Source organism: Larus michahellis, chromosome 14 (genome assembly GCF_964199755.1).
Source record: "Larus michahellis chromosome 14, bLarMic1.1, whole genome shotgun sequence".
Classification (NCBI taxonomy): domain Eukaryota; kingdom Metazoa; phylum Chordata; class Aves; order Charadriiformes; family Laridae; genus Larus; species Larus michahellis.
In genome coordinates this window covers 13,003,282-13,064,229 of record NC_133909.1, presented here as the reverse complement: position 1 = coordinate 13,064,229, position 60,948 = coordinate 13,003,282, and the positions used below count along the sequence as shown (strand labels likewise).

General features: G+C 49.8%; 1 protein-coding gene across 1 annotated transcript; it reads left to right on the top strand.

Moving 5' to 3' along the window:
• Positions 1 to 372: 372 nt before the first annotated feature.
• MAP2K6 (mitogen-activated protein kinase kinase 6) lies at positions 373 to 44,115 on the top strand. Its single transcript, XM_074607881.1, has 12 exons — positions 373 to 707; positions 26,585 to 26,651; positions 27,594 to 27,642; positions 30,142 to 30,255; positions 31,832 to 31,951; positions 32,680 to 32,796; positions 33,270 to 33,321; positions 35,408 to 35,535; positions 36,252 to 36,329; positions 37,107 to 37,246; positions 40,103 to 40,148; positions 43,590 to 44,115. The coding sequence occupies exons 1-12, from the start codon at positions 692 to 694 to the stop codon at positions 43,665 to 43,667; spliced, it is 1,005 nt and encodes a 334-aa protein (XP_074463982.1). The 5' UTR covers positions 373 to 691; the 3' UTR covers positions 43,668 to 44,115.
• Positions 44,116 to 60,948: the final 16,833 nt, after the last annotated feature.

Genomic DNA, 60,948 nt, shown 5'->3' with positions numbered 1-60,948 from the left:
CCCCCGCCCCCAATCCCGCGCAGCCTCCGCGGGCGCTGCCTCCCCACACCCCCCCCGCCTCTTTCCGCGCATCCTCCGCAGGCGCTCCTTCCCTCCGCGCATCCTCCGCAGCCGTTTCACTCCCCCACCCTCCCGCATCCTCCGCGGGCGCTGCCCCCCCCACACCTTTTCCCGCGCAGCCTTCCCCCCGCCTCCGCGGGCGCGCAGCCCCGCGGCCCCCCCCTGCAGGAAGGGGCCGGCGGGCGGGACTACAGCCCCCAAGCGGCTGCGCGGCGGCCGTCGGCACCGCGCCTGCGCACTGCGCGTCCGTTCCCCCCCCTCCGCGTCCCGTCCCCCGTTCCCCCCCCCTCCCCCCCCCCCAGCTCCAAGTTTGGGGAGGTTTTCTCGCTGCCAGCCCCGGCCCATCATGTAGGTGCAGCGCAGCCCTGCCCGAGCGCGGCGAGCGGGGGGGGGGGGGCAGGACACCCCCCGGCCCCGCACCCTGCCCTGCAGAGCCTGCAATTGCACCAACACCCCCCCCCTTCCCCTCCAACCTCCCCCCCCCCCCCCCCCAGCGCTGCAGCCGCTCAGGACAACTCCCGTTTTGCAGGAAGATTGAGCAGTTTTGCATCTTTGTTGCTAAACTCGCTCCCGAGGAGAGAAAAAGGCAAAGTCTTTTGTGCTCCCTTCCCCCACCAAAGCACGGGGGAAAATGTCTCAGGCCAGAGGTAAGGCTCCCGCGGCTCTTCCTTGCAGCTCTGCAACCAGCCCTGCATGCATATTTGGGGGTATTTTTAATTTTTTTGCACACCCTCCCTCCCCCCCGGTGCACGCGTGCATGCATGCATGCATGCATTTTTCGGGATGCAATCGCATTTTGAAGTTTGAGGCTGCTCCGGCGCATTTCCTGCTCGCCCTGCGCCTCCGCGCAAACACCCGCGGATCGGCTGCGCCCTGGGGTTGGCGGTGGGGGGGGGGGGGGCGGAAAGGGGAAGGCGGGGGGGGGGGGTTGGAGGGGGTGTTATGTGCTCCTCCGCGGGGGGGTGCGGAGCCTCCCGCAGGGTGAGGGCCAGATTACAAAAAAAAAAAAAAAAAAAAAAAGGGGGGGGTGGCGGAGATGCGGCGGGTGGCGTGCATGTGCAATGCAAAGCGGGCGCGATGCAGGCGGATTGCAGCTAATTGCAAGCGCAAAAAATTAAAAGGAAACTTTTCCTAAAGAAAGTCCGCGGAGGGGGCCGAAAGGTGAAACTCGAGTGGAGTTAGCAGGAATTAAATATATACCTATGTTTCCATGGGAAAGTATTGTTCTTGTGCCAGCACTGAGATCATTTTCCACTGATTTCTCCCCCACCCCCCCTTTAATATTTGGTAACTTTTGGTCAGAGGCAGCAGTGTGGTTTGTAACACCAGCTCGCCGAGAGCATGCAGAAGGGCTGCTTTATTTAGCATTTAGAGGAGGGCTCGGCCCCCGGGATGGAGCGGGAGGGGCGTGTTTGGGTAGGGGACAACACTGATTTATTTTTTATTTTTTTTGCCAGTGCGGTGGGCAAGGTTTAATCTTGCTTTTTTTAACTTGATTATTCCGGAGTGGCTCTGCCTTGTGTCCTGCAAGGGAGGGGGGGGGGGGAGTGAGAGGGTGGGAGGAGGCGGAGAATTTAATATTGCAAAAATGCTGTGGGAATGCAATAGTCCCTGCAAGAGCAGGCTGGGATGTTTCAGGAGGAGTTGTTGCTCTGGCCATTCATTGTGAAAATAGATGCACATATGTCAGCGAGCGGCCACGCAGATGCAGCGTTTGGAGCTTCTTTGCAATGTTTGGGGCTGATATTGCAGCTGGCTCTTCTTGCATTCTGCAGCCCTCGCACGTTTTGGGGAGTCGGGGGCGAGGGATGATGCACGGCCCAGTAGCAGAGCAGCTCCCGAACTGGGACTGGGGCATTTTGTTGTGTTGGTTTGGGTTTGTTTTTTTTTTTTTTTTTTTAAAGACATCTGTGAAGTCAGTGGCCTTCCACTCTAAGCCTTGCTGGGAGGACATAGGAAGGAGGTGCTTTCACAGCTCTTGCCACACAGTTTTCCTTTGTAAGAAAAATGTAAAGTTGTTGTATAATTTATTCCTAATTTGGGTTTGCTGCAGTCATCTTTTCCAGCCAAGCAGAGAATTGTAAAAGTTTCCAATAGAAAGAGCCAAGGAAGTTTGATAATGCAAAATTGAACTGAATGATACCCACAGCACGCCGCTGCTCGCCGGAGGGTCCCTGAGAGACCTGCGGGGGGGCAGGGTCTGGGTGGGGGGCAGCCCCTTCCCGGAGGTCCCCAGAAGGTCCCGGGGTGGGAAAGCCTGATGGCACGGAGCCGGTGATGGGCAGGGAGCCATGGTGGTGGCCCTGCAGCCCGCTCTCCCTGGGTGCCACTTAGCCCCCACGCCTGCCAGCACTGGCCTTCTCCGTCCTTCCCGGTACCAGGAAAATGGGAAAATACAAGTAGCCAACCCACAAAACACGATCTCAATGAATGGCATCATTCTTGAATCCGTTTTCCATCCCTCTCATGCTCTGCAATACCAGTGTCTAAGTTTGAATTCCTTACACAGATAAGTTTTCCAAGTTCAGCTGTTCAGGCTGAGGTTTTGCTTTGGGAAGGGGTTTCAGCTCCAGGGTTTGCACCAGAGGTATCGTTCTTCAGGATGAATTAAGGGAGACATAATCTGCATTTCAGGATCAGTTTTCATGCGTTGCACAGGAGGTTCCTCGTCAGCTTTCTAAAATACTGCACAGAGCTTCAGCCAGCTGCTGAGCTGCAGAGCCCTCTCCCTGCTTTGAATCATTTCCAAAGTTGTTCTGAGAATTTGCCAGAGATTAATTTTCTTTCAATGCCGCTTGTCAGGGGGACAGTAATCGGGAGGGTTATTCTCTGATAAGACTTACTCCCTGCAAGGAATCTCACCTAGTTAAGAGGGCGGAACCGCTCAGAGCCCTACCTGTGCCGTGCAAAGCAGCAGAGGGGGTCTGCTTTCTGCACAGCCATAGCACGGGTTGTGGAAGGTAAAACTCTCCCTGGAGTTGGGAAGCAACAGTTTCGTTCCAGCCCCTTCCATAGCAGAAACCAGCAGATGCCGTCAGCATCCCACCTGCAGTACTGGGCCACCTCACCTGTGCCCTGGTGGACTCCCTAAGACTTCGCGGTCAAGTCAAAACACAGATCAAGTCAGAAAGACGCCACCGGGTCCATGCTCATTTCTACCTTCATTCCTTCTCTTTAAGTTGCCGAATGGTATTTTTAGTTTTAGTTCCTAGAAAAGAAGATTTCCCCAAGCACAGAGGGGTCCCTACGGTCCATTTCTCACCTTCAGAGAAGAGCCCACTCCGGAGAAGTGGGACTTGGTGGTGGTGGTAGCTCAGAAGGAGTTGAATCGTTGCCCAAATGTGGCACATTGGCTGTCATGACTAATAGGATATTATTCTGGAAGAGGAAAAAAAAAATGCGGAAGTCCATATTAATTACAAGCTAAACACAGTTTGAGGCTATAAATCTGAACTCTCGTGACAGCAGATACATTCAAGAGTCTTCAAAATTCATTGTAATGGGGGAATTACTCACTCACGAAGCCCACATCAGAGAAGCGAGCTGCAAATATGCAAATTTCTCCCTTGAAATAAGAAAAGGGAAGGGGGAGCAGTTCCCGTTAGAGCACTAATTCATAAATAGTACATTGAAATGAGGTACATTTAACTACTAAATATTGCTATCCATTGATCTCATGCCTAATTCTTAGACTTTGTTTCTTCAAATACATTTTTTTTTCCCTGCTCCAGCTGAAGAGGGATCCCGAGATTATGAGAACCACGTCCCACGTGATGCTGGCTGAGCGTGTACCCTATGGACTTTGACCAAAGGCCCTGCACCTATTCAAAATACTACATTTTATGTAAAATGCTCCCTTCCCCCCCCCCCGCCCCCAGCTAGTAGTGGGGCAGATGTAAAGCCTAAATGGAAGCTTTTTTTTTTTTTTTCTTTTTTAATAGAACCCCCCCCCCCCCATCCTAGGTAGGTGGCAGTTTTTTGCTGGTGTAAGATTAACTGGTGAGCAGTGTGAGGCTGCCGGGGGTTGTGCAATGAGCAGTTTTGCCTCCCTGGCTCCACCTCAGCCTCTCGCCACCAGCACCCTCCCATGGCACCCGCGCCGGGCAAGGGCAGGGCGAGCGGAGCTGTGGCACAGCCAGCGAGGTGCGAGCCCGGCAAGGCCTCGTCTGGCAGCAAACGCAGCCGGTTCCAGGTCAAGCTCTTGATTTTTTTTTTAATTTTTTTTTCTGGGGGGGAGGACGGGGAGCATGCAGAATTATTCTTTCGCCTGGTTGCGTGTGCTGCCTGCTCTGCTGTACCGCTTTTGTGCTGGAGATGGGTCAGACATTTAGAAAGAGGTTTAAAAGTCTCATGCAACAGAGGAATTAACCAGTATGGGAAAAGAAAAAAAAAAAACCAGCTAGTTGGGGTAGAAGGGATTAAGCTAGAAATGGTGCCAAATCAGTGCTGTGCACAGCTGGGCGAGCAGGGACAGGGACAGCCAGCCCCTCCAGCTGATGGGCTGTGCAGGGATGGAGCCCTCATCCTTCACCCCAAAAAATGGGAGTGCAAAAGCCAAATTACATTTTCAGGGTGCCCTGTCCCCACGTCCCAACAGCCAGCGACATGCTGGAGTGGGCAGCAGCTCCCCGGTGCTGGGCAGGGCCAGGAAGACACAAGCATTTAAAAAGCTCAAACCATAGAAGTAATTACAGCAATGAAAGTGATAAGTTGCAGGGAAGAAGGAGCAAAGATCTGCTGTCTCCTCCCAGCTGAAGAAAGTTTAGGTTTGTCACTGCCACAGTAAGGCTTGCTCGTTTGTTACTTTAGTCACCAAAAAAAAAAAATAATGGAGCTTCCTTTGGGGTGAATTCCCTCCCATGACACACACACAAGCTGCTAAGGTGCAGCAAATGATACTCAATTAAAACCACAGGAGTAATTTAGAGAGATGAGACACTTCATTCCTGCAAGAGTATTGGCATTAGTGGAACACAATTACCTTCAAAGGCACATGGCAGATTTGCAAATTCTGTGTACTGTGGTTGCAAATAGACAAGATGACTAAAAAGTTGCCTTTTTTTTCCCCAAACAATACATACATTTGATGTCACCTGTCTGTTTCCTCTTGCTGAAAAGAGCCCTAACACCACCTATAGAAGCTTCTCAGAAATGGATTTAAAACCACCACCTCTGGAACAAGCTCGACTCCCTTTTTTAAGTTGGAAAAAGAAGGAAAAAGAAAAATAGCACGGGAGCTCAGGTAGTGCAGGAGTGGGAACACGCGTGCAGCCCTCCTCTGCGAACACAGTGCCTGTCACCCCCGTCACGGGGCACGGCCGTGATTCCCAGCCCTTTGCCGTGGGGTTCCCTGCCTTCACCCCATGAACTCGCAGTTCTGCAGCTCTCCTCCCGTGCCCAAGGCAAAGCTCCGCATCTCAGCTCCCAGGGAGCCAAAGCACCCGCGGGGCTGCCCCGCGCTCGGCCCGGGCAGGTCACAGTCATCCCGACTGAGGGAAAGGGGTAAAAACCAGAGCACACGGGTGTCCCTTACTGCCGTCACTCACGTTTTGGGGGACAATCGGTGCATTGTATGAGTTGGCAGCGTGGCCACCAGCAGCATCATTATAGAAAGCGTTGAGTCAGTCTCCGGTGGCCGGATAAGTTGCAGGACTGTTCTTTTAATTTTAGATGTGGCCAGAGCTATAATTAAAAAAAAAAAAAGTTTCATTACCTGTAGAGTTACTTAGCTGCCTTCCTTAGGGCCTGTCTGGGACCAGTTGAAGGGATGAGCATTATCAGCTAGAGTGGTGTTAGCAGGGACGCAGATCCAGGGCCCTGGAGCGGTGCCACGCTGGATATTATGCTCTGTGGCGGCAGAGTGGTGAAGGCCACGCAGTGCAGTTTCCATATCTACTCATTGTGCAAAAAGATTTTTTTTTTTAATTGCTTTTGTCTTCCAAATCCACAATATTCTGCATGTTGACAAGTGCAAATGGAAAAACGCCTTCTGCTCAGTAATGCTGGCTCGGTAAAAAGCAATTTGGAGAGGAGAAGCCCGAGACTCTCGCTTGTAGGGCTTTCATTTGCCTCAGAGCCAAAGTTAAAGCTGTCCTTTCTTTTAAGCTAGAAATTCCAAATGCCCAGTTGGTGTTTCAGAGGGTTCGTCCCACCGTGACAGTCTCTGGGGTGCTAAAGCACTTTTGAGTCATCTTTGCTTTGGAGACGTCGCAAGCAGATGCTGACCGTCCTTTAGGGAAGCTCCAAGGAGCCACTTGTGCATCTTGGTCTACTGGTGCCAGCAAAGCTGTGGCTGAGCATTGCTCTGGATTTGCATCCCGTAGCCAAGTAAGGGCCTGAGTTTGTATAAACACGGGAAGAGCAGTGTCAGGAGAGCAGTTTTGGGGTGGGAGCTGCTCAGTTTCCCCTGCGCCCAGTTGCTGTAGGAGCGATGGCCACAGCTCCCGAGGATGCTGTGGGCAGCCGAGCGCAGTGAAGCCCACGGAGCGTTGTGCAAACAGCTGGAGGGAGCAGCCTCTGCAGCAGAGGTAGAGTTTCATATTTGTAAGAAAGATTCCACAGACAGAAAGCTTTTTTTCCCCCACTCTTTGAGCAGAAAGACTTCACTGAGCAGAGCGGATCCAGTTTCTTGCCGTTGCTGTTTGGTTAGCCTACTTAGCCTGCAATTTGGTAATGGAGGCTAGGTTTTCCTAGCCTGCACCCCAGCAGATCAGAAGTCATGAGAAGAGCCAAAGCCCAAGCAGCATCCACTTCTACTGCACTCAGATGAAACCAGTGGAAAGAAAAAAAAAACCAACAAAAACCAACACAAACCAGCAGAAGTTGCAGATGAGATGCCAAAGATAAGGCAGCAATAGAAAATAGTACAGGAGTCAACGCTTCACTGTGGCTGCAGCAAGAGGCCTTTAATGAAGGCTGAGTCAGCAGAGACTTGGGAGCTGCTCTTGAAGGAGAATCTTTTTTCTAAACAAAAATATGTAATTGCACTCAATGAAACAATGCTTATCAGGGCCAAGCGGCCTCAGAGCATCATCTGGCTGTTCTTCTGTGGAAGTCCCAGGCAACGTGTTTTTTTGCGCTTATTTTCATCCTGCAGAGGGGTCTGATCCCAAAGTTCCTCGTTTGTGTGTTTTCAGCAGGGTTTGACACTCAAGCAACAAGTTATATTTTAAAGTTACAGCTCTGCTCCATGTTATCATTCTTCTTAAGAATGTTTATGGCTTCTCCAGTAGTTCAAGGTCAGATAGAGAAAATGACTCAAAAGTCTTTTGTTGTTCTGACAGCTCTAAAAGTAATGGAAGTCCCCATCTGGCAAAGACAAACTTCCCAGAGTACCAGCACCATAAAGAAAGAGAGAGGGGGAATTTTAAAGGCAAACGCCACACTGATGACTGGGTTTCTTCCCCTGGACGTGCTCCACGGTATCTGCTCTCATCAGCATCTCCCGTCTCTCATACGCAGGAGCCCCGCTGGGAGCCCGCTAGACTTGCCTGCTCGCACAAGTGCTTGCATGTAGGAGGTGAAGCGTTCGCTGGAAACCCAGGGCGCAGGAGATGAGAAGGTCCTTTTGGCACTGGCCCCGCCGAGGGCTTGTGCAGCGCCTGGCGCTGCTCTTGGCACCGGCTCCTTCTTCCCGGGGCTCTTCTCCAGCGCTGGCAGCGGGCAGCCCCGCAGAGGCACGCTTTCCAGCTTTGATTTCAACACAGCCCTTTCTTCCTAGGGCTGCTTTAATTGCCTGCAATTAGGGTCTCCAACGCTGCAGAAGTACGAAGAAATAAAACCAAGTTGGACTTTGTAAGGGCTGGAACGGATTTCGTCTTTCAGACAGCTGATGCTGTGGCCTTTTCAAAAGGCAGTGTCAGCCTGTGAGCGCGGCATTCCTGCGTGCTGCTGCCCAGGGATTAAAGCACGGATACGTGACATTTATTGTCATTTTACGCAAGGAGTGAAACACCTGTAGGAGCCGAGAACAGCCGTCCCCCTTCTTCCAGTTAGGCGGAAAAGACAGGGACTTTACACGCTGGCATCAAAACGCCAGGACCCCTGTGGGCAAAGCTACATCTTAAGTAGATTTATTTAAGCCCTGAGCCTCAGGACTTTGCCAAAAATGCCTCAGCAGAAGCCCAAGCCGCAGCACAGGGCTTTTGGTAGCCCTGAAGGTGCAATGGGCAACCCCAGACCCTGCACAAGGCGGCCTGGACGTGGCCAGCCGGGGCTCTGTGCCGTCAGCGATGTGCAGGGATCTCAGCTTGATTTCCAAACCCCACGCGGGTTTTGGAGCTAGCAACAGGACAAGGAAGAGTTTTCATCCTAAGCTTGGCCACCACTGAAGTTTTGGACGTGGAGACTCAACCTGCCGTCCCCTCTCGCCGCTTTGCTGCTCCGCATCGCGAGATGCTGATGGTTAATGCAGAAGCTCGCTCCCAAGCAGACCTCAGTACTTAACCGTACTAATTAAATGTTTTCAAAAACCACAAGATTGACCTTCACTGCATGCCCACAGATTTTTCTCTCATTTAACAAGCAGAGGGCTGACAGAGTAGCCTGTTAAAGAAGAAAGCCAATGCTCTAGAGACTGTTTTTTTTCAACCTGTTCCAAAGTGTTTTCTGCTTTTTAACTATAAGAGATGGAAACCATATTCTCCTAATAACCTACCAGGAGAAACCAGGCTGGAGACAGAGAGCGCTTGGCTCAAATAAAGCCCAAAGTCTGATAAAACAGTGAACATACTTAAAACTGAAGTTTGCCCAGAGATGTTTGCAATAAGCCCTGACAGCCATTATATCTACAGGTCCTTATGTAAGCAGAGAACCATTCTGTGTGGCACAGAGCTGTCCTTTGGGAGATACCCTCCAGAAGAAAAAAAAAAAATAAAGGCAATTAACACAGACTCTGACTTCCTTACCTTTCCCAAGGACACCAGTCATTTGCTCATCGCTAATAAAACTTGGACCATCTCTAGGGAGAACGTGAACGCCTGCCAAGGGATCAGTTTTACGCATGGGGTGGGCGAGCGGCCCGGTGCGGTGCCACTGCGGGAGAGGACATGGCAGACCCGCGTCCGAGCGGGAGGGAGAGCCCAAAATAGCCCCTGGCAGCTGGGGAGGGTGACACAGACGCCACGCTCAGAGATGATTAGTAGTAAGTCGCTCTCTGGAGACAAGAAAGACTGAATTCACAGCAGGCACCTTTTTGTCAAGGAGAGGGACCTCTGGGCTCGCGCCTCCCCAGGGTGACAGTGCGGGGACATGCCCTTGCTAGAAGCCACCTGAGCTCGGCAGCACAGCAACTTGCTTCCACGTAGCATGACTCCAGTTTCATTCATGTCATTAGGCAGCTTCCTTTATAGCTAAGCATGTGATGATTTTTTTTTATTTTTTCTTCCCCTCAAAAACATTTGGTACTTCCCCCGCAAGAAATCAGAAGCTTTCTGTCTGATAAGAGGCTGGAACAGCTTCCTGCAATAGGAGAGCATTCCACCTCTCGCTCTTCCTGCCCCGACTCCAGAACAATGCCAGCGCTTCCAGCAGCAAATAGCATTTACTTTACCTTGTCACACGCTCATTTAGGGCCCATCCTGTGCAAGCATCTACCCCCCTGGCCAGCACCTCCTGCAACAGAGTGTTGGGGGGGTTCAGTTTTCCAGGAGCTGGCTTTAAAAAGGCATTGCCGCAGCTGAAGCGCAGGGAGCAATCTGGGAGATTGAATCAGAGCCGATGCAGAGCAGCTGGAGCCAAGCAGGGCCCTCATTTGGATGAGTGGGGTCTGAGGAATTTTTTTCTTTCCCCTTAAAAGAGACGCTGAACAGGATTTTTATTTATTTGTGGGTTTTGGTTTTTTTTCGTGCCCTGATCTTGAAACTACTTGCTCACGTGCTGGACTTGGAGCATTCGGGTCCTTTTGCAGGAGTCAGTGGGACTGAATGTGCCGGGGACTGAGCACACACATAACAATTTACAAGGCTGGGGATGTATTTTGTCCTGGTTGCTAAGTAGGATGGACTTTATGGATCTGCGTCGATGATTTATGCTACCCGGCTTTCTCTTGCTTTCTTTTTTTCCCATTTCTGCTTATCTGCTCCTGCGACGTAGAAAGCAGTATTGTGTTTGCGAGCGTGTGTGCACATAACTGAGACGACAGTCTGGAACCTCGCACAGGGAGTTGTGTGGAGGCTTTGAGGGAAAGGCTTATAAAGGGGGTTTTGTATTTACAGCTCCTGATTTAGAAGGCTGGGTGGAGAGATGTAACCTGGTGGGGTTTGATCCACATGGACATATGTGGATAGAAAAAAATCTGCCTGCTTGTGTCAGAGACGCTTTATTGGGAAAAGGACAAGACTTGCTGCCTTCTGCCACAGTACCGTGCAGTAATGCCTTTCTTCAGCATGTTTTCCAAACTGAAATAAAATTGCATGATAAAAACTGGGGAAAGGCTTTTATTCTTTACATACTACTTGCTTTACTTTATTATATGGCATGGAAGCAAGTGTCTGCTGTTAGCAGGTGTCTGGAGGCAGGGCTGGAAGTCCGTTGCTCTCTGACCTCCGGCAGAAATCTGTTTGAACTTGGAAGAGGTTCCCTGGGAGCCCCGAGAGCTGCGTCCTGCAGCCCTTGGCATGCTGGGCTGTGAGCTCCCTGCGCCGCCTCCTCTGCGCAGGGACGTTGCTGGAGTGACTGCAGGACCGAGACATTGCCGCAGCAGTTGCAGGACCGAGACGCTTACGGTGGTGGTTGGACAGACTTGCTGGTGCCGCAGTGGTGGTGGAGCAGCTCCGGCACTTGCCCGTCGCTGCCATCGGCGGGTTCTTGGGGTGGCTGCTGTCGTTGTAGTTCTTCTGCTGGTGCCTCCTGTCCTGCTCCGGTGTTGGGATAGTGCCCCAAGTTGCGGTGCTGGAGACCTGGGTGGGTGCCGGAGCGCTGAGGGGACGTGGGTTTGGCTTTCCTGCAGCTGGCCTTGGCTTCTCACTCCAAATAGGGTAGGGTTCCTCTGTGTTTTTAAAGTAGGACCTACACGTTTGCTGGGAGGCATTGCCAGCAGAGGGAGCATGAGTTAGTTCCTCCCATCTCCGCTGTCCAGAACCGTCAAATACCATCTTTAATAATTTAGGTACAAAAATAAGCAAATAAGCTCTTAAGTAAAAAACGGAATAGCAAGAGAGAGCTGTCTGACAGGGTGGCACAAAGGCACATTGGTCAAAGTCTTGACCATGTTGAAAACTTCTTCACTATATTTGGCTGAACCTTTACAGAAGTTCCCCATGAGAAGGTGTTAAGCAAGGAAGCGGGTCCTCTCCTGCCGTGCCAGCGCTGCGGCTGCCGCGGCGTTCTTCTAGTGCAGGACAACCTCCGGGCGAGATTGCCACCAGAGTCCTGATCAACTCATCTGCTTGGCCTGAGCCACGAGTGAAGGACGGAGCGTGAGCAGCATTTCACTGGGAAGAAAATTAGGTGTTGATTGGAAATGCTTCTGAGTGTTATTTGCACCGCAGTAAAGGAAAGTGGTCCTAAAATTGTCTTCTGTTCAGCACTTTTAATTGAAACAAACAGTTGCCAGCTGCCAAACAGAACAGCACAACTTGGGGACTGAAGAGCAGTAATTCAGTCTAGAGGCGTCTTGTACAACTTTGGCACTATTTATTAAACCTTTTCAACCCAGAGGTGCTATTTTCCCCTGAGGAGCACAGTGGATGCTAGACCACGAGGATTAACGTAGCCCTCCTGTTCATCAGGGACCTTCTGCAGAGGGTGAAGATAATCATTAAAGAAATGTCTTGTGGCACATTCCTCTATTTCCATGGCTATTCCCATTTGGCTGTAAAAGATATCAATACTCTATAACTTGCAAAATGACCAAATCAATGGGCAGTTTTCTCTCTTTGGAACATAAATTGCCCTTTTTGCCCTAAGGTGGCTTTACTCGTGGGCAGGACATGATAAACCCAAGTTTTATATGCAGCATCAGCAGTAGAAGATGGCTGATAGCGGTGTGGTTTAAGCGTCCAACGTGTACAATATGCTGAGCAAATTAAATCTGTGCTTGGTAAAATGAGACTCCTGTGGCTGCCTGGAGCACCCGGTAACAGAAATAAAACCATAGCTCAGATCGCCCCGTGCTATTGATTGGATTTTATTCTGTCCTGTTGTGAGGGTGATGACACCAAGACGAGCATCCCGCAGGCACGGTGGGATCCTGCATCCTGGAGACATGGTGTGATCCTGCATCCTGCAGACGCGGTGTGGTCCTGCATCCCGCAGACATGGTGCGATCCTTCATCCCGCAGTATGGTGCGATCCTGCATCCTGCAGTATGGTGCGATCCTGCATCCCGCAGTATTGTGCGATCCTGCATCCCGCAGACGCGGTGCGATCCTGCATCCCGCAGTGTGGTGCGATCCTGTATCCTGCAGACATGGTGCATTCCTGCACCCCGCAGTATGGTGCGATCCTGCATCCTGCAGACGCGGTGCGATCCTGCATCCCGCAGTATGGTGCAATCCTGCATCCCGCAGACATGGTGTGATCCTGCATCCCGCAGACATGGTGTGATCCTGCATCCTGGAGACATGGTGTGATCCTGCATCCCGCAGTATGGTGTGATCCTGCATCCTGGAGACATGGTGTGATCCTTCATCCCACAGTATGGTGCGATCCTGCATCCTGCAGACGCGGTGCGATCCTGCATCCCGCAGTATGGTGCGATCCTGCATCCTGGAGTATGGTGCGATCCTGCATCCCGCAGACGCGGTGCGATCCTGCATCCCGCAGACGCGGTGTGATCCTGCTTAGGAAGCAAAAGCATCTCTGCAGAGAAATGGAGCTGCATTAACACATGGGGAGCAGCAGCGGTTCAGAGCTGAAGGACGAGTAACCGCGCATGCTTTCCTGGGGACAGTGACACCCCAAAGGGCCAGTTTGCTGGGGTCCCCAGGGGAGACCTTCCTGCCCATCACACCCTCCTGATTTAGCCAAGTCCTGCTTTTCCCATGTTTAAACCTCCTGCCTCATTTTTGGCTGAACAAGCCTCAGCGCCTGCCCACATCGCTTTGCCAGGGGACGCTGCGGGGCAGCATCTCGGGTACCTCCCGGGTGAGGAGACACCACCGCTTGCAGAGGGACGTCCCCCAGTGCCTGTGTGTGGGATGTCCATTTTGGCAGATGTGTCTGGGAAATGGGATGAACCCTGCAGCCGGGTGCCCAGGGGACAGACACTTGCTGCAGCTCTTGCAAAGGCACAGCCTTTACGTACGTGTTCCTGCTCAGCCTGGCACTTAATACAGCCTTCATAGGAACGTGTGCTCCCGGTAAGCACGTGCTTAAATGTAAGCACCATCCAGACATAAGAACCTCCACAGCAGGAGCCGCAAGCCTGAATCGAGCTTTTGAGTCTGCAGCACAGCAGAAATCAGCGAGCGGGTGGAAATGTCACCTTCGTTTTCCAAAGGCGTTTGCATTTTGCCGGGCTGGCAGCGCTTCTGGGGGCTCCAAGAGGCCCTGGCTCGGGAAGGGGGGTGCCGGCGCTGCTGGGGCGGTTGCCCCTCGCCCGCTTTGCCGGGCACACGGACCCGTCACCCCTCGGCGTCTGTGCAGCCGGGGCAGATGCAGAAGCCGATCTGGTTTTTCAGGGGAAATGAAGCTCTGCGGCAGGGTCCTCGCTCCGCCAGCGACGCTTCTTTAAAAAATCACTGTGCAGGACCCATTGGGAGAAAATCCCAGCTGCACCGAGCACATTTAAAAACCCTGGAAAGCAAAATTGAAACTGGAGGGAGAGCTCGAGCAAAAAGCCTGTCTGATGGGGAGGGCATCCATCTCGCCCCCCGGCAGCCGGGCCTGAGAAAGTCGGGGACTGAGCCCTGGGGAAAGGAGGCGGATGCTCCTTTAGTCTGTTGAATTTTCCAGGGAGCGGTGGGTTTGGGAAACATGAAAGTGTTTGCAGGTGGTGGATTTAAGGCAAATCCTGCTCCTGCCGTGGCTGAGGCAGACGGGGCACCTGCTTTCATGCTGACTGTAGGAGAGTCGCTGGGGCCTGCTGGGTGTTCCTGGGGGGCGTTGCTCAGAGCCCTGTTGCTGCGTGTGGTCGCTCACTGTGGCGTTTTGCGGTGAAATCTTGGTGGATAAGGGGAAGTAAAGAAAAGCAAGTGGAGTACTTTGAGCAGCCTGGTCCGGTGGGAGGTGTCACTGCCCGTGGCAGGGGGGTTGGAACGAGACGGGCTTTAAGGTCCCTTCCAACTCTTAACCATTCTAAGATCCCACCCCGAGCGATGCCCAGCTTGCGGGTGAGCCCGCAGCATCCCCGCTCACACGTTGGCCGTGGGAGCTTCAGCCCCTCGTCCGTGGGTCTGCGTCGCGTGGCAGCACCCCCCGGCGTGCCCGTCCCTTGGGAGGCATCTCGGGGTGCCGCCGCTACCCCGAGAGCAGAGCCCACCCTCCAGGAGCACCAAGCTTGGCCGAAAGGCTGGGGAAAGCCTTGCGTGCCACCGTGCATGAACGTTTGGAAAACACTTCGTGCTCCTGCCTGCAGCGCTCAGTTTCTGCTGCCTGCGGGCGCGGGAGGCGTCCGTCCTCTTGCCTGTGCGTCCCCCACCCCGGACACAGATGGCAGCCCACCTCCTCCGGCCCCGCCGGCAGGTGCTCTTTGGCAGAGAGAAAACAGAAATGAAGGTAGCGGCAATGAAAGCAGCCGCGTCCTCCAAATCCTCCTGCACAAAAGCCCTTTTGTTCTCCGGGTGAATTCCAAGAGCTTTTCTCCAGTTTTGATTCCAGCAAACTCCCACTGCAAGCAGACAGCCGAGGGTTTGAAAACAAAGCAGCAACTAAACCAAAAGTCCCTCATAAAAAAAAAAAAAAAATCCCCACGAGGGCTGGAGGCTCTTGACAAACAGCTTCCCCAGCCTGCAATTCCCGTGGATTTCCTAATTTGAGATAAGCAGCAGAGAAAACAGGCGCTGGGATGGGGAGGCAGCGAAGCCAGCGGACCTTGGCAGGGGGAGAATATGGGCATGATTTATGGTGTCCTGGTGCCTGGAGGGAGTGACTGCCCCTGCCGCTCGCCTCCCCGGAGCTCCGCTGCTGTGATTTCTCATGATAATGGGGACAAGGGGAGAGGCCACGAGGCTCCCGACGGCCTCTGTTGCTCTGTGGAGTCTCCGCCACCATCGCGTTTTTTCCAGAGCAACGGGAGGATGCAGCTGCCTGAATGCCGGAGATGCAGGAGCCCTGCGAGGGATGTGACCCACCCCAGCGACCGCGAGGAGCAGAAAACAAAGTCCTTTTTGGCATCGCTTTGACCTCAATAAGATCTCCCTGACCTTTTGGCTCTCGCAGCCTCTCGTCAGGCAGCCGTGAGTGATTTGCAGGATTTGAGGGCGTTTGAGATGGCGTGATGGGAGAAGAGGAGTGGAAGTGGTTTTTCTCCATGCGTGACGAGGAAGGCTTGGGCGCGCCCGTGAAATTAAGTAGATGGGTGGAAAAACAGTTAGGCAAAGCAAGGTGAGAAGAAGGAAGAGGCTTTGGTCCCTACAGGATTTCCACCAGACTATTGGAGATGGGGCGTGCGCAGGCAAACAGTCGAATTTTGCATTTTGTGTTTTTATGCGTGTGCCTCCACGACCATCTCTGGAGGATCCAGCACGTCCAGAGCAGCACAGACAGCTCCAGCCTTGGCATGGACAGGCATCTCCTTGCAGCCAAAGGGTGTCACAGAAGTCTCTCAAGCCTGGTGGGGGTGGGTGCTGCTCTCCCATCCTTGGCTTGAATCACCTCAATGGGTTTGGGCTAATCCTCTCAGGTGCCATGGGGAACGGGACAGTGGTGGAGCCTGAGCTGCCTCATCCCGCCCCGTGCAATGCGGGCAGCATCCTTTGGCAGCTGCCAACGTCCTCATCCATGGAAGTCCTTTGCTTTGGTGGGTGTGAGTCAGAGCCCAAAGCAACAGAGGTGTTTTTGTCTTAATTCATTATTGCAGCACACCTGCGCCAGGCAGAGAGGGGACACACACACAAACAAGGCTTGTGCAACTTTGGGAGTTGGACTCGAAGATCCTTATGGGTCCCTTCCAACATGAGATACTCTGTGATTCTATGATTAACTTGCCTACGGCCGTGGACAGGGTTAGAGCTGAAACTGGAGCGTGCACATCGCGGTGCCTGGTCCCTTCCACCCACCGCCTCCTCCCCCCTTCATCTGATGGGTGACGAGGCAGCGCCTGTCCCTGACAGAGCATCTCGCAGCTGGGGTGAATGGGCAGAGAACCCCACGTTTCCACTTCACACCCGCCTGGGCGATCCCAGCACCGAGAGGGAAGGTGCTGGTCGCTGGAGAGCTGCGCAGGAGCAGGGCTGGGGCTGGGGATCAGCTCGGGGCGGCCCAGCCCCAGCCTGGGTGGAATTTCCTGACAGCAGATGCTCCCGGCTCTGCTGCATCCAGTGCTTTTCCTGCTCCGTGATGTTGCCACCGTTTGCACCGAGGTGCTGCTGGTTGGGAGGAGCCGTGCCCTTTCCCCCAGGCCATCGAAGTTCGAGCAGCTGGATGCATACGCCAGAGGAGTTCAGCCAAAGTGTTGTAACAGGGTTTTTAATATTGAAGTCTCTTGTGCCCTGTGCTGAAAGCCGTAGGCAGGCAAAGCTCTCCTATCTACCATCTCCCACTTACATTAGCACCTGAAGTATGATGGATTTAGGGCTGTTTTGCATCTGCTTTCTGAAGAAAAGTTGGCTAATGCAAAGGCTGCCTTGGCAGGGCAGGATGTCAGTGGAGGACTCCGTCTTGCCTTGTCACGTCTACAGATACCAACATGGTCCTGGCACCAGCTCAACAGGAACGTGATGGGTGGCCCCATGCTTTGCCTTGCCGTTCCCTCGCTGGGACTGGGAGTGGTGCTGCATCTGGGCTGGGAAGGGACATTATCTGGAAAAGCTGTTTGTTGTCACCTTCCCGTTTTCTCTGAACTGTTAGCGTGAGAAGGGAGCTGGTTTTTGTTGGTCTGTGGGCATGACAATGGTTGTGGAAGGCCCCGTTTCCTCATGTTGGTATTCCTGCAAGCAAACACGGGAGCCGGCTGCAGGGAACACATTGGGGCAGAGCAGTTGGAAGGTGAAGTCCACAGTTGGAAGGTGAAGTCCAAGGTCTTGGCAATGGAAGGTGCAAGCCAGTGTTGGAGCCCATGAAACAGCTCAGTGAGGTGGCAGCAACTTCTGTGGGATCATCCTGAACTTTCATACCCTCTCCCCTGCAGCCGTGTTGTATTAAACCCTCCATCAGATGGCAAGTCTTCATCTCAAAGCTAGTGTTGGGTGTTGGTGTCCCACAAAAGAAGGTTGCTGCAGCAGGTGATTACCCCAGTGCTCCCTGTGGGCTCCTATGGACGAGAGCTGCCGGGGGGTCAGTTTTCTTCAGCAGGGGATTACAGGAGGGTACAGAATTGGCCAAAAGCTGTGTCACCTCCCTGCCACCTTCCCAGAGCCCCTGCATTGGGTGCACGTCTTAGCACAGCATCTCATGTCTAATCTCTATCAAAGTGTCTCTTCCGCTTCACACTCAGAAGGTCTTAACTCTCCTAAAATGTAGAGATGCACTCTTATCAGAGTGACAAACAGACTCTCATAACCAAAATGTGCAGATAGATAAGAAGAAATGGCATCCCTCTGGTTTCTATATTGACACAAATAAACACAGCAGCCTGCAGCCCTTCTGCAGGATGTGTTAAGAGGAAAATGGACAGAGTAAGGGAGATTAGCCTGAATCAGGAAATTACCTTCAAAATTGAATTACTGAAATACAGAGCTTATTGAAAGGCAAGCAAATGGGTTCTGATATTTGCACAGTTTGGTGACATTTCTGTATGTTTCTGCACTGCGGGATCCAGGGATTAGTCTGCTGGAGTCCTTGTTGCAAAGCTTTCTTCTTTGCCTTCTTCCAGCGTTTTGTTGTTGTGCTGCTCAGAGCTTCACCACCAAACCTGTCTCCTGCTGGAGGTCATTCTAGAGGCAGGTGCAAAGGACTGACCTCGTGGTTCTACCTTGCAGTAGAGCTGAAGATCTTTGTCTCCCTTGTGTTTGTGCCTCGGCAGAGCTGCCCTGTGTCCGCCGCCAGCAGTGGGACACAACGGAGACAGGCCCGGGGACACAGGTCACCCTGGTGTGGTCTGAGCAGATGTTGCTCAACCTCTGCCCCGCCGTCCATTGGGTTCACCTCGGTCACTCCTGGCAGAAGCCCTGCTGGTTTGGTTCGGGGCTTCTCCTGTGCTGGGTTTATTACAGGCTGCAGGGTTGAGTCAGAGGAGCGCGCTGAGCCCTGCGACAGAGACCCTGGGGCAGGGCAGCAGATGACAGTTCCAGCGTTGCAATGTGCGTGCTGCCGGGATTGGCAAATTGGGATCGGCCGGTACATGGTCACTGGGTGAACTGTGCCCAGGCCATGGTGTGCCATGCTCTTCTCATCTCCAGGAGCCTTGGGAACTGAAATGGAAGGTGGATGCAGCATCATCTGCTCCCGTGTTGTGCCAGCAGTTTGAGGTTTCCCACTGTACAGGTTTCCAGGTGTTGGTTTTCCAGCTGGAGATGCAGGGGTTTTCTGTCTCTGTATTTTCATTGCTTAGACTGACTTTGAGAAAAGAAAGTGTCCACCTCTGGGCTGTGGCTCTGAGGTCGTCTCCTCTTTGCCAAAGCAAATTTGGTGGCACCCGGGGCAATGTGTTGGCTGCGTTTGAGTCTCTGGGAGGCGTCTTTGGGAGCAGGTTCCCCCTGCTCGTGCCGTGTCTCAGCCATCGGTCGGAGCCAGCAAGGAGAGATGGAGGGAAGGAGCAAGGAGAAGTGACTCAAGCAACTCCATTTAGCCCCCTGGCATTTCCAGGTTTGAGACGAAATGAGATTTACTTATTTATTTATTCTTGGAGAAAAGCACCAAGAGAAGGAGTGGAGGACGAGGAGTTCAGAGGAAATTTGGTCTGTCCCATGGTATCTCTGTGCCTGGCGCAGTGTTTCAGGCGTATCCTGAACCAAGGCTAGTTTGGATGGGCCTTTGAGCAACCTGGTCTAGTGGGAGGTGTCCCTGCCCATGGCAGGGGGTTGGAACTAGATGCTCTTTAAGGTCGCTTCCGGCCCAAACCATTCCATGATTCTATGATTCCAGTACGTGTTGGCAAAATCCATCACAGTCATAAAAATGCTCTTGCCTTTCCTGCTTCCTGTCCCGAAATGCGGTTCCTGGAGCAGTGACAGGAGGGAACTTCAATTCTTGAGACATAAAGGTGTGAGTTGCAGCGTGGACACGGGGTGCAGTGATGGGGCTGGCAGCTGTGATGATGTGCTCAGACCTGGATGTGCCAATGGCCACCAAATGCGCTGACGGCTCCATGGCACCGGAACGAGAGGAAGAAAGCCCGGAGCTGGGAGACGTCTCAGCCCCATGACCGTGGCAGGCTCAGCTCCCTTCTCCTGAGCTGCTCTGAAATGAGTTGTTAAGGAAACAGATTTCAAGATTGCCATTTTCAAGGAGTTATTGCAAACAACCGTGAGGGAAGACATGGATAAAAGACGTGCAGGAGCCATCCCTTTCCTGTGCAGGGGACATACCATGTTTTTTATTGGAGCATCTCCATTTGTCTTCAACCAATCCATTTCTCATGGCAGTGATGCAGGAGCAGCCACTGGCACTTGGCCACTCTCATTTATCGACTGGGCTAAGGAGAGAGCTGCTGAACTATATTTCAGGGAGGCAAATAAAGCACAATATCCACTTCATCTCTTCTCTTGGCCTTTGGTTGAAACTTCAAGAGGTTTTAAGAATCTCTTGCACATCAAATTCCTTTTCCATGGCTTAATGAGGGGTTGGAAAACAGATTTTCAGGCCCCCTTCCACATCATTGGTGCTTACATGAAGCTTTTGCTTTTCCCCAGAGACTAGGGCTTGGCTACAGCTCTGCATTTACAAACTGGATGGTGGACACTGCTTGGGCGCTCGCTTGCCCTGTCCCTGCTTCGAGCACTGCACAGCGGGGTTTTGTGCGGCTTTACCAAAGGGTGACCAAGACACGCGACCCAACTGTGAAGGCAGAAGTGGTGAGAAAACTTCCCTCACACCCCATCCACCAAACCACTGTCACCAACACCAGCCTCCCTATCACCTGCAGATCTGTCCCAAAGACACTTAAATCAAAAGGGCATGGTCTGATCCTGTGCTTTGTCTGTCTTTGTGGTAAAATTCAAAGGCTTTCATGCAGCCAAAGCCCATGGAGGAAGGCAGAGGTGATGCAGGAGGCACTGTGGTCACGGCTGTGGAGATGCCACAACAACCCTTGGGAAGGCAGGTGGGGCTGCCTCTGGGAAGTGGCCTCCCAAGGAGATATATTTGTACTACTAAAACCACGAGAAGTGGCTAGTTCATGAATTTACGCCCATTTGTGTTTGTTCTTTTCGACTGAGGACTTGATTTCCGTTTCAGCTGGAATGGAGCCAGCTTGTAAAAACGAGTCCAGGTACAGCCCTGGCAGCATGGCTTCTCCCTCGGACCTGCTCACTTAAAATATCCTGTGTTATCTAAGTGTATTTTAATTTTTAAGGGCAGTGATTTGGCAGGGAATCTCAGGCGTCTTTGCTCGGTGACTGTTGTTTAGTCTAGAGGTGGTGAGTGTTTGATTGCCGGGACGCCAGGAATGTGCCCGTCCTTCCCGCTCCTCTTACGCTTGGCTGGGACGTCCCCACTTGTGGGATTCCTTGGTGGAGAGACCTGGGCAGAATTAAAGGCTTTTCACCTTGAGAACTGATGAGCAGTGATGAGCTCTTGCAGGGGCAGATGATGAGGACCAAAGGAGATGGGCAAGTCCATCACCACCCCTTGAGCTCTCATGTGTGCTCCGATGGGTTTGTATCAACTCTAACCATTGCACGTGCCTTAACCTTTAATAATCTGCGAGCATAAAGAAGAAACCTGTGGGATGGTCTTTAATACTGGTTAAAAAAATATTTTTCCCCCTTTTTCTTCATCCTGTGTGAAACTGATACTAAACATGAGGTTGCTGCATCATCTGCAGCACAGTTAGTTGCTCCACGTGACCCTGTTCTGCCCTGAGTGTCACGAGCAGCTTTACGATATCTTAGTGTTCGTGTGCCTGGGTCCAGGCATGTTACTGGGCAGAGTTCTCAGAGGTTTGGGTATTTCCATCTGGCCTGCAAGGCTTAAACTTTTCTTTGACAGCATCAAATCTACCATTGCTTGCTGAAATCCGAGCTGGAACTGGGCTATGGATAAGAGATGCCCGTTGACGTTGAAGACCAAGTCATTGCATGAAGAGCTGTCTCCTGCTGGGCATTTCCAGGGCCTCCGGGACAAAACATAGTTAATTTCTTGGTTTTGCAAGGCCACGTGTCCTTTCCCGCTGCAAAGTGGGCGCAGTGGCACTTGGGTGTGGTGCAGGGCTCAGTCCTGCAGAGCCCAGGAGATGCCGGGTCCCTCTGGTTCCGTGGAAGCACACCAAGTATTTCCAGTTTGCCCTCACTTTAGGGTTTTCGCTTACGCGGTCGGGTGCAGCTGATGGGACAAAAGCAGATCATGTAGCTTTAGGAAAGGCAAGAATATTAAACGAGCCAATTTTATCTCTTAAAAAAAGTGGGAGAAAGAGGCATTTCCCGCCTGTGAAATTTTACCGGCAAATTATATGCTAAAGAGTGTTATTTGAAAGAAAGTGTTGCTACACGACTATTGAACACAGCTTTAATAATAAATTGTGGCGAAGACAGAACTAGTTAATATCCTTTGAAGGAAATAGGAGCTTTTTGTGGCAAGTAACCAGTTACTTTGGATTATATCATAAAAAAGTTTTTGACTGCAATGAAAAGTCTGGAGACTGGGGAATGGGATTTTCCTTCAGAAGTCGAAGTTTATTTGCTGTTACAGCATATGTGGGTAGTGAATTCCTGTCTTCCCTTTCTTTATTATTCTCTGTTATGCTTCCTACCCTTTTGCTGCGAAGCTTTGAAGTTTCCTTTTTCAATATTGATATTTAACGCTGCCCTAATTGCAAGGGGCTAGCGACATTAATCTCTCTGTACGCTCTGTCAGTGCTGGTGGGAAGAGGTTAACAAGCCCTTTGGAAGTTGTATTTTTTCTCCCCTCCCTCAGGAATTGGGTTTAAGACCTTCACAGGGAAGTATTTAATGTGTTTTCATTAAGTTGGGTTTTCTTTTTCCTATTAAGAATTTTGCTTGCAGACCTCACTTCGTGCTCAGCGTTGACTTCCTTGGGCTGGCGGAGGCAGTGCCGCGCAGAAGGCACCCAGGGCGGGTGGCTGGGCACAGAACCTGGCAGTGATGTTGCAGCTACAGCTGGCATTACTGCAGCCCTGAGCCACGGGCTTGCCACGAACTCAAAGGCTTTTTTAACGGTGGGAACTTCTCTAGCACCAGTCAGTTCAATATTTACTGTGGGCTAATTGCTTTGCTAAAAGAAAGTCGATTTAAGGTTGTGTTATAGATGCCCTGGGTGTTTTGCTGAATCGGAACTCGGTTCTGGAGCTGGCCCTCAGCATCGCTCCAAACCAGGCTGTTTTTTCCCCTGCGTTATTCTTAAAACCTGGCTTTGGAGTCAAGTGCTTGTGGAAGTCTCCGTGTGGAAAATTGCAGGGAGAGCTCTCAAATGAGCTTTACCTTGAAGGCTCAGAGACCAGAAAGCCACCAGTGGTTGTTTACACAGAAAACTCATGACTTTTTGGATGCTGGGGAGCAGATGTACAATCCCATCTGTTGATCCACCAGGGCTGTGAACCTTTTGCAGGAGACACATTTACACTTCATGCTTCGTATGATGGCTCGCTGGGGCTTTCCTTATCGCAAATCCCAAGGGATTGCAGTGAATCCCCGGCACGGATGCTCAGGCTCAGGCTGGCTTCTGCCTCGGGATTGAACCTCGTGCTGTTATTTTGGTGTCTGAGACACCCAGGGCTTCTGCACAGCTTGAACAGGGATGCCTGGTGTCTGCCATGGATTATTTTTGTGCTTCAGCCTGCATCCGAGTTGGGGACTTCTTTATTTAGTCACCTGTTTTTATCAAATTTGCAGTCTCCAAAAGCTCAGTTTCTCGGGCAGATAGGGCTGGAATTGGCCGGTGGATTTAAACTTGCCACAAGGGACACAGACCGTCAAATACACCCATGCGGTGATTTTCTTCAGGAAACAAAGCTAAAAATAATAACGATTCATAAAAACACTACGGAAAATACTGGTTTTCTGGTGGATGGAACAGGTAACGTCCAATTTTGTGTGTTATTAAGCTGCCCCCACATTTCGAGCTCCTGGACGGATGACTTTCTCTGCAAACTGTAATTTCATGCAGCGTCGTCTTTCAAAGCCGATGTCTGCTATGGTAAACTGAGGGATTTTGTTCTGACAGCGAGATACTTGCTTGGCAGTTATTATTGAAGAGAACTGATCTTGGGACTTCTAGTTATTTTTTTTTCCTTTAAAAAAGCCCTCTAAGCGTCAGCGTTTGCCTTTGGGGAGAAACTCTTTCAAGCGCGTGTGACCTGGACCCGTGTTTTTCGGAGCAGCTGCAGAGTCTCAGCTGAGCCCCCCCGATGCGGCTGGGAGCCGGGAAGCTGGGATGCGGGACAAAGTGGGGGACCCCGGTTCCTGCACCCCACTGCAGCCTGCTGGGGTGGCAGCCCCGGCTCTGTGGAGCGGTGCTGACCCCTGCTCTGTGCCCTTGGTTTTAAGGCAGCGTCACGTTCGGGATTGCGAATGCCTCCTGCGAGACGCTGGCCGCAGAAGGCTTGGAGAGACAAGCGTTTTGCATGTTGTAACAAAAGGAGCTCCGAAACTTCGCCCAATGCAATCGAGAGGCATGAAATTGCCCGATGGCAGCCCAAGACTTTCATGAAATAACCCCGCGGTGCAGAGGTAACGCTTTCTGCCTCCGCACCGGGACCTGATCGCGCCGGAGCTGTGCGTGCCAGTCCCGGCCGTGGCAATTCCCGTCCGCGATCCCTTCTCCTGCTGCCCTCGTGAAATCCATGTTTTCTTCTTGCTACTGTCATCGCTTTCTTCTTTCTTGAAAAGAAAACCCCAAAGAACGTTAAACTGTGTCTGTGTCTTGGCAACTCGAATGCGCAAACAGATTGTGCTTCAAAAAAATGGCAAAGTTTCAAAATATTGTATTCTGTGAAGAAGAGACAAGGAAAATAAACTCCCCAAAGTGCAGATTTTATTTCGCCAGAAGGCGGAAGGCATTTAATATTTATTTGGGTTTGGCATTTTGCTACCTAGTTCTTCTGCTGACACCACTTGTGAACCATGATACGATTAAATGCTGTACAACCTGTTCTGGTCCACGTTCAAATTAAGTTAATTTCCAGTAGGTTCGTTTTTGCCCTCCCAGAGCTGCTTGAGAGCAGGGTCCTGAGGTTCGGGTGCAGCCCACGGGATTGTGCAAGCAAATCCACAAAGGAAAAAAAAAGAAAAAAGGAAAGAACTGAGCAAATTCGTGCTTGTTTCTCTTTTGGTTGTGGTGTGCGCGAGTGTGGATGCATAGTTGGTGTGTAGAAGCGTGCCAAGGGGCGGCTGGGGAGTGCTAATGGGAAGAGTTCAGCTCTAGAGCTGAAGAGGCAAGTCCTGCCTCCGTGGGCAATTTGAAGAATTTCTGTGTCTTGATTCCCACGTGGAAAATACAGGTGAAGACACTACTTTTCCCGTGCCCATGGTTGCCGTGTTTGCTTGAACTGCGAGAGGCTGCAGGCAGATTTTTGGAGGCAGAGAGGTCGCTGGCATGGCAGACTTACAAGTTGCCAGAGAAACAGGGTGGGTTTTTTGCCTGCGCTGCAAGACCTGTATTTTTGAGATTCCTTTTTTGTCTAAAACATGACAACATCAAGAATACTATTACCCATTTAGCATCTTCTTGGATCCGATGTGCACTTGGCACAGCTTGGGCAAAAAATGGTATCTAGAGCATCTTGCACAGCAGGGCTTGCTTCTTAGTTGTGCCTTCTAGAGACTTTCGTAGTACAACCAAGAAAACTAGAAGGAAAAGGGTCAAAGAACAGCTCTGCTAACTGTAGAAATTCCTCCACTTGTTTTTACAGTGATTTTTCCTTCCTTACAGACTAGCTTTTACCTCTTGGGACAACTGGGAGCTTTTCTTCATGGTTCTGAGTGACCTTGCTTCTTTTATTTTGCCATTTCTGTGGTAGACTGGAAGCTCCTTGGAGCAGAGAATTGGCTTTTTTTTTTTTTCCTTTTTCCCTTTTGTGAATTTGCAGCTCTGTAGATTTCTAATAACAATAGCCAGTGTGCACAGTGGTTTCCAATAAACGCTTTTCCCACGAGGTGTCAGCTGGGTTGTCACAGCCTGTCCCATCCTGGAATGACTCTTTGCCAAAAGGAGCGAGCGTGATCCTGTCTTTTGGAGGAGGCAAGGGGAAAAAAAAAAAAAAAGATTGAAAACAAAAAAAATATGTTGGCAATCTGAATTGACTAATTGCTTCAAAAAGGTCATTTTCAGTTCTGGGTGCCTGCACTTTGATCTCGCAGCCCTCCGGCACGGGGACGCACAGACGTCTATTGGCATGAGTGTGTGTCAGAAGGAAAAACAAACTCAAACATGTAGAGGTAAAGTTTGAGAGTTGGGAATAGAGAGTAATAGTCATGCTTAAAAGAAAGACAGTAATTGATATAAATTGTTAGGTTAAAAATGTTTAACGCCTAAATTAGATGCTTGTGTCGTTTTGGGGGACCAGGGATTTTATTACCCAGCCAAACAGCCAGATGTTTACCTTGGGGTTTTGGTGACATGACTTATGTTTTCAGGTTATTTTATCCATGAATTCGAAACCCCGTGCTGAAATGTGGCTGTGTATGTTTAGTCATAAAAAAGTTCTTGTATTTCTCTGGTCTGCCTGGCTCTTGTGTCTGCCGGCTTGGACCCCCTTTACAGGAGAGCCTGCATTTGAACTCCTTCAGAGCTTGAGCTTCATCCAGCTCAGAAAAGCTTGGCTGGTCAGTGTGAACAGAAACAAATGGCTTTGAAGCCTGCAAACTTCATTCTGCTTTATTTTTGCTGGGTTTGCACAACTTTAATGACCAAGAGAGGTGAAACATGCATTTAAACAGAATCAGAATCTGGTTCTGGACTTTCAGATTCAATTGTAAAAAGGCTTTTAATCCTGCCAGGGTTCACAGTTATGAATCTGGAACGGTTTAAAATGTAAGAACATTTTAAGGGATCCTATGTGGGTAGGGCTGACGAAGGAGAAATACCTTTCTCTTTGCATTTTCACATGGCCTGCCTTTGCCAGAGCTCTTGCCTGTTTTCTGTACCGAGTTGGCAGCCAGACCTTGCAGGTCTAAATGAAGCGTTACTGAACAAAGGCACTTTATGTTTTGAACTCTGTGCCCTGAGTCTACACCACCAGCCCGGCCAGGCATTTATGTTAAATAAGGTCAACAAATATAGACAAGCTGTGTTTTGCAAATTAAAACAAAACAACAACAACAACAACAAAAAACCCTTTCTTTAATTCTGCCTCTTTCTTGTTTCACAGGCAAGAAGAGAAACCCTGGGCTGAAAATTCCTAAAGAAGCATTTGAGCAACCACAGACAAGCTCCACGTAAGTCTGCAAACACTAAGGGAGAATAAAAAGAAAACCACGAACCCCAGCTGCCTTCCAGCCTTTGTGAGCGCCTGCGCTGCCACGGCCGGGTCACGGCCAGCACCCGGGGCTTGTGCCTGCAGGTCTGGGATAAGGGGGGGAATGCAAGGAACGGGGACGAAACACCTCAGTTAATGCTGGCACCATTAGGGAGGTTAATAACTTCCCAGCCCTTGTATTTCCCTTGTAGCCCCAGGTGCAAGCAGAGGGTCTCAGCCTGTCACCCTCTGCCCATCACTGCCCGTGGTACATGTCTCATGTCTTCATGATGTGCCCATGAAAAGGAAAAAGCAGGATGGGCACCCGATTTTAACCGATGTGGTACTTCTATCACCCGGTTTGAGTAATGTGCATTCGGTCAAGGCATAAAAATGCATCCCCTTCCCTACAAACTCAGCCTTGCAAAAGAAAACCCCGTGTTTTTACGGCAATTCGTGCAACTCCAGCCTGCTTGGCTTTCTTTGCTTCCTTGAGGATTGACTTTTATTAGGCTGTTAACCCATGCTGTATGACTTAGGTAATCATTTACAGTGGTTTGAGACCTTTATGTGTGTTTAATCCATTTTTCATCCAGGCTGGCAGAGATTTGGTGCTTGCCACCTGGCTTGCCTTTCGCAATGAATCTCTCTGGGTTCCTGCACGGGGAAGTCGGATGTGAGAAACGCCAACTCCAGCAGTTTCCTTCCTGACCCCTTTTTGGGGTGACTTTGTGGATCTTCCCTGTATCTATTGATCCTGCAAAGCCAGGAGGCTGGTTAGGCTGCTCAGGGCTGCGATGGCTGCTGGCCTGGGGGTGCGAGGGGATGGCCTGGGGGGGCTGCAGGGGTTCTATTTACTCGTTGAGGGAAAATTGATCTTTGTGAAGAACATTTCACATCTTTTCCCTTTTCTTTCCTGCAGGCCACCCAGAGATCTAGACTCCAAAGCCTGCATCTCTATTGGCGAGGAGGTAAGACTGGGAGCAGTGGTGAGAAGAAGACCTCTAGGGCCAGGTGACCATCCTGGGCTGGCTGCTGTGGTGCTGGCTGCTTGTCCAGGCGGGCTGCTCGTGGGCTTGCTTAACTTCAGCCCCCAGAAAAGGGCAGATGAATAAACACCAGCTATTAAAAAAAAATGTAGCCCATTTTGCTTGAAATGGAAGGCAGTTGTTGGATGAACAAGAGCTAAGAAGAGCCAGCCTGGGGGCTTGTGTGAGCCCTGACAGCCACCTCCAGCCACGAGAGCCGACTAGCGTCTGGTGTTTGTTCTCCAACACAGGCTGTCTGCATGGGACCGATGGCCCCATGGCCAGCTGCAGTGTGACCTACTGGCTGTCACCGCTCTGATGAACGTGCCCCCAAATGCCCACCCTTGGTATCCCATGACACCTGGGTCCCCTTCATGTTTTCCACCTTGGAAATTCTTTCCTTGGCTCAATAAGGTGCAGCTGATGCCCTGGAAATAACGATTATAAATCAAGGGGATTGCGAACAGCAGATTTTACTCTCCTTTGCAACTCCTTTGCTGATTTAAATCCTTCATCCAAAGTATTTCCCTTCGCTAAGACTGAAGGCCATCTCATCCGGAGTCTAACTCAGGGTAGATCTTCCTGTCCTGGAAGCAAATCCTTCTGACAGCATGGAAACCAGTCCACCTGATGTTCTAAAAAAAATAGCAAGGCAAAACCAAAACCGAGGACAGCTATTTTGATAGGAGAAAATGGCACAGCAGCATTCATAAAAGCACTTTAAAGCTGGGCAATAAATTTATTATGTGCAAGAGATAGGCCTCGGTGTCAGCAAGTTAATTTATGAAGTGAAATGCTAATCCAAGAGTGTGTTATAATGTCTATCTTTGGATGCTTTTCTTTCATTTTGTATTTTGTATTTTCCCTGGCATGAAGCGGGGGCTGGAAGGTGGAAAGAGTGTGAGATGCCTCTGGAGCAAACTGGTGCAGCACCGAGGCAGAGAAAATGCCTGCTGCTAGAGCAAGCGCCGGCTCCAAGAAAATCATTTCTCCCCTGCTGTCCCGGGGACGAGGAAACGTTCAAGTGCTCCAGGAAGGCTCCATGCACGGAGGCAGAGAGCCCATGTTGGACGGTGCAAAGAGAAATGCACTTGTAAAACCCAGAGCTCAGTCTTTTTTGCGGCTGTAGATAGGTGGCTGTCTCAGAGGGACTGCCGTGCCATGGCTTGCGTTTCCCATGGATCTGTTACCTCTTTGTCCAGCCAGGTTCCTTTAGGATGTGCCCCCTCTTTCTACGCTCATCCCTGATCCCTAGGGAAAGCCGCTTTCCCTCCTCTCCCTTTAAACGTCGCTGCTAAATTTAAGAGTGGCATTGAGAGAGTCCAAGTGCGTTTTTGGAGAGGGTCCTGTGGAACAGTAGGAGCAGTGTCAGGCCGGCAGAGATGCTGAAATCTCTGCCGTTAAACACAAAAATGTTAGTCAGGGCTCCTTTTGCAGGCGCTGTAGCTGCGAGGGAGCGACGGGGCGCACAGTGAGGCAGTGTGTGTGCCCTGCACGCCGTGGCATCCCCAGCCAGCACATTTTAGGCTGCAGGTTTTTTTTTTTTTTTCTTTTCTGCTGTGCCGGCAAAAAGCGGTGTGGGATTATGCACTGTGAATCAGTTCATTATAAGCCACTTCTTTCTGGAGGATGATTGACTGATGTGGTTGTGCGTTCAGCAAACGGAATGGCCGGTTTTAGTAGCAAAGGCATATTTTAAACATCCAAAAATAATAATAAGCAAAAAATAGAGCTGATGCACAATATCGCGGCAGAAAGGAGAAGGGCAGGTTAGAATGCAGGGCTGCAAACAAAGTCATCCTTTGTGGAAGGCCAGGAGAAAGAGATCTTCAATGCTAGATGAAATAAATCCTCCGTGGTTTAAAAATGGGGCACACTCAGCTGGTATTTGGCCCATCTACAGGTCTGGAGAAATACGCTTTTACAGGCCTTAAAAAACCCTGGAGATATTTCCATGATTGTTTGTGGGAGGAGGAGGATGGAAGGAAAAAGACTAAAAAGACTGAAGGTGATTCCTACGGGAGAAGCTGCCGTGGCATTTCCCATCCCAGCCCTTAGGGGATGGAGAAGCTGAAAGTGCTGGTGGCTACAGGTGGCTGTGAGGGACAGTGGGGCGCGGGGGGACGGGAGGACGGCATCCCACCGAAGGAGCGGTCCTTCCTGCGCCCGAGCTGAGGATGCTCATCAGCACGGGCTCCTTGCTCGTGTCGTTATGAGGCACGTCCTCGTCAGAACTCTGCTAATTACTGCACAGGAGTTAATCCTCCCGACGGCCCCTGAGGACCATGAATTTTTTTCAAGCCTCATGAGCGCAGGTAGGGAGGGGGATGCACAGAAGTGAGTTTATGTGCCAAGCAGGGCTATATTTTAGGGGTGTTTTGCTCCTTGCGTGGCACGTACGCGCAGCGGCCGCCTTGGCGTTGATGGTTTTTTCCCCTGCAGAACTTTGAGGTGAAAGCCGATGACCTGGAGCCCATCTCCGAGCTGGGACGAGGTGCGTACGGGGTGGTGGAGAAGATGCGGCACATGCCTAGCGGGCAGATCATGGCAGTGAAGGTAGAGTGAGCCTCCCGAGGTGCTTTCTGTCTGTGTCGTTGTGCGGGGACACCCTCTGCGCTCTCCTTCGTGCACATTTCTAACCTCGCTTGTTCTGACGCATGCCTTTCCTGCGATCAGCTTCTTTCCTCATGGAATCCTCTTTCTATACAAGGGCAAAGAGTGCCGAGGTAGATTTGGGCCGTTTAACCATGAAAAGGGACTTGTTTTAAAAATATGATGCTCAATAGGTTTCCAGCATTGTGGTGCACACAAACATATTGTTCGTCTGTATCTGCAATACTCCTGGTTTTGCTAGGATTTTACAAGATATTTGCCATCATTTTTTAAATACACATACTTTTTTCTAATGTACATATACTCTCAGTTCAGGGTTCTGCACACTAATTGTAATTGTAAAGAAGACTGTACTGTAAATTTAATTGCATAAGATAATTTTCTTCAGCTGGGACTTTTTAAGTCTCTTTGGAACAGGAAATTTTTGTTGGGATTTTTACATTTTGTCCGCTACACTGGGATCTCGATTCGTGACAGGCTTGTAGATGCTATTCTGAAAAGTTTTCATAACAATATTTTAGACCCATAAGCTTGCAGCTTAGGGAAATAGCCATGGGAAAATTTGTATTTTGGGAAGGACCAGTTTTTGCTTGGCTGCATTTTAGCTCAAGTTTCCTTTCAGAATAAGAAAAATGAAAAAAAGATGTAGAGCTGGAAGCTATGAGCAAACTGAAGGAAAACTCTTAGCTCCTCAGTTGTGGATAGACTTTGCTGTGGATGCTGGGAGGTGTCTCAGGGCTTCTGTGCTCTGCATTTGGTCTTGTTTGCTTTGGTGTTCAGCAAACTGCAAAAGACCTCTCTGAGTATGATGGAAGATCTGCAGAGGGTATGGCAGGAACATTCAGGCTGTTACTTGCATCTGCAATGCTGAACAGTTTAATTCTACCACATTATTGACCTCGAGTGGCTTTGGCCGAGGAGCCTGGAATGTGTGTGTCACCTCTGTTGGACTATGTCATGCCCCTTTGTGGTGGTTCCCAGCTGAGGGTCTCCAGGTATTTCACAGAATGACATCTCTTTCCTTGGAAACTGGGAAGTGTCCATTTTCCAAAGCCATGGGGAGCACATGGGCTCTGGCTGCAAGGCTGGAACCCTCTCCTGTGACCAAAGTCTGCTGATGTAAATAGGTGTCCACTGCAGCTCCAAAGGTCATGGACTTCCACCAGCCTAGAATTCGATTTCATGCTCCTTCTTCTTCTCCCAAGCCACAGTGACTTTTGTCTGTTCAATAAGAGTGGTGTTTGCAGGGAAGAGCAAAATCACCTGCAGTTTGGGGTGAGGTTAGAAGACCCCTTCATCCAGCATTGCCTTCTGTGGTACGAGGGTGCTCCTGCCATGGGTGCTGTCCTTGTCATGTGCCTATGATAAAGAGATAGGATAAAAGGGTAACATAAAGAGGTGTGACAAAAGGGTAAAGGCACTGTGACCAGCACAGGTATGGCTGTGGCAAGTCCTCTGTAGCAGCAACAGCATGGTATGGAGGTGCTGACAGCCAACGCCAAAATGCTTTGTCTTCCAGCGGATCCGAGCCACAGTGAACAGTCAGGAGCAGAAGAGGTTATTGATGGATCTGGATATCTCCATGAGGACGGTAGATTGCCCCTTCACTGTCACCTTTTATGGGGCGCTTTTCCGAGAGGTATGGCATCCTGGACATCAGCTGCGCTGCCCCCCAGGAGACTCCCTCCAAGTGCCGGGGCTTTAATCTCCATCTAGACATGGGTACTTGATACAGTGTGGATTTGCTCAATCCCAGCCTAAGAATCTGTCACGTACAGTTTCTTCTTGGCAAGTGAGGAGAGTTGTGGTCCACACGAGGAGGGGCCAAGGGCAGCCAAGCCCCAGTGCCAGGAATGTGCGAGGCCCCAGTGCTGAGATGTTGGGGCTTGGTGGTGGGTTTGAGTGATGGGGACAACCAACTCACAGCCTGATCCCTTAGTGTTAATATTGTCCTGCCTTGCAATGAGAAAGCCACATGGAGGAAAAATGTGGAAAGCTCTGAAGAGTAAGATTTATTGAAGAGTTTTAAGCATAGCTCTACGGAGCTGAACTTTTCCTGGCTGAGCATTTGCGGTGACCTGAGCATGTAGGGATCCTCAGTCCCGATAATTTTCAGGACTCCTAAATCACTGGCACTCTGCTTTGGGAAAAGACAGAAAATACACCCTAAATGGTAGTGGACAGTGCTTCATTCCAGCTGGGAAGGAGGGAAAGAGAAGGCCCGATACCGTTTTGTTGGATGACTTTTAAAAGACAGGGAAGAGGCAAACAGGCCAGCAAAAGGCAAGTGCCAAAGAAGACCTTTGCGCCTGAAAGGAAAGCATGCTTCATTCCAGTGGGCAGATATTTGCTTTCTTTATCCTCCAGGGGGACGTGTGGATATGTATGGAGCTGATGGATACCTCATTGGACAAGTTCTACAAACACGTAATTGACAAAGGCCTGACGATTCCTGAGGACATCTTAGGAAAAATAGCCGTCTCTGTGAGTATTAGCAGGGCAAGGGGCATTTCTCTTCTAAACCAAGGCGTACGTGACCCCGTCTCCTTGTTGTATTGGCACTGGGAAGAGCACGGTCCACGGGCCAGCCCATGTGAACATTCTTAGCTGGCTTCCAGTATCTCATCTGAGGTGATGTTATTTATAAGGCATAAATACCTGAAACGTCCCTGTACACGTAGTTGAGAGGCGGCACAGCGTTAGATGTGGGGAGGGCCCTGCAGCTCCTTTGACTTTTCATTAGGGTCCTGGTGCCCCTGGGAGATCCCTGGGTGCCTACTGTCACCTCGGGCTGCTGTGGGGGTGCAGGACTTGTGGAGCATGTAGTTCCTTCCCTCCAAGAAGGTCTGGTGAGGACGGAGCAGGTGCAGATGGCATTTGCAGATAGCATTCCAGATAGCATTTCCTCCTCGTCATGGCGTTGCCAGCTGTGATTCATTCTAGATTTGTTGTTTCAGATTGTAAAAGCACTGGAACATCTACACAGTAAGCTCTCCGTGATCCACAGAGGTAAGTGCCAGGCACACAGCCATGACCATGCTCTGCCCCGTGCCACGCGCTCTCAGCCTCGCAAGGGCTGGCCTTGTGGCCAGGCACAGGGCTCCCAAAATACCCAAGATAAAATGGGTCTTTGACAGCAAAAATATTCCCCAGCATCTCATGACTAGCAAAACCTAGTCAGACGAAATGTTTGCTGGTTTGCTCTTTAAAAACTGCATGCTGGTCCCAGTGTTTCCCCAAGGGGGAGGAGAAGTGAGCTCCAGCCTGATCGTGCTGGCAGAGAAAGGGCCGTTCCCCCCTGGGGTGCATTTCCCTAATGCATAGTCTAAATCCATGGTCTGCTTCAACACCTCTGCAAAATTAAAAGAGACTTTTCCTTCTGACCTTGGTGGGCTTTGGATCAGGCTTTGCGAAGGCTGCTCCCCTCGCTCCACACTGACATGCAGCCAGAGGCGTCTCCATGCCAGTGTGATGCTTCGTGCAGTGATCTAACCATCCCCTTGTGTGAGCTCCCACGGAGCTCACGGAGCCCCACGGAGCCCTGGTGGGGCAGAATAGTTTTATACCTAAAATAGCCTCAAGTGAAGTCATAAATACCCTCCTTAAACTCTTCTGACATTTTCCCCTCTAGAGCATCTCAAAGATGCCATGAACACGCTTAGAAAGAAACAAATTTGCAGTGTGGCTGCTTGACACCTTTATTTTTAAAGGGTCATTTTCAATTTGTCGTGAGGAGGAAAAAGCCCTCTCTGGAGTGTGTGAGCACCAGGGAAAGGAACATCTGAAGCGAACAGAGTTCAGCTCTAGCAGGCAGTCACATTTTGTACATTCTGCCTGTGGCTGGGAGTTGAGTTTCTGCCTTCTGTATCATTTACAGTAGGTGGAAAATGCTGCTCGGCTTCTGGATTTCTGTTTACTTGTTTGTTTTCCACCGAAAATTGTCTTATTTCAACATAGTAACAGATGGGTAAGGATCTCAGATACCTGAATTGAATGCAAAATGCTGATTAGAGACCAGATGTTAAGGAACTGCAAACCACCCAATTCTAATAAGGACTCAAAAGCAGCTTCTGGCTTCCTTCGGATGGTGTTTCAGCTCTTCTATTTAATAGTTTATCACATGTAGACAGAGGACCTTCTTGCAGAAGAGACCTCTTATTTCTGGCTGGCAGCAGGGAAAGGAATGCTCTCTTTTGAGGATCGGTGCTGGGAGAAGAGCAAACAGGGTAGCCTGTGCTGCCTGCGCTGTGTTGAGATGTCACCTGGGATTAGCCTCACAAGGAGCGATTGCCTGCTGTGCAGGAGAGCACCTCCATGCTCTCGTGGATATCACTTACTAGCTTCTTTTTGTGCCGTAATTTCCCTTTCTGATGGTGATTATAACCGCCTTCATGAGGGTGATGCAAGTGTGAATGCACCAAGGATTATAAGGCCGTGATGGGAAGCAGATAAATCTGGCAGTAATAAATAGATGAGACACTGGCGTGATTTCCATAAGGTGTGGAGCACCCACACGCCTGCTGCTGTTCACATTGCCTTCAAGCTTGTTATCCTTAAAATTAGAGGGCATTTCTGAAATCTTGATCCTTGTCTTAGCTTACTGCTCCCTCCTTCCCTTGCAACCCCTGATCCTTGTCACCCTTGCTCACCCCTTTTCCTTTACCCATGGGTTTTCCCTGTGCTGGCATGAGACCAGCTCCAGCTGGGGGCTTCCCAGAGCTCCAGCCCTTTGCAGACAGCTTCTGGAGATGCCCCCAGCCCTGCTGAGCTGTTCCTTTGGGAGCGCTCTGATGTCTGTGGCCATCCCCTGTGTGGGGGGATGCGATGGCTTACATGCAGGGTTACCTCCCACCCCCCCAGATCAGGCAGAGGAGTCTGGAAGCGAAGGGACACTTGCAGGCCATATGACAGGCCCACGAGTTGGTCACCTGAACTTGCATAGCTGCAGCCAGCCGGGTTCCTGGCGTGCACAAAGTGCAGGGGTTTGCGTGGGCAGCTTTGGTGCCCTCTGCTGATAGAAAGCTCTTTGGCTTTTTTTGGCTTGGCACAGCCAAGTGACTGTGACAGTGACTGTGGTATGTGTTCCTTCTTGCAGATGTAAAGCCCTCTAACGTGTTGATCAATACGCAGGGGCAGGTGAAAATGTGCGATTTTGGAATTAGCGGTTACCTCGTTGACTCGGTTGCTAAAACCATGGATGCAGGATGCAAACCCTACATGGCTGTAAGTTGAGCTGCAGAGAAGCTGCGTGTGAAAGCCGCTGCAGGACAGCCAGAGGAACATGAGCCTGGGCGTCAGGTCATCCTAAAGGGGGAAGGATCAGCCTCCGGCATGTGTCCTGGGGACTTGTTTTGGAAGACGTATCCCTGAAGTTACTCGTAAAGGGGCAGAGAGGGGAGATGGATCTCATGGGTCAGATTAGATCTCCTGGGCACAGCTTCCTGCTGCCTTATCATCTCCCGGTGACCTTGGGGAAGGCTCTGCAATTGCACCGTGTTGCATTTTTGCTGTTTGCCCTGTGGGGACAATAGTACTTTCCATCTGGGAGGAAAAACAGTCCCCAGGGAGTGGGTCCTTCAGACTCCTCCCAGGAGCTGCTGTTCAGGATTCACTCTCTGTGGAGCACTTGCACAGGGTGAAAACGGCCCTGGAGAATTGGAGCTTGTGACCCATTACGTGCCAGATGTGCTGGGTCAGCTCCACCACCCCAATCCTTTGTGGTGGTACCATCTGCTTCTGATGACCCATTTCACTGCTTGCCTTTGCTGGCAAGGGTGTGGGACCAGATCTGGCCCCATGACAACCAAGGCAGCAAGCCACTGGGCTAAGTGGTCCTGGCCTGCCACCATGGAAGACCCCTTTGAGGTCAGTGAGCCCTGGGTGTGGGCATTGCACTGGGGTGATCCCTGTTCCTCAACCGCCTTTGTCTCTGTTCACAGCCGGAAAGAATTAACCCGGAGCTGAACCAGAAGGGGTACAGCGTCAAATCCGACATCTGGAGCCTGGGGATCACAATGGTAGGGTGACCTGAGGTCTCGCAGCGATGCCGGGAGGGTTGAGAGTTGCTCGTGGATTCATTTTCCTCCCCATAGACCCCCTGACACTGGTTCCCTGGGAAGGTGGTGGGATAGGAATGGGAATATAGGTCTGAAGGTAGCGGGGAGCATGCCACAGGGTTGAAGGGAAGGAGGATGGAGCTGCTTTGTCAACTCCTTGCTGTCTTCAGAGGCGTTGGTGGGGTGCCAGCCTGGTGGGGACCACCCCGCTGCGGTGGCCGTGGGCTGCCGGGAGATGGCAGCATGGGCTAAGGCGAGGGCGTCCGGCACCGCACGTCTGTCGCCTTGAAGGAGGTTGGATTTCAAGCATGAAAAAAAAATACTCCGAGCACTCAGCAATTAGCAAAGTCCCCCTCAGAAGAGGAGGGATGTGTGGCTTCTCCCACACAACGTTTAGGGAGAATCCATCTGCTCACAGAGTTGTTTTATAGCACAGTTACCCTTTGCAACATGGGGTTGTTTTTTAACTTCTAACCTTTCCCAAGCACTGTCTAACACGAGGGTAACAGAGGACTGAGTGTGGAGACTGGTGGGTCTTCTCAGGCCTGTCCCTTTTGCTGGGGGAGGTGAAGCAAGACGTCGTGGCCAGGTGGGGTGAGGAAATGCCGCTTATTTATTCGGGGCCTCAAAAAACAAACGCTTGGGTGGGCACAGAGGAATCTGAAATCTGTGGGGCGGGAGGGTGAGCCGTGGGGTGTCAGCCCCCCAGTGCTTGAGGCGCGGGCTCTGTCTCCCCAGATCGAGCTGGCCATCCTGCGCTTTCCCTACGACTCCTGGGGGACGCCCTTCCAGCAGCTCAAGCAGGTGGTGGAGGAGCCGTCGCCGCAGCTCCCGGCAGAGAAATTCTCGGCGGAGTTTGTCGATTTTACCTCGCAATGGTAAAATACTCCCTCGGCCCCACTTGCCCTGGTCCCGCTCATCCCGGCCCTGCTCGCCTCTGCCATGCTGTGGGGAGGCTGAGGGGGGCAGGCACCAGCAGCCTCCTGCATCCCCACAGGTGCAGGGATACAACTCAAATTCTCTGGGGTACAACCCAAATTCTTTGGGGTACAACCCAAATTTTTGAACAAAACATTCCCTTTTTGGGCCTTCATGGCTTCATGGAGCCATGAGGGCTGGGCTGGGGCCTGGCGCTGTGCAGGCAAGGCACACCCTTTGATGATGGCAGCTGTGGGGGTCTTTCCCGCTTGAGGTGGCGAGGAACAAGCTTAGTCATTTTGGGGGGACACACAGGAGGAAGGGATTTAGGAAGCTTTCTCCATCCCCACATCAACAGCACAGGGTGTCCATGGCCGGGCCTGCAGCATGGGCAGGTGCAGGCAGGCAGCTCCGCCAGGCCCTCACGTCCCCTCATGGCTGCCTCCTCCTGCCTCACGCTCCCGGGGGAGACGCGGCTCTGAGGGGAGGGAGGATGCAGAGTTCACCCCGCGATGGCCCCCCTCGGCGGCTGTCCTGCTACCGGGGCCCTCCGGCTGCTGTGCTGCTTTCCATGTGACTCGGAGCTGGAAGCAGTGGGAGAGTTTGGCTGTGGTGTAGGAAAAGGGTTGGAGCAGATGCGCGCTGTCTGGAGGTTGCGAGAGCTGCATAAAAGCGCAGGCTCTCCCCGCGCCCGAGGAGACTCGCAGCTGCCCTCAGCGTATGGTTCAAAGAGAGCTGGCGGCGGCCCCGCGGCTCCTGACTGCTTCTCCCTCCAGCTTCCCTGGAAACCGCCTGGGAGGCGTTTTTATTTTCCAGGCGCTGCAGTGCCATCCGCCGCTTGCCAACTTGGCAGGTGGATGGTGGGTTTGCGTGGTAGCCAAGAAAGGACGGCAGATCGACAAATACAGAAATGTGAGACTGTTCCCGAGCTGCCAGCGTCAGGGCCTGGAGCCCGGCCGGCTCTGTTGTGACCCAGGAAGGGGATTATCAGACACTCCTGCCCGGGGACTTTAAGTACCAACACTCAGATTCTTCGGAGTCTTGTTCAAACATGTTTTTGAGGTCTTTGTGATTCAGCTGCACGCCTCTACCGACCTGTGCTGGGGAATACCTGCCCGTGCCCACACTGTTCTGTGTCTATCAGAGGTGGGAGCTGGCTTGGAAAAACCCTCTCACAAAATGCCCACCATTTTTGCAAGGCCCACGCTGAGATTTTGGACTGGCTGCCTTTCTCCCATGCTGCTGGCTCGCTACTTGTTATTGCAAAGTTGCCTGTTTGTGCCAGGCAGGCTGTTGTTCCCCACTGAATATTCTGCTTTTGCGAGCACGACGTCTTGCAGCTCTAGCTGTGGGCTGATGTGGGAGTAAGGTATCCACAGCCGTTCATGATGGTTGCAGTGAGAAGAGTGACCCTGCTGAGCAGCACTCAGGTCTTTAGAACTCCTGCTTTGGGGAGCACATGGCAGTTCCTCTCTTTGCCAGTGGAGTGGCATGGACTTGGAAAAGTGAGCTTTGGCTGCAGGTTGTACTAGTTTTGTGCTGTTGGAGTCTGAGAATTTCTTCTGACACCGAACCAGGTCACATCAGTTCGGTGTATTGAGACTGCCCTGGCTTAGGCCTTTCTCAGATTCAGGTCACAGAGTGAATCACACCATCTGCTGCCTCGGGCAGCGAAAGTCTGATTACCTGTAGCCCCTGGGATGTCTGAGTCAGGATCAGATCCAAATATGGCTCTTAATTCCTGAAGATTTACATTGATTTCAGTAACTTGTCACCAGATTTCCTGGTATTAGTAACCTGGGAACAAGGTTTTTGTTTGTAGAGAGTCTAAATTAGGAGGATTATACCCAAATCCTGCTTCTGGACACACCTAACCTTCAAATTCACCTTAGCATCTCAGCTTGGGCTGCTTTTGAGCTCAGAGGATGTGACACATCCCGTACCTTCAGGTCGTCAATATTGGCACGTATCGTTACTAGGTTCCTCTGTTCATTCACAACATGACACTAAACATGAGCCCGCTACACACAGCAAGCAGGAAATATCTATTCAGTGTGTGTCCTCCGCTTCCTCTGGGCTCCGTCAAATCCCAGCAGAGGAGCGACTTATCATCGCCGAGGTTCTCACTTTTGTTTTGCTCAGTGTGACACCTTTTCCCCGCCACCGACGTGTACGTGTGCGAAGATCTTTTCAAGTTGCTCCAAGTGTCTTTCCCCTAAATACACTGTCAGGAAGTGAGTAGAGATTACGTCCTGTCTTTTAAAAGCTATTTTCTGCTGGAGGGAAACCGAAATAACTTCCAGCTACAACCCTCCAGAGCCATCTGTTGTAGGAGAGGAGAAAAAAAGGATGTCCCATGTAACCGTCCCCGCTGATAACAGCATGGTGATAAACAAATAGTTGTACACGTGCTTCAGAACCACCCGGTCCCTGCTCCCAATCAGAGGTTGGAGGCTGTATCCATTCCCTTGGTCGCTGGCCTACTGGATAGTACCCAAAAAACCAATTGTACCTGGCCCCCAGCAACAGGCAGGGTGTTGACTGGTATATATGGTGTCTCCAGATCTCTTGTTTGACCTTGACTGAGCTCACTGGACTCATGTGTACCTGGCACTCTGTACCATATGGGGCCCATCTGCAGGCTGTGTTGGCTGTAGGTGTCCTCAAGACCTAAGCTTAACATACGGATGAGTTGTTGAACTTACTCTACGGGGACTTGAAACCTTGCTTCTGTCATGGTATGATTTTATAGCCTTGCTTAAATTGCATACAGAATATAACTTTTAAATTTTTTCTTCTTTTTTTTTTCATTTAAGCTTGAAGAAGAATTCCAAAGAACGGCCAACATACCCAGAGCTTATGGTGAGTGTGCCTGCTTTAAGCAGTGTGTTGGTTCAGAGCTGAGATGGGTTACAATGAGGTGCCGAGGACAGGGTTTCCAATACTGACTGGAGATTTGGGATACTTAGCATCTCTATTTTCATAACAGATGTGAGAATCATGGCTCTTCAGGGTCTTGGAAGGGTGACTGCAAATCAGAGATGCCCTTTGAAATGTCGTTTAGGTGCTATTCCAGTCAGATCAAGGTGAAAAATATGTAAAAGCAGTTAACAAATTTGCTAAGGCAGAAGAATGAAGCTGTTAGTGAGAATAAAATCATCTTCTTGGGTTTGTGTGGTGGCTTCAGACACCTTGGTGAAATGCATGCACTGTGGATGCTCCACATGGGCTGCAGGAGCTGAGCGGTCTGTAAGCCTTTACTGTCATGGTGACTTGGAGAGGAGACTTTTTGGACAGAGTAATTTCTGGATGTTAAGGACAGAGACAACTCTGTGACTAATAATTCCGGTTATTGAATTTCATCTGCTGCTTAGAGACTGTTTGCTGTGAGCATGTCTAGGACAGAGGAATTAACTAAGGAAGAAAATGCTGATAAAGGCTTACGAGGAGTGAAATGCAAGGCAGTGCAGAGCTTTGAGGTCAGATGCAGTTATCTGGTGAGGAACTCCCAGCAGTGCAGACACTGGTGTATACTCGGCCAGAGCTCTGGGCTAGAGCTGGCGAGAACAGGGTCTGTGGTGAGATATTTCTGCTAGGGCTCCACAGCTTCATGGCTTCTGTCTCTCTTGACTTTCTGGTATTGATCCCGGTGCTCCAAATAGCCAGCAAAAAGCAGGTGAGCTTAGGAAGTCAGTGTTTCACTCCCATGAGCATCTAATCCCTTTTTTATTCTCACCTGATTCACAGCTTGCTAAAGGCAGGAAGGTGCCTAACTTTGTTATTTCTGAAGATCCTGACCCAAATGCTTGCCCGTCCCTCCGTGCCCACCCCTGTCCGGTGTCACTGGCAAGATCTTCTGGGTTAAGGGTAGAAACTGCTGGAGAATTTCCTCAGGCATTGGTATCTCCTGCGCCATAACTTGTAGGACTTGCTTTATGCCATCCAGGAGTCAGCCTCAGTGCTGCCTCACGCTGCCTGCTTGGAAGCGTTAGGACCTCTGTGGTGTGAAGGTGCCAGGGTTTAAAGTGCTCTCTAGCTGCAAGACATGCTGGAAATCCATGTACCTTTTGAACCTGAGTTGTAAGCAATGAATAATTCCTGTGCCATTTCTTGCTGGACCCTGTAATGCAATTAGACTATATATAGATCTGATTTATACACAGTTTGCCCAAATACTGGTTTCAAACAAAGGGAGGCCTGAGGTTTATGGCTTTTTTTTTTCTTTTTTTTTTTTTTTTATTATTGGATAAATACGTATATATTTAAAGTGAAATTCTGAAGTTTGCCAAATGGCCTTTTATCAAAAAGGTTCACCAGAGCAGCTCCGTCTGTTGCAGCATTAATACCCATTGGCAAGCGAGTGCATTTCTATTGAATTAGGTTCTTGGATCACCTCTCCAGAGTATCTCAATGCTGTGGTATTTTATGGCTGACATGAATGTTGTGAGGTCCTGTGGTTGAGGGTTGCTGTTTTGTTGGGTTTTTTTTCTCCCTCCTCTCTCTCTTATGGCATTAAGTTGCGGTACTGGATTGGACTTGTCATGTAGACCAAGACTGCTCCCTTGCTTTCCTGTGGAATTGAGGTTTCTCATGGAAAATATGACTCTGTGCTATCTTGAGCATCAGGAAAACTGATACGGATGCTTAATTTCATTTTAAAACCCACTTCCCCAGGTGAAGTGGAGCATGAAACTACTGCAGGACCGGTGGTCTGCGCATTGCATGGAGCACATCCCACCTGGCACGGGCTGTTTTGTGCTATAACCAGACTCAGTCATTGCAAAGGGGTTGGGTTCAGTGATAGACGGGGCTGGAGGCCACCACTGCTGCCCATGTCACGCTTGCGGGTGCTTCCAGGCTGCAGTAGCTCTGCTTTGGGTGCGATTTAGCTGGGATGTGAAAGCAGTGGCATCACACTGGGATAATAACACAGCAGGCCATTTGGGCCATCTCACCGAGAGTTATTCAGGACACTTCAATTCCCATGACTGTCTGACCCAGGGAGACCTTAAATTATATCTGGATCCTTGCCTCAACCCATTTCAGCTCTGTTTCCCACATAATTGTGCTTCCTCTTCCTTGCTGGTGTGTCTTTGGGTTGCTTCCCGGCTGCTCAGAACTGCCGCTTTTTATTCACTGGATAACTTTCCACTCAAGCCCACCTTGGAAAGTCTCTTTTCTTTGCTCTTCTCCCTCCAGTTGGCCACTGCCATTAAAGATCATTGAAATGGGCAATGCTCGGAGACTGAGTTGAGGGGCAGCTTTGAAAAACCCTGGAAACCCCAAATTGTCTTTAAAAACCTGGCTTGAAATGAGGGGGCCGGGAATCAAACCAAGCTCCCCCAGCCTGCATTTTGCACAGAGCGGAGGTCACCTGTGAGCCCCGCAGGGCCCCAGCTGCCTTTTGGTTCTCTGTGACACCCTTCATACAAATAAATACAATTAACTGCCAGGCCAGTGGGTGTCAGACAGTTGTTGGTGAATTCAGGTGGAAGTTGGCTGATCTCAGTTGATGTGTTGCAGCCCCTGGTAGAAAACTGAGTCACTGGTACAAGCAGAGAGGGGCTTTGCTCTTGCTGTCTGGGGGCATTTGGTTGTGTTTTTTTCTCCTTACACATATTTTTCTGTTTGTGCTGAAATGTAGGCAAGATTTTCTGGCAGGATGTCTTCCCATGTTGGTCACGATTAAGTAGTTAAACATACAGCTGCGGATGGCTTTCCAGCCGGGATGGCTTTCCTCTTTGCGGTGGTTAGGGGTAAAGTAGCCATCTCCTGCTGGGAGTATGAGCAATTGCAGGGAAGAAATGAGACTCAAAAGTCACCAGAGGGTAAATACACAGATAAAGCAGGAAGCTGAGGGAAAACACACTGCAGTCAGCCTTCCTGCAAGGTTTTCCTTGCTCCCGTTGGAGCTGGCGTGCGGCGGGGTGGGTAACCACCGTCTCAGGAGGAGCACGTCTCCTCCCCGGGCACCGCAGAGCGGCGAGCCAGCGTGTGCCAAAGGGCACGATGTGCTAGAGATGGAGGCAGTGTTTTTTAATACTTTCCCTTGCTTCGAGAGCAGCCCAGCCAGGGCAGGGTTTAGAGGGAATCCAAGAGGGCAGCACAAATCCGCAGCCTTCGTGAAGTGGCCCCTGGGGCTCCCTGACTTGCCTCAGCTGCAAAACATGCAAAGCCCAATATTATGATGATAGCGACAAAATCCTTTTCACTGCCTAGAAGATCGTCTGAAAAGGTTCTCAGTTTGGTCCTTAGCATTGTGAATAATAAATTTTTCTATTTGTTCTCTCTTTTCTTTCCCAGCAACATCCTTTCTTCACCCTGCACGAATCCAAAGAGACAGACGTCGCCTCTTTTGTCAAACTCATCCTGGGAGACTGAGAACTGGACTTGTAAATGAATTGCCCTTCTGTGGACTGGTGGGTGCAGGGGAGGGGCGCGTGGCAGGACTTGTCATGAAAGCACCAACAGAAAGTCGCCGTGTTTTGTTTTGTTTTGTTTTTATTCCGAGAAACCCCTGCCTCGCTGAAGTTTTTAAAAGGGTTCTTTGGTATCCATAGTGACATAGAACGAGCTGGTTAGTGAAATGAATTTTAATAAGGTTGGTAACCTTAAAACAAAAACAAAACAAAAAAAAATTTAAAAGAGTGATTTACATATTTAATGACAGTCGAAGTCCCTCTTCCTAACTTTGTCCTCATCCCCTTTCCCTTCCCCGTGAACCAGAATTTGCTTTGTCATGGTAATAGGTGCTATGGTAGTCATGAAGTTGTATGTAGATTTATATTTTGTCCCTTCCATTATTTTAATATTTATGTTAAGTGCTTGATGGAATAGATTTCTGTTTTATATGAGGATGAATGCGTGGTGACGATGATGATGCTAAATGAGGCCACAGCAAGCAATAGTTGTAGGGCTTTGCTGGGGAAACGGTGTCAAAGGAAAAGAGAAAGACGAGAAGAAGTGTCTGTGTTGTGGAAAATATTTAATGTGCATCATAAAAAGAATTTATAAACAAGGATCTCAGCTCAGCTACTCGAGCTGCTTTCTCAGTGTGCGAGGAAGCATCACTGTAAGGGAGGGAGGCCACAGCATCCTGCGAGGTCGCCCCTTCTCCGGACACCACGCTTCGAGTCCGGCCGGCGTGTCCCGGCCAGCCTGCCGCCTGTGGGCACTGCCAGCTCCTGCCTGGGGAAGGCCCCTGCCCTGTGTCCCACTGACTTACTCTGCTATATCGGGCGGGTAATGAGGTCTGGAGTGGGAATAGATTTCTAGTTTAGTGTCTGGGACAAAAGCCCCAGAGGGCAGTAGATTGTCAGATAAGTTGCACAAAGATCAGGAGGAGGCTGCAGTGGTCAGTCCCCACCTGCCCGCGAGCCCAGCAGCATTGCAGCGTCTGGGGCTCTCTTGGACTGGGGATGAGCTGCTTTGGGTCTAAAAGGGAGTTCCTCTTTCCTTCTCCAGATGAGAAAGGATAACAGTCTGCATAGCATGACATCTGGGAAAAATGGGATATCTCAGTGTGAGTTTCCAGGGCTCTCGGCACTGCCTCGGCAGCAATCCCTCTGTGCTTGCCCACAGACTTTGGGAGTGCTAGCGAGCTCCCCTGGAGCCTGTGCCGGCATGCGGTTTGGGCCGTGTCCAGCTCTGGTCGGGATGCTGAAGGCAGCCAGGAGCACTGGGCTCCAGCATGGGCTGCAGGTGTCCCCCACCAGAGCTGCAGCCTGGAAACCACGCAGGGAAACCACAGCCCACCCGTACCAGGAGCTCGTTGCTGTTGGCAGGGTCCTCAGAGAAAAGCTGCTAGCCAAGGGCAGGAGTGCGGGGCCTGCCAGGGTGGGAGAGGAAGACGGCAGATCACGCTGCTTTTAGGTAACATGGTTACTGTCTAGAGAAAGAGGACACCGTGCACTGCAAGGTGTTGCTGTGAGTCTGGAGCAAGGCCACTGGCTCCAGATTGACGCTGGTTTGACTGAGCCAAACCTGCATAGCTGCCTCACTTGGCTATGGGGTCCTTTGCTTTTGCCCGTGCCTCCTTCCCCCGGCCCCGCAAAGGAGAATGCCTGTGCATGCAGCTGCGCCGGAGCGTGCACATGTGCCTTGTGCTCCTCCACATGCTTCCCTTCCTCATCCGTTGCATCGCTTTGACTCTCAGAGTCAAATCCCAACTAGAAGCATGCCTTGCTCCGCAATATTTAAGTTGTGCAGGATGTAATTCAGCCTGGGATCCAATCTTTTCTCTCCCAGTTTAGTGACTCTAGTCTTTGTTGGTGCAGGTTGGGCTTCTGGACTAGCCTGAGCATCTGTTTGGGAAGCGATCCCTTGGAACGGCTGATGGGGAAGGCAGTATTTAGAACAGGGGTTCCCAAACAGTGGTACATCTTGTGCTAGGGACATGCCGACCACTTTGAAGAGGTGCATGTAGAAACCACCAGTGCCTGGGCTGCCACCATCACCACCACAGCTGTGGCTGGCAGTGCCTGCAGAAGTGGCTGTGAACCCCAAATTGTGTAGCTCTGCCCTGGGGCCAGGATCGAAAGAGGTAGGGAAACATTGCGCATGGGGATTTGTTGATCCTTGTGCCCGTCGGCTGCAGAGCAGGGTGGCTTGAGGAGGGTTTGCAGGGGGTTTCGTTGCTGCAAAGAGCTTGTGGGTCGTGCAGACTTTAGGAAGAGTTTCCCCTTCCTCAGCCCGCATTTCACAAGCCTGCCCAGCCCTCAGTAACGATAAACTCTGTATTCCGCGTTGTGTCGAGGGGAACCTTTCAGGTTACATTTTGTTGTGGATGAAACACAAGGATGTTTTACTTCGCAGTGTAATTTTAAGAGGCCTCGCATGGCTCATAATCTGCCCTCTCATATTCCATGGTGTATGTGTGTGTTTTCTCTCTCTCACTTTCTCAGAGTCACAGAGCTGTTTTGATTGATTGTCCTCAGCTGCAGCTAAAAGTCCAGCCAGCCAGTTTATAGACTTGGTTCCAGCATCAATTCTCGCTTTGAAAAACATGACATTTAAAACCACCCTTTGGTTTTCCTACATATGGATCTGATGCTTTTGTTAAAGATTGTTTTTGCCGCTTTCCTCCTGGAATATAAGTCTCATTTGGACACCACATCTCCTTGACCTCAGAGCACCTTTATTTCAGTGCCATTGTAATTGACAGGTTGAATTTATGAGATACTGTCAAAGTTCAGTATTAATAGCAGATATTAATGTCACCAGCGTTTTCCAATAGAAAATTAATGTCAGTGTTGTCTGCAACTAGTAACCCTCTAAAAGGATTCCTACATGCCTCGACACTACATGCTGAGTGCTTTCTTTTATGCTTTTTGCTCTTGGAGTGCTTGGGCCGTCTAATCCCTTTGTTTTAATGACATTACAATAGGGCATGCAACAAATCACTTCACTTCCCTCCTCATTCTCTATGATTTGTTCCTTTAAAAGTCATTTGCGTCAGCCCAAAGTGTGAATCCGTATGGCCAGTGTGAATGAAAACAGTGATCGGAGTGATCAGCACTGCGGAAGGTAGGTATGGCAGGAGAGAAATGTGGAGGCTGTCCGTCTGTCTGTCTGTCTGTCTGTCTGTCTCTGCATCCCTCGTGGCACATGTGGACAGAAAGCTTGGCCTGCACCAGGATTTTCTTAGAGAGAAGCATGAGCTGATGGCTTCGGTGCAAGGAGGAGGGCCAGGGACTCCTGTGTGCTTAAAAGCTCTGAAAACATGCTGGGCTACAAGATGAAAATCAGACTCTTTTCTCTTTCATTTGATTGTAACCTCTGTGAAGATGAAAAGCCTTTGGTCAGTGCTCAGAACTTTGCTTGGCTGTAACATGAGCACAGGGTTGCCTAGGACAGGCATGGTCCCTGGGACGTTAAGCCTTTCCCAACAGCCGTGGCCCCTGAACAGCCAAGGTGTTGAGGCTTAAAGCTGTTCTTCAAAAAGCTCTTTTGTTTGCAGACTGCATAGGATTCTCAGCAGCCTGTTAGATTGTTCTGAACTGGGATTTTTAAACTGCGAAAGTAGCAGGTCTTGTGCCGTAGACCCTGAAACAAACCAGAAACACACCAGGGAGTGGGGAGGAGAGAAAAGCTGTTCCGAGCTCAGCACGGAGCTGTGACCTGGACCAGCTCCGTGAATTAATTCCAGGCATTTGCGAGGCAGGGAGGGCCACTGCACTCTGCCACAGGCAGTGGTTTTGGGCTGCGTGAAAGATGCGTCGCGGGCAGTGGGGGACCACCAGGGCATGATGTTCATCCTCTTTTTCTCCTCCACCATACAGCTCTTGGTGTTCCTGCAGCCTCCTGGACGCTTGAGGCCTTGCCATCATAAAGCTCTTGAAGTGTCAGTGTGGCAGGAAAGCTATTTTTGGGGTCCTCACTGGTCTCTTAAACCTGAAGGAGGAGTTGGGGGGCATTTGCTGGTTACTGGTTTTAAACACCAGGTTCGTGCTGCTGCAGTGGGTGAAATGCCCATCTTTTCTGGAGTTTTTCCAGGTGTACAATACTTTACACAGGTATCTATGTACTGTATTTCTGCATTTTTCCTGACTTTTGTTGGGTTTACTGGTGAGGAAGGAGGCACTTCTGACTTTTAAAGAGGTGGGAACACCATTGCTGGAGGCAGCTGGCCTTCCTTCTGGGATGGAGGAGGCAGTTGGTGGGTCAATGCTCAGAAAAAGCTCTAAAAAAAAGACCTGCAGTTGAGCTCCGGGTTGTTCAGCAGGTGCAGCGGGAGGTGGCCGTGCGCCTGTGGGGTGGGTGCTACCTGCACCTTGTCTTGGTGGGAAGGGGCTGCCTGGCCCTTCGCCCGTGCAGCGGAGCAGTGCCTGCCGCCAAAGACAAAGACACTGGCATGGACAGCCTTAGCTGGGATTCCTCCATGTTTGCTGCAAGGTAAGCATGTACCTGCACATTTCCCTTCTTTCCTAGACATTTTGGAAGAGGAAATCCTGCTCGGCCAATGCAGCGTTGCTTTAGTGGCTGGTCTGATGTAGTTCAGACAAGTTTCCCACCAGCTCCCTTGTTTAATAGACCTCTTTTTATTAAAAACAAAACCCAAACTCCTCTCTCAGAAAAGTCAGCCAAGATGCTCTTTTTTTTCTCTTCCATCTTGTTCCTCTTAGAGGAACTCTGGGAGCCTGTCTTGGTGCTTTCACTCTTTCACATGCCAAAGATTGCTACATCCCTCTTAGTTACACTCCTGCCAAACCAGATCTTATAGTCTTGCCTCAAAAATCATCCACTTCCCTGCTCCTTGGGGTTCCTTTTGTTGCTGTTGCTTTTTCATTGAATTTCCTCATGTTTATTGACATGTCTATTGTTGAGCTTCCTGGACACATGCAGCTCTCTTTTTCGGATACAGAGAAAGACAAATAGTTGCCTTCACAGTCTGCCCCTGCTGTTGGGGAAATACTGCTAGTGATACGATTCCTACAGATGGGGATGGGTCTCATTTAGAGCTGGGGTCATGGAGGGTGTAAACTGGCATTGCTCCATTGGCTTGGCTGGAATAAGGCCAGTTTTGTCCAGCTGAGAATCTGTCCTTAATGTCTAAACAGTTATTACACACTAATAAAGATTAATGATTGTAAATCCCCACGGATTATACATAAAATGGCAAGTTTTACTCATTAATCTTTATTGCCATATTATAGCTGTTTATGTTAGAGGAGTCGTCTCTCTCTGTTCTGAACATGCACTCAGGAGGTGGGGGTTGAGCATGGGGGAGATGAAGGGTGGACAAAACAGACCAGATGTCCACGTGTTTTACAGTCTGTGTCCTTCCCCCAAGTTGGTTGTTTCCTTGAAAGCCGTTAACCAGCAGCAAAGGATGTATCACAGAGCTTTGTCTGCTTCGCTGGCCTCTGGCTGAGCTATAAAATCCAGATTGTTTCTGGTGAGAAGGGATCAGATCTCCTAATTAATATTTCAACTCAGCCTTTACTGGAGCAGATGGATAGTATGAAATTTGACGTGTGCTCTGGCAGGCCAGAGCTCTGCAGTGCAGTGCGATTCGCTCTGGACTGTGGCTGGAAGAGATGCTTTCTGTGCGGTAGGCAGCTGTGTTGCAGGTTGAAAGGACGCTGCTCCTTCTCATAACCCCACACCATAGAAGCAGTTGATTTTGTTGATAAAGAGGGCCAGAAAAAGCTCAACTGAATCTCAGCTTTTATGCGTTTGCAGATGCGTTTAGACACAGCTAGGAGGTGGTGGTGCCAAAGGTCTGGACACAGGTTCACGTGCTGTATAAATGAAGAGGACTATAAAGAAAGTGCAGTAAACTGCAGGGGTGGTTTTAATGGCATAGGGACAAAGTGAGTCCTCTCTTAGGTGGCTGGTGTCAATCCACTCTGCCAAGGAAGGTCTGGAGTTGATGGGGAAGGCTTGAGCAAAAAGAGAGGGCAAAAGAGACAGCCAGACTCGATTGAGTAGGTGAGAGCAGCCTGTCTCCTCTTTCTCCTGCCACGTACTTCTTCAGGCCCGGATTTGAAGGTAGTGGGTTTGCTTACAAGTCCCAGATTGGCACTGCATCCCCACTTCCAGCAAGAGAAACAAAATCTGAAACGCAAAAGAAACCCACAGGGAAAAACTGCAAGCGAGCTGATGCTTGTTGCCTGCTACGTGGTCTTGTGCATTGCTGCTTCTCCTGCTGAGCTCGTCAGTGAGATACAGGGGTCGGACTTAAACGATGGGGAGAGCACGGGGAAGGCCTCTGTAGCTGAGAAAGAGGAGGGTAAACATTTTATGGTGGTCTTTAACTAGCCTAATGGTGGAAATACCTAATTTACAGGCCACAGGAATAAATGAATTCTTCAGGGGCCCATGCAGCCGGCCAGTGCTGTTCCGCCGGGAACAATTTTGGCCGCATGACGTTTATTACACGGCCTCCTTTAGTGCGCTCCTGCGTTGCTAGAAAGCTCTTTGCCTCCATCGACACCTTACGTCTCAGTCACCTTTATATTTTGTATTTTGCTGTCTGGGATTTTACTAACAGCCTTTTTTCTAGGCGGTTGGTCAGAGGGAAGGCAAAGGGAGAGGGGCGTCCAGCCAGCTCTCCGCCGAGCGCTTTGGGAGAGGAAGGAGCTGCCTGTCTGTTATCCGGTGCCTGCTTCGCGGGAAGCTGCAGCCAGAGCCTTGCTGCCCTGCAGGTATCCAGCCAAAGCGACAGCTTCTCCTTCACATTACAAATCCCTTCCTGGATGTGGAGCAGCCCTGGAGTTGCAGCAGGCTCGCTCCAAGGTGGCTCGCTCTTGCCGGCAGCCGGGCTGCAGGACTGGCCGCGTTTCCTTCCTCGAAAGGCTCTTGGGTTTGTCTAAACGATGGGGCAAAAGTCCAGCAGCTGCGAGGTACCGCGAGGATAAGCCGGGAAAAGCTTGGAAGCGCCTTAAACGCTCTGGAAATAGAGATGGAAATCTCAAAAGATCAGACGTCTTCCGGCAATTTCCAAAGCTGTGTGGTTTTAGCCAGACCTGAAAACCCTTCTAGAAGTTTATTTCAGGGTATTTTGATATGTTACTTTCGCTTTTGGGCCCAGCTAAATCCAGGAAACTCAAAATAGTGTAATTTTTAAATAAAGAGTAAACACACCCCAACTATTACTGAACCAATCAGGAAAGTTTCTGTTTGGTTTCTCTTAAAGGAAAAATTCAGGCCAGCTCAGGGTTTATCCCAATTCAGTCAGGTTTTACCCCGGATTATTATTCTTTTCGAGAAAATAAGAGATGAGACCATGGTCTTTCCAAAACACCGTGACCCGTCACGCAAGGGTGTGAACCAAATTGCGGCAGAAGGCAGATGGAGATAAGTGCTAGAGTAAGAGGCAGCCAACGTCTGATGGCTGGAAAGAGCAGTCTGGCGGCAAGCGTGCCACGGCTTCCAAAAACATAGGTAGATACAGTTTCCCCAGGCGTGGTGCAATGGAGGTATCGGGTCCTGCCACAGCTTGTTTTTTTCCTCTACTAAAGAACCCTCAGCCATCTCAGAGTGTCCAGGAACAATATCTGAAAGCCTTTGGTATTTCTCATCCCCGTTGTATGTTTTTTTTCAGGACGGATACTGTGAAAAGTCAGGAAGGGCCAGGTGTCCTTGATTTACGCAGCCAGAGTGAAGAGATGTAGATTAAGTGCCTCGTAAGAGCCAAAAAGGTGTATTTAAAGATAAATTACAGTCTCTGGCATAGCTGTTAAGTCAGGATCAAATTTTCACATATACAGGTGCAGCTGCAGAGCTCTCTGTCCACATTTAGCCCAGATTTAGTTGAGTCTTGCATAAATATCTAATAGCATGGACCGTACCGTTTGGTGGGCTTCTGGCAGACTGGGGCTCTACAGGCAGAAAAAAAGCCTGGTTCAAAATACGGTATTGCCAAAACCAGGATTTGGCTGCAAACATTTCCTCTACCATCTAGGTATGAAGTGAATTTCCAGAGCTCTGCCACCATTTTGTCTCCTCCGTAATTGTGAATCGAGCGGATTGTGCTGGGTGACAGCTGTCACCGCGCCAGCGGGGCTGCTGGGAATAGTCACAACATACAAAAGAGTTGGAATTTTGCGTTGATTTTTTAATAGCAATATGTTGGGGGAAAGCTGATGGATGTAGTTTCTTGCAAACTGGAAGTGTGTTGGAGTAAATCTTGTCATTTCTCGTAGAAAAAAATAGCTGTCTAAAAATGCCCGAAGTCTTCAATTTAGGGAATTACGATTTTATTGGCAAAGATCCATGTTTAGCACCAAAATATATGAAATTTCTAGAGTTTCTGTCTTATGGTGCAAAATCTGCTTGTTCTTGAGAAGGTGGTAAATTTGTAACAAGGATATTTCTACATACTTTCAGCTAGAAAAAATAAAAAAGATATGAGCGCAATGGAAAAGCAACCACTTCCCAGTGGTCTGCTGGTGTTGAAGAGGGCACAGGAAAGTACCGGTGTGTTTCAAACATGTCAGAAAAGAGGCGGCTTTCCAACCTGCTGTAATGCAAGTCCTTATTTTTAGGATTTAGTCCTTTAGGATTATTTTTTTTACAGTAACATCATTTGTTTTATAACTGTGAAAGTCTCTGCTTTTCCTCACATGTGGAAGGCTGATTATTCCTTCTCATGTTCTTATTATTTATTATTTATCCATTTCTGGTACTATCCAAGATGTGCTGAAGGCATCTCCCAGCCTGCCCTCGAGCCATACGAGATCACTGTAGTATCTCCTCACAGCTGGGATGGCGAATGGCAGTACATGGTTAACTATTATTTTGAATTATATTTATAGGAATTTAGATTTTCCTTTAGTGACCTGGTTTGCTCTAGAATTAGAGATGGCCGCAAGGAATCTTTTTTTAAAAATGGCATTTTTTGAATTTTCTTTAAATGTCTTGGGGGTTTCTGAATAAACCTGCCCACTCTTTTGTTTTTAATAGGAAAAGCACCAGTTGAGTTGTAATTGATCCTGCAAGAGGGGATTGACTAGCGTCAGGGTTCGGTTCAACTGGTGAACACGCTCTGTGCCACATCATCGTTAACCAAAAGCGCCCTGTAGTTCTGAGAAAACGATAAAAAATGACCTGAAAATCTGGTTTGTGATGGACTTGGTTTGTCCAAGTCTCATGCCAGGCTTTTCTGTATCAAATCTACACGGAGTTTTCCTTCAGCCATTGAGCCAGTGAGAGCTGGGGTTGCCAGGATTGCTTTGAAGCGGGGCTGAGGGCCACCAGGCACCCTCTGGCCAAATGTCTCCTCTGGGTATGGAGGACATTTGGCCTCCAGAAATGATGGAACAGCTAACGAACGGCTGCTTCTTGCTCTGTAAGAGACGTTGAGGGGAAATCCCACAGCGTGACCGGTGTTACACAAGCAGGACTGGGGGGCTCAAAACCAGTTTTTTGTTCTTTTTATTCCCCTTCCCCTCTTTGCAAAGGTGCCTTGCTGCGGCTCTGCTGCCTCCAAGGCCTCCCCAGCCTCTCTGATAAAGAATGCTGTGGTGCATCTGTTTTCAAACAGCTTGCATTGGTTTTCTGGTTTGTTTTTTCTTCCCCCTATGTATAAGAAATGTTGGGTAGCAGAATGTGGAATTCATTAGAGGTTCATAAAGCAGGGACCTCAGAAGGATGTGGGTATAAATGCTTTTCAGGCATCTGAGGTGAACTTTAAATGGAGCTTTGGCCCTCGTTTGCTTTCTGCTTTTCAAATACCATTTATGAGAAAGTGGAGCTGTCAAAGCCATGCATGAACTTTGCCTCCTTGCAAATAACTTGTCTCAAAGTAAATTGTCAAAAGGCACAAGAAACTTGTCTCAAAGAAAATCCAGTAGCTCCGCAAAGCTGGAAACGTATGTGCATTAGGATGTGTGTGTGTGCGCGCACGTGTTGTGCATGGGTGGGTGGAGTGAATAAGTCTACCATTTTGGAGATCTAAAAAACACAATGCGAGTGTTTTTAAAAAAGGCAACGTAAAATATTTATTTCTTGGCAAAAGTACATCAGACCACATCTCCCATCCTTCTTTTAATTGCTTCGTGTTTGTTTTTTGTTGTCTTAAGTCTTTGCTGGCCTGTTTCCTCCGCAGCGCTCATGGCTCCTTCGCAGCCCGTAACCTCACACAACCCCTCTGGCAGCCAGGGAGCACGTGGCACAGGGCAGCTCCCGGGAGCTCCGCGCCTTGGCAGGAAAAGCACTGGGGTTCCCATCGAGGGCAGGAATGGAAAAGGTAGCGTTAGATGAAAAGGCAGGACAATGCAATATGAGCGACTTTTGATTTTTAGCCTTGTTGAGGAAACTCCGTCCTCATCAGGTTCAAAACTGCCCACATCCTAAAGCAAGACCCCGCATCACAACTCTGGGGGAGGGTGGGTTGGTCCAGAGATAGGAGGCTCTGAGAAGTACCCTCCCTGCCTTGGCCAGTTCTTGGGAACACTTACTAGTGATACGTTTAAAAGAAATGAAGCGCTGTCCTCCTTGTGAGATGGCACCCGGGTTCTTGTCAGTGCTGGTCACGGTCCCCTCAGGCTTTGCCCAGGGTCTGTAGCGGGGCAGAGCCAGTGGCAAGGAGGCAGTGCCACCCCACGCCGTGACAAACCATCGCTCCGAGCTCCTCTTTCTGTCTGCAAGCGGGCGAAATTTCACACTGGAGTCAGTCAGATATTGCAAAGTTCAGAGGGTCCCCCCTGCCCTCCAGAGTGCTTCAGTGGTCGCCCAGCTGCCCACGCGTGTGGCTCCACGGCCGCTCCGTCTGAAACACTTCTCTTAACCCGTGTTCTCTTCATTCATCTCAAAGCCGTTCCTCGTACTAGGAAGATGATAAATAGTAGGAGACTGACAGCAGGACCACGTGCGTAATGTTAGACAGGCTTTTATTTAATGTTGTTGTTTTAACCAGATGCTTTTAGGATCCGTGTTGTACTGGATTAAGGATATTGGTGGAACAATTGAACTGGTATTCTTTAACCCCGACTGCCCCAGATCCTTTCCCTCCGCTCTCTTCATCCAGAAAAAAAATTAGATTGGGAGAATATATTTAACTTGAAAAAAAAACCAAACCCTGACCTTGCTGATGGAATAAGTTAATCTTCTTTACTATGCTTTGGTTTTATTTCTCAGGATATCCAAAGGTTTATCACTGCTGCTGAGAGAAGGGGACAGTACACCTTTTTGAAACTTCAACCACTGTAACCGTTTTCCAGATGTGTGTGTGTGTGTGCGCGCGCGTGTGTGTTTGTTAAACTCGGCACTGTGTGTGCGTGTGTTCTGCTGGATATTGTGTGCATCTCTGAAATGCTTCAAACAACTGCCTGGAAGTCAAAACCAACCACCTCTTTCCAGTCATATGTTTGCCGTGACTTTTCATAACCACACTTGAACTAGTGGTCTTGGATTAAATATTAAAAGAGCAGGGCATCTTTATAGCAATGGTATGTCAGTCAAATTAAGAAAAATGTACACAGAAATAAATAAATGAAATTTAAAAGTAACGTGCTGTCAGTCTACCTGTATTTTCCCAGTGGAAGTACTGCCAGCTGTTGGGGACACACTTTGTGCTGTTTTTGCTGTTCATACGGAAGGTTTTTAAGGATCGTCTTGCTTGTAACAGTTCATCGTACGTTACTGAAAACTCGGGAGTGCTCAGGCTGCTCCACAGAAGTACTGTCGGTCTTTCTGCCGTTGGTTTTTCTTTCTGCGCTTCGGCTGGCGTGGCTGGCGGGAGCAGACGTGTCCGCATCCCGTCCAGCCCACATCAAAGCCTCGAGCCCCCGCTCCCGCCGGGGCTCTGGCAGGGCTGGTGCAACCAGAGCAGCCGCCTTCCTGCCCCTCTCAAAATCCAGTGGGGCCGGGGGGGGTTTGAGGGACACAGCCTCCAAGCCCAGCATTGCCTGGGGGAGCGAGTCTCGGGGCTGACGCCGCGCTGTTGGGGTTGGGAGCCCAGGGGCTCGCTCAGCACCTTGCCCCGCTGTCACTGCAGCGAGCAGTGGGTTTTGTGCGGCTGTCAGCCCCTGCACCGGCTGGGAAACGCACGTGGGGCTTTGCTCTGTCTTTCACCGGGTCCTGGATCCAACTCTCTTCCACTGCCAGCTCACTATTATTTGCAATTAAGCCTTGCATTTCTTCAAAGGTTAATGATTGGGCTGTGCATTTGTCATGATGCAAAGCCAATTTTCACCCTTAATTTATTAGGCTGAGCCAAATAGCATTTTGCTTGAGGAAAGCATGCTGGTCTGGGTCATACTGAAACATGAATCGCTATTTCCCTCTTTCTCGTGTAAATAAAATTACGCTCCCATTTATATTAGGATTGCTGAAAATAATATATCAGCTCCCTCTGCTGATCCTGCAGTTCCAGTTAAGGCAAAAGCACTAGTTGCAGAGTTGATGCGCTAAGGAATGAACTAAACAAAAATAGCCCAGTTAATAAAATAACCTTTAAGGGCACAGGAAAGGAGTCAATGTTGTCACCTAGAAGAAAGGGCAGTGGCCTGGGCTGAAGGCTCGCAGATTGCAGGGGCAACGTCACCCGGCGTCAGTGATGGGAATGCCGGTGATACGGAGATTGCCATAAAAATGCCTGAAGAGAAGAGTTGCAAGAGGCACATAACCGTTTCTGGGAATCCTCAGCAAAACAGCTGCCGAAGTTCTATCTGCACGGTGGTATGTGTGTGTGTGTGTATTTGTGTTCTGTTTAAAAGGAAGAAATTAAGAGCCATACTTTTATTTTATCAAATCGAATTACCCTTGTATGTTCAGAATATTTATGCATCGGTACTTTTTTTTTATTAGAGCTTTATCTCACTGTAATCAATTCCAAATACAAAACTATTTTTATCGCTGAAATGCAGCAGTAATTTATAAGATGTAGACAGAACGCACACGAGATGCCAAAAGCAATTTTATGGAGCCTCTTTTGTTGTCATCTACAATGCATCAGTTCTTGCCTTCAGCCTCTCATCAATTTTAAAAGCCACAAGATGAAAAAAAAATAACTAAGAAGGAGTAAGTGTACTGAAGCAGCTGCCAGCCCCTCAAATAGTCTGGAGAAACGTATGCACCTTTGGGATGGAGTTTGGTTGAACACGGCACAATAGCGTAAGCCGTGCTGAGCTTTGTAACACAATTATTTTACAGCTCTTGTTCCCTCTCTCTCCCTTGCCTACTATATACTATTTCATGTATGGGCAGAAAATGAAATTGCAAAATAAGTCCTGCATTATCGCAACTAACGTCACACTGAAATGAGGAAAAGAAGAAGAATGAAAGCTGAAGTCCTCACAGCCGAACAGGAACTCCAGCCCTGTGCAAGACAATATTTCAACATGTCCAGGCTAAAGCATCTCTTATACAGTCCTTTTTTGGGTTACTTTCCCCAGACTGAGTTGTTCACGCTGGATCTGACTTGTAGGATCAACGTTGCGTTGGCAATGGGTTGCCAAGAAGTTGCAGATACCCATCTTAGTCCACTCTGACCACAGCAGAGGTGAAACTTTCTCTCAGAGAAATGCAAATTAAGCCGGAGTGGGGTCCCAAGTGCCTTCCAGCAGCAGCAGTCTCATGGAATTGAGTTAAAAAAGAACAACACCCGTTTCCCACAAACTGCAGCATTTGTGAGGCAGGAACTCCTGCCTTTTGGTCTTGCACCCATGCAAGAGGAGGGATTTGGCCTTGGGGTTTCTGTACTAATAATGGCGATAAATTTGCTACTGGAGCCTTCCTGAAATCCTCAAGGCTAGAAGGAGGTGGCTGCTGAGGTGCCTTTCCCCAGCAGTTGTGCGCTTGCGGATACACGCACAGTTTTGTGGATTATTTTCTCTTCACATGGCACAAGAGCGATCCCCTGGCACAGCAAGTAGCGCTCGGAGAGAAATATCCCTGCCCTTGTGGAAAGTGCCTTGGCCCGTGAGAGTGTCCTCATTTTCTATGTACGTGGTGCTTGCTGGAACTGGAAAGAGATGATAAGGAAAAATCAAATGCACAAACAATTTGCGTTCTTGCTAAAGATAGCCTTGAATGTCTACAATCCAACTTTGATTTGTGGCTTTTACTTTGGCCTGACAAATGGCATTTTCCTAATACTTCTCCATGGTGGCAGATGTCCACGACTATAGACCAAGGATTTGAAGAAGCTGCTTTTTTCCAGGTGACAGTACCTGTTCCAGCACAGTTCTTGCTCTGCAGGTTGGCTCCACTGCTGCTCGGTTGCCTTGTGGCTGTGACAAGGCACATGAAATTTAGCAATTGGGTTTTATAAAATGGGACATGGAAATAAGAGTATCTGAGGCGACACACGCTCTTCCTCGGCGTGAGCTGCTCTGCCACCTTCTCTGGATCATGAAAAATGGGATCATAGTTAGCCCGAGCACAGCAGCACACTGCTCCCCCCCTCCGTCTTCTTCCTCCTCCCATTTGGGTTCTCCTCTGGGTGTGCAGGAATCTTTGCTTCCAAAATGCAAATATGCCAAACGAAGCACTCCGAAATCCCCATCCCAATTTTCATGCTGGGCAGCTGCTGGTGAGCGCTCGCTCCTTCCTGTAGCAGCGTCCGTGTCTGTGTCCATGGCTGTGGTTTTACACGGGGTGTCTTTGACCTTGCCAGTGCAGACATCATTTCTGCTCTCGCCAATTACCCTGATGTTTCCCGCTACAAAGCCACATTTTACCACTCCAACGCACTTTTGGGTGCAGTTCTGGCTCTCTGGCGCTGTGGTGCTGGCAGTGCATGACAGGATGCTGAAAGCAATTCATGGCAGGGTTTCTTAGGAATACCTTGCATCTAGAGGCGGTGCAGTTCGCTGATGTTAAAGATACAGGTGTTTAATTCTGTTTCCTTTGCTTGCCAAATCCTACTAATGTTAAGAGAGGAACAGCCAAATCAGAAGTATTTTCGGTCTTTAAAAAGCATCCCATTTTAATACCCAATGATTGGTTTTAACATACTCACATGAATAGGTCTTTTCAATATGCTTCTATTAACTGTAGGTATCGAAAATAGATGGAAGGACATTACAGAGCGTTAACAAATTATTAATGGCAAACATTACTAAGACACCTTTCTTGTTTGCCTACCGCTTTCACATTAGAGTGCTTTTGGGAAATAATAATAATAAAAAAAATCCCTCTTGAAGGAATCATTACTAAAGCATTTTGCATGCAGATTACTTCAGGCCTCAGCATTGCGACTCTCGGCTAGGTTAGGAGATGAAGGCCAAGATTTGTTGATTGAGATCAGATGGCTGGTGGCGAGAAGGAATCTAGATGACTTAACTGGAGGGATTAAACTCAAGTCTTTTGGCTTCCATTTGGCTGTTTTATAAACTCCACCGCTGGGCCAGCTAGTTGGGCTGCGTTCCCCTCGTCGCGTATGTGCGATGTTAGCGAGGCGGTTTGTAGTATCAGCCAGTCCATCAGTATGAGCGGTCCAGACGTTCTGGGTGAGAAAGGAAAAGACAGTGTAACTGAAAGCTAAAATTAGTCCCCAAAGCCCCCGTCCGCACACCTGCGGCTCCGCGGCTGACCTACTGCCCAGCTGCTGCTGGCCGAGGAAAGAGGGGCTGAGCTCTCTCCAGCCCCGCCACCACCTGGCTCTTTGGGTGGTTGATGGCGTGGGGATGCTGTTGGGCAGAGCCGGCGTCCCCAAGAGCTCCATCCCAGTTTCCCTGCTCTGCCCAGGGAAAGGCAGGTCTCCGCGGCACCCAAAACACCACCAATGTCCCCCAGCAGCACCACGGCCGGCACTTCGCTGCAGGGTGACACGCCATGGGACACGTGAGGAGGAAGGGTTTGTTATCGGCAGTTCGCGTTTGAAGCCTCACCCAGTAGATGTATCCCCATGGGAGGAGATGGAGCTCGCTTTCTTCTTTCTTTCAGAGCCCTAACCTTTAATTTTACAACGCTGATTGAAACCAAGAGTGGAAATAAAAAGTCAGAGCTACTCTGTGTTTTCCTTCCCCTCCCTTCCATTATCTTCTTTCTTTTCCATCCATCCTCATTTCACATGCCTCTCGGATTGCGTCCCCCTGGTTTTCCAGTTATTTATTGACCCAGACCTAATTCCTTATTTCCAGAAATGTGTCATGAATCCTGCCTTTGAGTCATTCGCTCTTTGCTTTCCAGGCTCACCTCTTTGACCACGTTTTCCTGTAAGAGATAAGGATGTGGGGTTTGTGGAGTAATCGCAGCAGGCTGCCTGGGTTTCATTCATAGATCTGTTGCCACTGGCTCATTATGGAAAATTAGGAGAGTTATTTCACCTTTCAGTGCCTCACCTCAGTGTCACCATCTGTAAAACAAGGCTAATAATTGTTATCTCTTCCTTGCAGGAGAACTGGGGAGCTTCGCTAATGACCATCTGCTAAATGTTCTCAGAGCCTCACATGAACATTTCTACTGAAGTGCAAATTATTATTAGAAACCAGGGATTGTTACTGGATTGATATCAAATCATTGTCGACAGCTTCTCTGCAGGGAAAACTTAGGCTCAGCCAACAAGAACAAGCTGCATGTTTTGAAGTTGTGCAGTTGATTATATTGGCTTTCATCTTCTGGTAAGAGGATCCTCTGCCATCTGAACTCTCTGATCTCTGGGAACACAATTCATCCAATCAGTCTGGAGGAAAATAAACCTCCTCAGACAAAAAAATAAAGTATCCACCTGAGATCATGTGAAGATGGAAGATGTCAATTAACTCCCAGCCCCCAGTCCTTAACTCTTGTAAACCCAGTGTTTTCCTGGCCCACCAGGCAGTGCTTAAGAGGACGGTATAATGCAGCCATTACACAGTCTCAGTGCTGCAAAGAGCCTCACGAGCCTGCCTGGGCTCATCTATAATTGAAAACATGCAAATATTTGACAATGAAATTGGTGCCACTGAAGGCTTCTATGGACTGTCTGAGGGATACGTGTTGATCTCGTGGCAGCATACGGAGATTTGAGGTGCCAGGACTGATTTCAGCTGTGGTTCCTTCCCGGCATGAGCCAGCCTGGGGTGAAGGACTTCTCCATACCCCTCCTGAACCTGACCTGGTGTGTTTTTTCCATAGGTCAGCCTCAAGGTGCCCACCCAGGTGATGGATTTGGTTGCAAACTGAGTCTTGAGCACCATATAGATAGACAGAAATCGCCACCGGGTCATTATTGGTGTGTGCCCCATGTGCCCAAGACCCGAATGAGCTCCACTGACGACTTTACAGGGAA

What these genes read in the sequence shown, in the direction of transcription:
- MAP2K6 (XM_074607881.1), top strand. An exon ending in ATGGGGCGCTTTTCCGAGAG is followed by an intron (nt 31,952 to 32,679) that starts GTATGGCATCCT and finishes TTTATCCTCCAG; the next exon opens with GGGGACGTGTGGATATGTAT. An exon ending in GTCGATTTTACCTCGCAATG is followed by an intron (nt 37,247 to 40,102) that starts GTAAAATACTCC and finishes TTTTCATTTAAG; the next exon opens with CTTGAAGAAGAATTCCAAAG.